The sequence below is a fragment of the Grammomys surdaster genome, unplaced genomic scaffold, assembly GCF_004785775.1.
Source record: "Grammomys surdaster isolate TR1022 unplaced genomic scaffold, NIH_TR_1.0 125863, whole genome shotgun sequence".
NCBI lineage: Eukaryota > Metazoa > Chordata > Mammalia > Rodentia > Muridae > Grammomys > Grammomys surdaster.
This window is the reverse complement of record NW_021620689.1, coordinates 2,839,008-2,902,973: the sequence shown is the minus strand read 5'-3', so window position 1 is coordinate 2,902,973 and position 63,966 is coordinate 2,839,008. Positions and strand designations below refer to the sequence as shown.

At 43.8% G+C, this 63,966-nt stretch overlaps 2 protein-coding genes across 2 annotated transcripts; both read left to right on the top strand.

Annotated features, from left to right (window-relative positions):
• Positions 1 to 3,463: 3,463 nt before the first annotated feature.
• Positions 3,464 to 13,119, top strand: Mycbp (MYC binding protein). The gene is made up of 5 exons (XM_028790143.1): positions 3,464 to 3,552; positions 3,699 to 3,771; positions 8,125 to 8,173; positions 8,367 to 8,496; positions 9,616 to 13,119. The coding sequence occupies exons 1-5, from the start codon at positions 3,469 to 3,471 to the stop codon at positions 9,658 to 9,660; spliced, it is 381 nt and encodes a 126-aa protein (XP_028645976.1). The 5' UTR covers positions 3,464 to 3,468; the 3' UTR covers positions 9,661 to 13,119.
• A 2,242-nt stretch (positions 13,120 to 15,361) lies between these two features.
• On the top strand, positions 15,362 to 34,688 carry Rragc (Ras related GTP binding C). Its single transcript, XM_028790114.1, has 7 exons — positions 15,362 to 15,696; positions 17,349 to 17,552; positions 18,459 to 18,658; positions 21,716 to 21,830; positions 22,523 to 22,665; positions 28,296 to 28,444; positions 33,239 to 34,688. Exons 1-7 carry the CDS (start codon positions 15,463 to 15,465, stop codon positions 33,388 to 33,390), a joined length of 1,197 nt encoding a protein of 398 aa, XP_028645947.1. The 5' UTR covers positions 15,362 to 15,462; the 3' UTR covers positions 33,391 to 34,688.
• Positions 34,689 to 63,966: the final 29,278 nt, after the last annotated feature.

Genomic DNA, 63,966 nt, shown 5'->3' with positions numbered 1-63,966 from the left:
CGAGAGCGAGAGCGAGAGCGAGAGCGAGAGCGAGAGCGAGAGCGAGAACAATTTTAAGCCTTGAAAAACTGCCTGTCAGTTTGTACCTGAAAAGTAGTCTTTATTACGTGCCTTCCAGATATCCCTGCTTCCAGTTGAGAACTGTGTTGAGGCTGGACCCTGACAATAATGAAGCTTGACCATTTTACTAGTCTTTGAAAAAACCCACAGGGCAGGCAAGCTATAATCTGTTAGTAAATGGGGACAGGAAAAAAGGGAGTGCAAAGGAGACTCTCTCATCTCATGTGGGGTCACCTCAGGAACTGGAGTACCAGAGGTTCACAGTCCTAGAAAGCATCCAGCAAGTCTGTCTCTGCGGCCTTGTCTGCAAACTTGGCATTCATGGTTGATAAAGGGTGATGGGTTTGTTCTCACTGTTTAAGACAGAATTTCAGCATGTGACTCTGGCTGGCCTTAAGCTCACAGAGATCTGCTTGCCTCTGGCTCTCAAATGTTAGGATTAAAGACACATGTCATTTTCAGTGGTGAAGGCTTTCTAATCATTATTTTATTTAAGAATATTTTATTATATTTATTGTATGCATGTGTGTGCGTGCGAAGTACATATGGAGGTCAGAGGGCGCTTTGCGAGTATTGGCTCTCATCTATATGATGGTTCCAGGGATCAAACTCAGATCTGGCTTTCAAGCCAAGTGTCTTTATCCACTGAGCCAGCTCATCAGTCTACCCAAAGGTGAGGGTTTTTTTTTTGTTTGTTTTTTTGTTTTCTTTTTTTTAAAGAGCTTATTATGGAGAGAAAGTTTATAAAAGAAGAGCTTGGGACAGGAGCCAGCGCTCCAGAGAGGACCCAGAGAAGGCTATGGAAAAGGTGAGATTGCCTCCAATATAGGAGGCAGCTCCAAGAAAGGAGAAAAAAAAAATCGGGTGCTACACTGTAGGGGCTTTTTACAGGACATATGGCAGAATCTGGACAAACAGCAAGGGAATTTTATTGAGAGTGAATTCTCTGAGCATCACGTGAGCCAGTGGAGAGCACTCCTGATCCATACATGTTCCTCTGTCCCCAACCAAAGAGGTGATCATTCCACATTCACTGGCTCTTCATCTGCTGCTCACTCAGGGGGTGGGGGAGGGGGAGGCTCTCTCTGTCCATCTCTGACTTTTCATGTCAGCAGCTGAGCCTGGCTTATCTACTGGCTATTGTTCACTAGTTGCTGATTTTAAAGATGTTGGTGGTCTCAGGTCATGGTAGGGTCCACTAGTCATTAATTAAACTGTATGTCTTCATTCTCACCTTTATGTGGCAAGCATGAAGTTTTATCAAAGGATTCCCATGTACTTAGAGGGAGCTAACCCTTGCTGAAGTGAATACGCTGTAGCTGCAGCTTTGGTTGGTTACCTCATATCCAGCTCCTTGTGTACAGGAGTCTGGAGTAGCCTCCTTCCAGGACAGGTGGACCCATTCTTTGCCATAGTTAAGTCTGTTACAACAGGCAGTATTAGGAGGAAGCACTGTGAAAAGGTAACAGTGCCTTGCTTAGGTTCCTGGGATGGAGTTGGGAGTTCATGCATGGTGAGACCCTGCCTCAAAACAACAAAACGTCACCCTATCCCCCTCAATGTAAAAATCCCAAAAAGCTCAACTAAGAAAACTAGGTGAGTTGGAATGCCTTAGACCAGAGACTGGAGGAAGGTCACTGCCAACAAGAACAAAGGGAGGCAAGCGGCCTCACCAGGGGAGCCCTGCTCTGCGCTTGTCCAGTCAGCTGTGACTGAAGCTGGGTTTATGACTGGACAGTTCTTTCCACATCAGTTTAAGTTCTGTGGCTTCTCATAACTAAATATGATTTTTTTTAAGACCAAGAGAAAAAGACAGTATTTTCATTATTTGTGCAATATAGAGCCATCATTTCGCTTTTCTTAAATAGTCTAGAAACTTTGCAGCTAGGGGCCAGTAAGATGGCTTGGTAGGTAATGGCACTTGTTGCCAAACCTTAATTTAATTACTGAGACTCACATGGTGGAAAGAGAGCAAGTCTTGTGAGTCTTCTGATCTCCAACTGCACCGTGGCATGAATACCCTTCCCCAACTCCCTGAAAAAAAAAATCCACTGTTTTTAAAAAAGGTAAGATGGGGATAGAGCCTTACATTGAAACAAGAATACAATGAATTCTTTGTTTTGGAGACAGGGCTTCTCTGTGTAGTCCTAGATATCTTGGACCAGGCTGAGATTCACCTGCCTCTGCTTTTTTTTTTCTTTTGTTTTTTTCGAACAGGGTTTCTCTGTGTAGCCCTGCCTGTCCTTGAACTCACTCTGTAGACCAGGCTCGCCTCGAACTCTCGAACTCAGAAATCCGCCTGCCTTTGCCTCCCTTTTCTGCTTTTCTTGAGATTAAATTCGTGTGCAACCAGTGCCTGGTGAATAGAATGACTTTTATACAAAGAAATCAAAACAAAATCTAGCCAAGCAGCAGGCACAACTACAAATTCATTAAAGGGCCCTCTTCTGCACCCAGAAATTTTCTCAGTAAACAAAACAAATTCAGCAGCATAGCCACGTTTTTAAATTTAAATCTTCTGCACATAGGGTGGCTCCTGGATGGGTAAAGTGGAACAAGCATTTTGAATGAATGAAAGAGGAATTAAAGAGACATACACACTTAGTATAATTATTATTATACTAATATATAGTATATATTATACTATATAATAATATATACTAATATATATATTATATATTAGTATAATTATATCCTATAATTATTTTCAACATGAAAACATGCATAATATATGGAAAAGAACTTAATGTTAACCAATAAGAGAGTTAAAAAAGAAAGAAAAAAATAAAAGAAAAAATAAAATTAATGACAAAGGCAGGGAAAAGGACCACTACTTCAGAGGTCTTTGCCCTAATCTAACATTGCTGTAGATATAAGTTTTCTCCCAGCCAGCTGTTATCTGCAAACCTCTCGGGGCTTAATGATTACATGCGAGCCCTGAACATGGAGCTCAAGAGAGATTCAAACTCTTTATGTAGCTGAGGGTGACCTTGAACTTTTTCCTGTTCTGCTTTCAACTTCCCGGTGCTGGGTATTTTTCTCAAAGCCAAGAAACACAGCTTTGGCCGGTTCCCCACCAAAGATCCAAAAGACAAGGAGTGCGCGCCCACTACCACGTGGGGAGGTGCCACGCCTAGAGCCTCTCCCGGCCACACCCATACAGGGCCCGGCAGAACGTTAGCCTGGCTTTACCGAAACCTCGCCTCTTGCTAGGCAACGGAATCTCCGCGGCGACCGGAACAGGAAGATGCGATACTGACCGGAACCGCGGAGGGCGGGCGCACGCAGCCTCCCTGGGCTCCGAGGAGATTGGGATACACAGCGTCCCGGTCGCCATGAAAACAGGCCACACCCCGGCGGTCCCCGCCCGTGCCTGCCCAGTGCGCAGACGCGTGCGCCGTTCCGCGCATGAGCAGTGAGGCTTGGAGCCCGCCAGCCCGTGTCTCCGGCGCCAGCTACGCCGCTGTGGCTGTCACTATGGCCCATTACAAAGTGAGGGGGGCGCGGCGTGGCTCGGGGCGTGCGGGCGGCGCCGGGTGGGAGTTGGGGCGCGTGCAGGGCTTGGGGCTGGCGGCGGGGCGCGCCGTCTTCCTGCTCTGGCCCCGGGCTCCGGTCCCTGACCCGCCGTGTCTCCTCAGGCCGCCGACTCGAAGCGCGAGCAGTTCCGGAGGTACTTGGAGAAGTCGGGGGTGCTGGACACGCTGACGAAAGGTGAGCCGAGGTCTGCAGCCCACGTCCGCGCGCTCTTGGCCAGGTGGGGCCCGCCCGGGGACCAGCGAGGCCTTGGGGTCCGGTGGGTCGGTCGCACGCCGGCCGCGGGACTTTGCCTCGCCCCCGTGGTCGCTCTCTGCCCAGGACTGAAACTCTTGCAGCTGTTGCAAAGTCTCTTCAACTTCCGTTGCTTTCCCTCGAGCAGCCGCAGTGGACACGTTATCAAGAGACCTTGAGATCCCAATTGCTCCCGCCGTATAGTGTGCGGGATTTTACAATTTTTTTTTTTTTTGGACAAAGACAACTAAGAAAATTACTGGATTTGAAAGTGGGTTATTAAGTGGCTCTAGTCGCCGAAGCTGGAGATTCATAGACAGTTTGGGCTGTGGTTTTTCAACTCTTTCAGCCTGTAGTAATTCCTACTTTGTGTAGATGTCATAATTAAAGTGGAATTACAATGTGAAAAGCGCTTCAGAGCACATAAAAATGGCTATATTCTTTACTTTGAAACAATGGAAGTTACTGTTAAAGTGTATCCCTTCCTTTCTGGATGTAAGGTTTAGAGAGTATGGTGATTGAACTCAAGGATTCCCAGATTGAGAATACAGCTAAACTGGCCTTAACAGTATATTGAATGCCTGCTACATGTTGAGGAAGAACTCAACATTGTTTGGTGTTTTCGAGGGAATAGAATGGAATGGCTGGCAGAGATTGAAACCTTGGTCTTTTTGAGAATAGGAAGTGTCTGGGAAATAATTTGTATCTGCTTTTTAGGGAAACAGAAGCTAGGAGAAATTTTGGGAGAACTTAGAAGAAAGCAGGGCTTTCAATTCTCTTACATGGATGAACTGACGAGTTAGAATTACTACTAATTTCCTTATGTCGTTGCAAGTCAATGTGTGAGCAAAATATAAGGAACTACTCTGTGAGACCACTGTACTTTGTGGCATCGATGTGTCACAGATGGCTTGGAATTCTGGTAAAAATCCCCTGATGTTTCTTTCATGTAATGATCTTATTCCAGCCTTGTGTTCTGGGCACCAAGGATACAGCCATGGAAATATCCCTGCTTTTGGGAGCTTGGAGCTTAGTTAGGGACACAAACACTAAAACATAGTGCCAGCTAGTGGCAAATGTATAACTTAAACCATAACAAGGATAAAGATGAGACATTCTACTTGGAGTGGCAGAGGGAACACCTTGAACAGAATTTCTAAAGTACGGATAAGTATCCTTAATCTGAAAATTTGAAATCTAAATTCCTCCCAAATCTGTAACTTACTCAGCATTGATGTAGAAAATTCCATGCTTGACTGCATAAATTATGTCAGTCAAAATTCAGGAGCCTAGGAATATGTACTTGTTCATGTTCATATTATGTGAATAAGGCCCATATGGAATGTAAATGAATTTCATGTTTAGGCTTGGATCTCATCCCCAAAACATCTCATTATGTATGAATAGATATTCCAACCTCTGGAGATAAACACTGATATACTTTTGGTCCCAAGTATTCTGTGTGGGTAGGATGGGGGGACGAAATGACGCAGTAAATGGACAGACAAAAGCAGTGAAAGGCAGATGGACAACTGGAGATAACTGAATGCAGAGCCAATGTGCAGCCTTCAGGCTGTGTAAGAGAATGGAAACCAATTTTAAAGGGTCAAACATAGATGCTTTATACAAGCTTACATTTTCCTATCAGCAACATTTCAGAGAGGATTTAAAGTAGTTTTTAACATCAAAATATTGTAAGAAGCCAGGCATGATGACATGTTTTTAGTGTTCTAGTGAGGGAAGGCAGATCAGCATTCACTGCTTGCCTGGAGCACGTATCAAGACCTGTCTCAAGAAAAGTCAACTAAAGCTAGGCTGGAGAGATGGCTTAGAGGTTAAGACTACTTGATAGACTACAGGGACTAGAGTTCAGATACCAGCACTCATAAGCTAGACAGCGTCTTTGTGTGTGTAATCCCAGTGCTGGGGTTGGGGAGAAACAAGGATAATCAAGGCTTGCTGGGTGATAGCCTAGCTAAAAGGATGGAAGCTAGGGAGACCTTGCCTCAAAGGTTTGAGGCACATGCAGAGGGCCTAGACATCTTGTTTCACTTATAATTGCGCTTGACAAGCTGAAGTAGGAGGACTGCTTGAGTCTGAGACCAGCCTTGGCGAAACAGTAAAACTATAAAAAAAAAAAAAAAACAACCAAACTTAACTAACCAGCCAGCCTTTAAACCCCCCAAAAAACAAAAACTAAAACCTTCAAGATAAAAACATCCATGAAGAAGGTGAAGATGGAACAGCATTTTAGTTATTTTGATCAGGGTAGCAAACTTTAAAATACCTGGCTTTAAATACCTAGTTGCTAAGGGCCAACAAGAAGGCTTAGCAGGTGAATGTGCTTGTTGCCAAGCCAAATGGACCCAAGTTTGATTCCCAAAACTCATATGGTAGGAAGGTATAGGTTTCTTAAATGTGTCCTCTGATTTCCAAACCGCCCCCCAATATGTAACTAATAACAGTAAATTTAGCTTCTAAAGCAAAAGGGAATATGATTTGGTTGAATTCTCTTTGGATAAAAAGCACAGTCATCCAATAGAAAAGAACAAAACAAAACAAAAACCAAGAAACCAAAAAACTTAATACTCTGTAGCCCCAGCCTTGCAGGCACCACAGGTAGGAGTTTGGAAGCTGAAGGGAATGGGGATGCAGTGATGGAAGGAAAAGACAAGAGCACTATAATAGTTACACCCTATGAAAGTTTAGATCCTAGCCAGCCTGGTGGGGCGTGGGTTTAATCTCAGCACCTGGGAGGCAGCACTCACAGAGGCAGGCAATTTCTGTGAGTTCAAGGCCACTCTAGTTTACATAGTTTCAGGACAGCTAGGGCTGCACAGAGAGATGTCATGTTTAAAAGTAAGTAAATAAAGACTTAAGACTCAGTACAAATCAGTGGAAATAAATGGAAGAAGCACTTTTAAATGTATACTTTTTAAAAGCAAAAAGTAGTAAGTAGGGATTTGAGATAATGTAGCATAATAAGAGATGATGGTCAGATAGTTGTGATATAAATGTGGAGATGTCTAAAGAAAAAAAAAACCTGTGTATTTTGGTGTAAAAGTAACTGTTTACTTGATGTTTTTCATATTGTCTGTTTAATAATTTTAAATTATTAAAATTCAAAAACCCAGGACATGTAAATTAGTTTACAACAGGATTTCTTAATTTGGACTCTCAAGTTATGCACATTGAAGTTACATATTTTGCTTGTGTCAGATTTTTATAACACCTGTATGGGGGCACTGAGATAGGAGGATTGCCATGAATTTGAGGCCAGCCTGGAGTACAATAGTGAATTCTAGGCAAGCTTGGGTTACCTGTCTCAACTACACACTGGCTCAAGCATACATAGCCTCAGGAGATTTTTCAAAGTCCTCAGCACTAGTGTGGAGAGCTTGCCACCTGCATATTGAGTCCTAGGAGGACTTGTTCAGTAGATGAGTGAGACAGTGTTGACAGGAAGTGCTAGCACATTTTTAAATGCCAGTCTGAGCATGGTGACTGTGGTAATGTTTTTTGGTTGGTGCCTAGCCTGTCATACATGAAACTTAATTCTTGAACGTTCCAAATGGAATGCTGTTAATTACCTAAAATTTCTTGAATTTCTTTAACTAGATTACATTAGACTTTTTGTTTTTGAGACAGAGGTCCTTGTAGTCCAGGTCTTCAGCTAATTGCTTTTCCAGGCATGATCTTGAACTCCTTATTCCCCTGCCTTACCTCCTTGGTACTGAGAGTACAGGTGTGGGATACCACACCTAGCTTTCTTGTGTGCCATTTTCTATGTCTCACTTAAGTCAGTGTTGTATACACAATTCAGGAGTGACCCTGCCACCTCCTTGCTTTCAAACTGTTGAAATATGTTTGTAGTCCTTAGGATCAATATTCAACTCATTTTTACTCAGTTTTCTTGTCTGGCCTTAGACTGCCTTTCCATTCATTACCCACTACATACTTGACACGTTAGTTCCCTTTTATGTGCTTTGAGCTTTCCCATTTTTATCTGAAACACAGCTAGGTCTCAGGTCTGCCTCTGATGCTAAGTATTCTCTAGTCTCATTCTGAAACTCACTAACCACTATTGCAGTTCAGTATTCTAGTAGTTCCCTTATCTCTTATAGTGGATTGTAAGTTTGTTGCTAGCAAGGATACTGTCTGACTTGTTCACCACTGTATGGACAGTCTTAGCAATCTCTTCACCATTCAGCAGGCAGGCAGTATTTACTGAGTTTTATAATATTTCAGCCGTCTACGCTGGAGACTTCATTGCTTCTCTTTCTCTTTGGTTTGCAGTGTTGGTAGCCTTATATGAAGAACCAGAGAAGCCCACCAGTGCTCTGGAGTATCCTTTTCATCTTTGAAGTAAAAAAGTCATATTTTTTGACATTTTTATTTATTCACATATATAATAAGCTTTAAATACTTTTGTTTATTGAAAAAGTTCTTTTGAATCTTCACATGACCTTGGATAACTACTGGGTGACTATCCCTCTGGCCTCATTCTGCTCTGAGTACATTCTTAACACTAATGCTAGTTTTTTAAAGCATCACTTAGGAGCTGCTACCCCGGAAAACCCAGAAATAGAGCTGCTTCGCCTAGAATTGGCAGAAATGAAAGAGAAATATGAAGCTACTTTAGAAGAAAATAAAAAACTGAAAGCAAAGGTAAATTTAAAAAAGAAATTCAAATTAAAAAACAGTCGTGTCTCTAATGATTGATTATCTGACCAAATCCTTACTGAAGGCCAGGAATGTGTGTAGCTCATTGGTAGAGCATCTGACTGGCATGTGCAAAGGTCCTGGGTTGCATCTGTAGCATGATAAAATAAGAGTAAACAACTAAACCCAAAACTTGACTAATGGGCAGCAGGGAGGGACAATATCAGTTTCAGTCAAATCCATGGCAAACTTAAGCCTCATCTAGAAAAGTCCCAAGACCAAGAAAAAGTAGGATAGGCAAAGTATATTCATGAAAAGGGACTTGAGAACCTGCATCAATAAATGATGGGGAGACTGGCTAATACTGTTTAAAGTAAATGGGTAATCTTAAAGTTCTTAAGCAGTTTAGGTCAGTCTAGGCCACTGCTTTAAGACACAGTCTGCACTGTCTGAAGCATGCTAGCTCCAGGTTCTCAAAAGGATAGAAGTAAGTTGCACTCGATTTTATCTAGAGCTGAAATTTGACTTTGTTCAGATTTCCATAAACTTGAGCATCAACTCAGTCTTTGAGGTTTATCACAGTCTGAACTACAATATGTATTTCCAAGTCTGAAGCTAATTGAAAGAAGTCAAATCTTCTGAAGTCTAGTGTTCTTTTAAGGAACCACAAATTTCTATAAAAGAAAATGCAGTGTCTTAAATTACCAAAGATGCTGAGACACATAGTTGGTAGTTTCTATGTAGACCAGGATAGCTTTAGACTCAGAGACCAGCCTTGTCTTTGCCTCCCTGGTGCTGATTTAAAGCTTTCTGGTACTTTTAAAGTCAGACATTTGTTACTTTTCATTGGCTGACCATACCAATAGAATCAGGTAGTAACTGAACAGTTCAGTCATGAATTGAGGCTAAAGTTTAGTTCTCCAGCAACGCTAAAAATTGTTACAAAAAAGGCTTTTGTTAGGTTTAATTGTACTCAATCTTAAGTGAATGGTTTAAGAAGAATAAGTTCAGAAATTGATTACTGACTCAACTAAGTTGAATATATTATCTAATTTCATTGTGTTACTAAGTTTTTTTACCCAACTTAAATAAAATTCATCTAAATCCTCTGTCTTTGCCCCATAGCTTGTTCAGTATGAACCACCTCAGGAGGAGAAGCGTGCTGAATAGGATTCTTCTCAGTTGAAAAGACACTGAAAACTGGTTTTGTATCACTTGAATAGCTTGTATAGTATATGGTCTTTCCTGAAAAGATGCTATAAACTTTTAATATGTTAAATTCACTCATCACACTTTAATGTTATAAACACATATACATAGAATCACCAATAAAAACTCAATATAACTTTCTTTGGGTCTTAAAGCAGGAGAATCCAAAGTAGATCTTGAAGAAAATCTAAAGAGCCACATAACTTTTTACCTTAAAAGACATTTATTTATTATCCCCTTAGGAATGACGGCACTGGTTGTATTTTAGCTAGGAGATTGAGCATGGAGCTATTCCTTGGTCCAGGACTTGAGCATAGTAGGCGCACTCATTCTTGACAGCGTATATTTCCTGTAGACTGCTGGACATATCTGTGTGTACAATGTTTTTGCATGGGTTCCCATGCATCTTCTGCTCTTTTATAGAAATAGAGAACAAACAACTCTCCTTTGCCACCACTTTGCCTTAGATAACTGTGTGTGCCAGTATGAACTGTGACACCACGTTTTCTTTCTATGCAATCATGCCCATCTGATAATGCTGCCTTGCTGTGTGTGCTTTAGTGCATTCTGGTTGCACATTAGTCTGTGTCATTTTCAGTTTGTATAATGCTGCAGCTACCTTGATTGTAATTTACATAGATTCCAACAGAACTACACTCTTACCCTGCCTTCCTTCCTTCCTTAGTTGAGCACAGAAGAGAGATAAAATTCTGGGTTCATACACAGACTGGGATGGGAAAGGGGGATGAACCATTATTTCACAGATAATTATAGCATGTAATTATACAGTGATTTCTTTCCCCTCACACATAGTTTTTGAGCCTTGAATTCATTTTATCTTTATTATCCCTGTGAAGTAGGTAGGGCAAATAAAGGGAAGGTTGGGTGTTGAATTTTTAGGCCAAAGACTGACATACAGATTTGTTGCTAACTGTAGAAACCTGGCTAGGTCAGTTAATGGTTTGGAGATCCACTATTCTCATCTGTACCATGAAAACATTTGCTGCCTACCTCACAGGGTTGTTGTGAGGTCAAATGAGAGAATGTATATGAAAGATTTGTAAATGGTAAAGTACTTGTTTTGTTAATCCTTTTCTTTCTTTTTGGTAGGGGACAGTCTCATGTACCAAGGGCTGGCCTTTAATTCCTGCCTTCAACTCCCAAATGCTGGGATTATAGGCATTCCCCACTACAATCTGGCCCTTTCCCTTTTCTCTGGGAGGAATCACAGTCAGATGTGTTGCTGATAACTTGCTTTCTTCACTGACAGCATAAGCCCTTATATGTCACACCTTCTATCCTTATTGTTGGGCAGCTTGTCTTTATATTTTGATCACAGCACACATCCAATCAAAGCTGGTTTAACCAGTCGAGGTACTGGCACCTGCTGGAAACTCTGACCAAGCCATTTACAAGGGCATTGTAATCAGTCATGTTGGCAGGATTGTGGCAACGGTCTGCATTTCTTCTAGTCACAAGTTTGTTTCTGGAGGGTCGCCAGATACTACTGAAAAAAACATTCAGCTGGTCAGATTCTCTTTGTTTACCAATTTGGGTGCCTTCTGGATGGATATCACTGGGCTAGGTGCTGGTGTGGTAAAGATCAATTCATTATGCAACACATACATATGCAAACAACTACAAGGTGGATTAGGATAAGCTAAGAATTGTAGGAATAACAAAACAGAGCCCGTGAGAATTTGGTAGAGAGGGGACTTAGCTTCTTCAGGTACTTTGTTTGGCCATCATTTTGTTGATACCAACAACTATATTTTGTTTTCTGGCTACTAGTCTTTTTTTTCTCATCAGGCCATTGGGCATGGTTAGCCACCAAATTCAGGTCCTCTCTAGGAACAGTGCATGCTTTTCACCATTGAACCCCCCTTCCAACATTCTTTCTATCAAGGACTTGAATGAAGACTGTATACAAGACGATGCTAAATGAAACAGGAAATGTAAGCCATCAGTTCAGTTCCCGCTACACTTCAGCTGCTTCATCTATAAAATACAAATTAGGGGCTATACACTTGGCTCATGGGTAAATGTGCTTGGGTGCAGGTCTGAAGAATTTAGTTCAGTCCCTGAATCCCACAAGGTGGCAGGAGAATCATCTCCTGAGAGCTGTCTTTCGTCCTTCCATATGTGCATACCTGCATGTACATAATACATATAAAATTAAAAAGTTACGACCAAACGTGATGGTCCATGCCTATAATCCTAGCACTTGAAGGCAAGAGGGTCAGGAGTTTTAGAGTCATCTCTGACTACATAGTAAGTTAGAGGCCATCCTTGGCTATGTAAGACTGTCTCAGTAATCACCCCAAAAAAGATATGTGTGTATTTGTGTATGTATGTGTCTTTACATCTTGCCTACCTTACAAGGTTGATGTCAGGATCAGATTAAATACATTGGATATGAAAGTGCCTTGCAAACTGTAAAGAACTACCTGCAGATCAGTCAGTAGTACTGCCACATCTGTAAGTACCGTAGCATTGGAAAGGTTGGTTGTAGACTACTTTGGAACAGGTTTGAACATTAAAATCTGGAGTACCTATACTGCTGGGTACAAATAAATATCAGGTCCTATAGTGAGTAAAGTATATAGTTACACAAAGTGAGTAGGGTTTCTGATAAAATACTAGTTCTAGTGATCTCTAATGTGAACCATTTATACTCCAAGGAAGCTTAAAAATCCATTTTGGAGAACAGAAATATTGTCCAGGTACTAACTAAAAAGTCTTTCTAAAAGTCCTATTGTTACTCTGTAGGTACCAAGCATCTGAGGGATGCTGACAAGCATGAATGCCTTTTAAGGAAGAATGATCAATAGGGAGAAGGGATGTGAAAGCATGGCTCAGTTGTTCAGTGTGGTTGTCAGCAGCTACAAAATTCAGTTCCTCAGTCACACCACCAGCACTTCTAGCATTCAGTGCACATGTGGCCAGCAGGTACTCTCCTGAACAGTATAAACACAAGACCTCAAAGTCTTATAGAACAGTACTGTAGAAGGAATGAACGAAGCAACTGAAGATAACAGGGAACTGAGAAGACTTTTTGGGGCCTGGAACTCACTGTTCTATCAGGTTGAGAGACTTGGTGTGTAATAAAGACTGTAGTAGTAGAAGGACTGTTAAAAAGAAGTGACTAATTTTATTCCACTTTAAGCTTTGAAGAGTTTGACTATTGGCTTGAAGCTTTATTTTGAGACTGACTGATATTATAGCAGGGAATAACCTTGAACTTCTGGTCTTGCTTTCGATTCCTTGGTGCTGTGATAACAGGCAAGTGCTACCAGGCCTGGAGTTAGGCAGTGCTGCAGATGGAACCTAGGGGTTCATGAAAACTAGGCAAGCATTCTACCAACTGAGCTGTATCCCCAACCCTTGAATAAGAAACTTTATAAAAATTATTTATTTTTATTTTATGTGTATGAGTGTTTTGCCTGCATGTATTTATGAGTACTACCTGTGTGCCTGGCATCCTTAGAGGCCAGAAGAGGGCAGTGGATCCCCTGACACTTGATGGTTTTGAGCCATCATCATATGGGTGCTGGGACTGAATGTGGGTCCTCTCCAAGAGCACCAAGTGCTTTTAACCACTGAGACATCTCTTGAGCACAGAATAAAATTTAAAACAGAACAGAGCTTTGAAGATGGCTCAATGGGAAGCACTTCTCAGATAAATGTGAGGTCTTGAGTTTGAATCCCCAAAACTCACATGATGTTGAACATATTTCTGTCAGTCATCCCAGTGTTCCCATTGTGAGATGGGAGGTGGGCAGAAGTTGGCCCAGAAATGTACAGGCTGGCTAGCTTTGCATGTGCAGTGCTAAACACAAAAGAAACACTTCAAAAAACCAAGGTCAAAGTTTAAGATATCTGTGGTTGTCCTATGACCTCTACTCATATATTCCACCCAAAAATTGTTAAAACTTTTATCAAAGCTACTGTTAAATTTGATTTCCCCTGGCATAGTGGTTGGTTTTCTGAATCCATAGATTAGGCCATCTGGATTGGAAATATTTTCAGGGAACTGTACTGAGCATGTATAGACTTTATTTTTACACTTATACAGTGTAGTGCATCACACATCCCATTCTTTAAAAAAGGGGTTTCTAGGTTATTCTATCAAGGATGTGTAGAGAAGGCTGACTTAGAACATTTTTTGGGGAATCCTACACCTGCCTCTGAAGTAGTGAGATTTACAGATGTGTGCCATCAAGCCTGGCAAAGACACCATTTCATTTTTCGTTGTACTGGTTATAATTAATGCAGAGATGATATAGAGTACATGGAGTGTGCAGAGGTTCACATGCAAACAGCGTATATTAGGAATTTGACTGTCTTCCAGTCGGTTAATGGGATTAAAGGTGTCCTGAAAGCAGTCTCCCATTGATACTGAGAGACATGTACATTTAAGTGCATTCTGCCTATCTATTAGGCACCATGGAGTTGGTATTTTTTGGGTGAGGTTGTGTTGACCTGCCTTTAACTTTGAGGATCAGGTAGAACTAAAATGCCAGATCTACTAGAGCTTCCTCTTCTTTCTACAATCAAATCAACTTATCTGATGAGGTTACATGTAGAATTTGCCTAGCATTCGCAAAAGACCCCAATTTCATCCTGAGCCCTTCAAACAACATAGTTACCTTGTAAAACCAGAACCCCTACCCCAACTCCTTTTAAGTGTACAGGGCTGTACTTTAAGGGCTGTCAAATTTCCACTTCTGGAGTCTGAGATGTGAAAATTCTCTTACAGCTTTTTGAAGCATACTTTGGCAGTAAGCATTTGCCTTCATCATTCCTAATTTCTCTAGTCTCTAATCACAAGAAGTCAAGTACTCAGTTGCTGGATGGGATACTGGAGGAGTACCTTGTCTAGGTGGGAGCGAAGAAGATGGAGTCCATGGACTATAAGGACAGCAGTATCCTATCAGCGATCTGCTTGCAGAATAAGATGTTTTAGCATGTTTGTATCTATTTTCCTTATCCGGCTACATGGGCAAGTTATCACGGAGACTCATAACTAAGTGCCTTTCGCACATATATATAGGTCTGGACCGGCTCACACACGACCTCCTGTGGACTTCCTCACCCAATTCCAGAGCAATTCATCTGTCCTCATGGCCTTTTCACATAAAATCTGTACTGAGTCAACTTACACAGAGGTCGAATCTCAGTTAACCTTCAAGCAACTTGAGGGCAGGGAGGGGCAATTCAATCTTAGTTTCCAGTGCTTTCCTAGTACCCAGGACCTGGCAAGCATCACTAAATACCAGCAGGACAGCTGCAACCAGAGGAGGTGGGGGTTGGGGGCACAATGAATTCTTACCCAGACGCCTAGAAGCATCTTCCCTGAGGCGCTCTCGGAGCCCGAAAGGAGGCGGGGAGCGGGGAGCAGCCCAGCGCGCGCTTGGAAGGCCGAGGTGCGTGCGGGCTGTCCCCAGGGCGAAGGCCCGGAGTCCGACGAGAGGCGCGGCCGGGCCGTTCTCCTCGTGACTCCTCCCCCCCCCCCCAACTTCAGCCACTGCTAGTCAGGTGATTCCGGGCACGTGATACGTACCACTTACCCTGCTGCCCCGGAGTGGCAGCCAGCCCAGCCAATAAGAAGCCGAAGCTTGGTGGCAGTCCAATCGGAGCTGGGTTCGGGGGCGGGCCCTTCGGCGGCTGCTGCCGGGGGCGGCGGCAACGGAGGCGGCCTAAGGAGGCGGCGGCCTAACCTGGCCTGGCCTGTCAGGGCGCGGGCAGCGGTGGTCCAGCACCATGTCCCTGCAGTACGGGGCGGAGGAGACGCCCCTGGCCGGCAGTTACGGTGCAGCTGACTCGTTCCCCAAGGACTTCGGCTACGGCGTGGAGGAGGAGGAAGAGGAGGCGGCGGCGGGTGGCGGCGGAGGCGCGGGGGCTGGCGGCGGCTGCGGCCCGGGCGGCGCTGACAGCTCCAAGCCAAGGATCCTGCTTATGGGGCTACGGCGCAGCGGCAAGTCCTCCATTCAGAAGGTGAGCACCCCGTACCGGGCCTGCTGCCCTTGGTCTTGCTCGGCCCTCGGTGCTCAGGTGGCGGCTGCCCCGGAGGCCCGAGAGGGTGGCGGCCTGGCGCTGCGTCCCGGGGCACTGTCCACACCTGTGAGCGCGGAGCCTGGGCGCAGTTCGCCCATGGTCCCCGACCTGGGCCTCCACGTTCGACTTCCTCGGCCGAGGGCCGAGCGGAGCAAGGAGGCGACGCTGGCTGGAGGGAGGAGGCAGGTGCCGGTCACCGCCCTAGAACTCCTCCCTTCTGGTAGCTGCCCTTGTGGCGTTGACGAAACCGACCCGTCGTCCCCGGTTCTCACGTGGAGAACTTGGTGAGCGTGCTGTCCCGCCGCATCTCTCTTGAGTGACTGGAGTTTTCAGGGATCCCCTCCCAAGCTCCGGAACTTAGCGGCGCTAGAAAGTGTTGTGGCAAAGACACTGGGTATCTCAGTATTTTGTTGTCAGTCTGTTGGAGACTTCTGTAACATTTATTTTTTTGGGGGGGAGGTGTCCTATCACTGCATCTACTTTATTTAGAACTTGTAGCCCTGTGTTTGCAGTTACTGGTGACAGTCCCCTGTCACAACTATCTTTGGAGATTGTTTTACAGGCAGACAGACATCAGTGTATTTGTTTTCACTTGGGTCTGTCTTGAACGAATAGAATGCCTAGGGCTTTTTATTTTGAGTGAATAGGGAAATAGAGTCAGGATTAACTTCTTTCAGTCAGCCATCCACATTACAAACAGAGCAAACTTCTAGTAAAACTAGGGTCACAGACAATCAGGCTTTCCCCATTTTCACTCTGAAGCAAAGGTCTATCCAAAAAGAAATATCTGGTATTTTGTAGAGGTGGTGTTTTTAAAAGGCAACAGTGCTGCCCCCCCCCCACCTCCTGCACTTGCTGGTCTACTGTTTTGTTTTCTCATGTCTGTGTCAAAGTTAGACTTTTGCGGGGAGTGCTTAGGCTAGGTAAGCAAACTTGTGAGGGCTTTTTCTCTCTTCCAAGTTAACACTGAGAGACAAGTTTGCTGTATGTTAGGATTGTATCAAGCAAGCCTTAAAAGCTACATGTCCAGCCCAGCTGTTGTTTTTGTTTTTGTTTTGTTTTGTTTCCTGTATCCCAGGCTGGCCTAGAACTCAATTTGTCGCTAAGGCTGACTTCTGATCCTGAGTCTACCTCCTTAAGTGCTGAGATTTCAGGTGTGAGCTATCAGGTTGGCTTTACTTGGTGCAGGTGCTGGAAGCCAGGGTGTTATGCATGATAGCCAGGCAGTGATTTACACCTCTGGCTCCTGCTGTGATGATTGGCAATTTATTGTCTTTACCAGTTCTTGTCTCAAGGAGCTGCCTCTTCCCTCCTCCCACAGGCCTCCCTACTTCTCACTCTGGACAGTTTTACTTACTCAGGATTCACTCTATAGTCTTTTCCTTATTGTTCCTAAGAGCCTGAGGTAGGCATTTGTGTTATCTTTGAATGAACACAAAGTCTCAAACATTACCTAGAATAGTTTCATGATCTCAAAGCAGGTCTTGACAAGTTTAAATCTTTGATCGCAATTGTAATGTTGGTGCCATGGGATTTCTAATACAACTTGTGTAGTTAAATAGTCTCGAAGTTGTCTCTGTTTCTCCTCACAGGTGGTGTTTCATAAGATGTCACCCAATGAGACTCTCTTTTTGGAAAGTACCAACAAGATTTATAAAGACGACATTTCCAACAGCTCCTTTGTGAACTTCCAGATTTGGGATTTTCCTGGGCAGATGGACTTCTTCGACCCAACCTTTGACTACGAAATGATCTTCAGGGGCACAGGAGCACTGATATATGTCATCGATGCACAGGTAGTTAGGCACCGTAGTGTGTACTCCTCTCTGGTGGCAAAAAGATGGAGAAACAGAGGAAATTTGTCTGTCTGTCTCTTTTGTCATGTGCTTGAAGCTACTCTTTCCAGTAGATCTCCTTCTACTGTCTGCACCTGATTCCAGACTCTCAGATGTTTAGGAGAGGCCATTTACACTTCTTGTGTCCCAGTTAATGGACACTTACCATCGGCTTTCTAGTTTTATTGATTAATGGTAGATATTGCTGTACTTTATTAACTATTATAATGGTCACCCTACCCGTTGAGGTATCCCACCGATGGCCACAATATCAGGAAGGACATGAGAAATGAGTCCATTATACCTTTCCTGATTTGTTTGTTGAATGTAATCTAGAAAGACAGTGAGGCCCCACTGTGTGGTAGGTAGTCAGATGGATGGCCTCTGTCCCAGCCTCTAGCTTACCTTTGTAAGCCGAAGCATTAGGAAAGCTCTCTGAATGGTGCCAACTTGGTAGTGAGTGCTTTCCCGTACACAGTCTGATTTGCTCTCCAGAGTATTGTGTGGGTAGTTATTCCCATTTACAGATACTTGACTCAAGATCAAGCTTTAAGCAACTTGCTTCGAGCCACACACCTGATAAATAGCAGAGCTGGGATTACTTTAACAGTTCTTTTAGGAAGGAATGTGCATTTTGGCTTTTTTTCCTTAATAGTAAAATTTAAAATTCAGGCATTGGTCTTTGATTTTCTGTGTTAAGAGACTGAAGAACTATTTACTAGTTATATGTCAGTATATCTGAATATTTATGAATAATTAAAATAACTATTTTCTGTGGTTGGGGAAAGAGGTGGTTTGAAGCTTTCTTAACTTGTTACTTGTGTTTTATAAGATTTCTTGTTAAAAACATCTTGTTCTGACTTTCAGGATGACTACATGGAGGCTCTAACTCGACTTCACATCACTGTTTCTAAGGCCTACAAAGTTAACCCAGACATGAATTTTGAGGTTTTTATTCACAAAGTTGATGGTCTGTCTGATGATCACAAAATAGAAACACAGAGGGACATTCATCAAAGGGCCAATGATGACCTTGCAGATGCTGGGCTGGAAAAGCTCCATCTTAGGTAACAACATGAGTGTTTGATATGAGAGCCCTAAGTGTATTCCATCTGTCCTCACACACCCAGATCTCTGATGCCATGCTTTTCTAAGTTCTTTCAGAGTTTTGATCTCTTCTTTGTTGACAGCTAAGCTGTTTTGTAAGCCTTGTATTACTGAGAGTTACTTTTCCCCTTTTTCATTTTCTTGATGATTGAAGTCATGTGAAGTGTTTCCATTGGCGTTCTTGCACACTCCTCTCAAGGGACTGTTTCTTCATGGTATGAGTCTGCTTTCAGACTTTTCCTCTCTGGGTTTCTTCACTTTTTAACCCCTATTGGCTTTGTGTAAGAAATCTGCCTTTTTTTTTTTTTTTTTTTTTTTGTGAAAGTTGAGTATAGGTCTTAAAGGTGTATACTTTAAACTCTGGACTAACTCTAATATATCTTAGCTTTTAAGAGTTTATACTTCTTAGAAACTCTGAAGTTAGATTTGCCTTCTGCATTTACATAGCGTTGCTGTTGAGTTTGAAGGACTGCTGGTTTACAGTTAAATATTAACTTACCTTAAAGAACACATACTGATTTGGATTGATAGTTATGTGTTTTGTGTATTTGTATTCTAAAAGTATATGAGGAATGTTATTGTATATCTTTTGTGATAATAGGAAGAAATGAGTTTTTATAAGTACTAAGAGGATGTCATTTGATCATAAAAACAGCTCAAAGGGGAAGCAGAGAAGAGATGTGCATGTAATTTCCTTACCCTTGGTCTGTTACAAAAACTTCCTTTTATACTTAAAGTCAGTTGTCCGATCCCTAAGGTTTCCCGGGCTGTAGAATTTTTCAGATAGTTTCTAGAAAACATTGTATGGGAAATCTCATTGATCCTCTTGGATTAAAATTTTAAAACACGAATAGTTCATGTTTTAAAAAAAACTTGAGAAAGTTGAATCATTATAAGAGTTGTACATGGTATGTGGTACTTTAGTAATACTAGCACTCAGGAGGCAGTCAGGAGGGTAGTTGTAAATTTGAAGTTACCTAACCAAGGCTACTTAGTAAGATCCTGTCTTAAAAAACAGAAGTAAATAAATGTTTATAAGAGAAAGTAAAAGTACCATCCCATAAAATCCCTCAATCTTAAGGATCTGTTAATATTTTTTGCCACAGTTTTTAAACATGCTTCCTTGTACTGGTGAGGAACCATTATGATTTTCTTTTTCTTTTTTTTTTTTTTTTTTTGGTTTGGTTTTTTGAGACAGGGTTTCTCTGTGTAGCCCTGGCTGTTCTGGAACTCACTTTGTAGACCAGGCTGGCCTCGAACTCAGAAATCCGCCTGCCTCTGCCTCCCAAGTGCTGGGATTAAAGGCATGCGCCACCACCGCCCGGCCCATTATGATTTTCTAATTCCCTGTTTGTTGAGCACTTCAGGACATTTCATGGTTTCCCTATACTCAGAAAGGCCCTAAACTAAGCTTGCTACCCTCAGTAGAGGTTTGCATCAAGCTTTTACTACGTATGTTCATTGAGGATTGAACCAGGACCTTTTAGTCTCTGCAAGCATTCTACCCTTGAGCTACCCCCAGCACATCCCAACCTCTCTTTAGTACCAGCATGGTGAGGTGCAGGAACTCGGCTTAGGAACATGCTCTGCGCCTTGGGGGTTCTGTCTGTCCCCATTCATCTCCAGTCCTGAAGACCCTAACCTTGCTGAAGTTTTTGCCTAAAGGAAACACTGAAATGTCCCTTCCTTGCTAGTGTCAGGAGTCATGTAGCCTTACCTGCCATGATACCCTCACCTCTAGAATAGAGCTCCTACTTGATTAGGTTCTTAATTCACTTCCTTGAAATTTTCTTAAAATCACCTGTAAAGTATAAACACAGTTTCTAATTTCTGATGTGGTAATTTGTACATAAAATATATCATGGATACAACTAAATGATGAGAAAAATGTCCTCAATGAAAAAAGCATATAGAATTGTCCACAGTATTTAAGGATCCCCTTTCTAAAATGTGTGTTTTGTTAAATCTACATTTGATTTCACTGTAATCCATTTAGAGATCAACTCCTGCTCTTTATATGTCTTCATCCTCAGGCTAATTGCCTAATCCTACTCACCTGCATAGTTATTTATTCAGAAGAGGTCAAGGGGTTAGGGTGTTGGGTGTCGGGTGTAGTATGTGACTAAACTTTTTACTCAGTAAACTCTCATGAACACAGTTGAAGGCAGTGGGCTTGCAGTTGTGAGGGAGATGACAAAGCTGTTTTCCTCCTGGGGCTTACAATTGAGGAGGACACAGCTCATAAGAAATGTGTGGTGGAATTTTAAGTACTTACCAATACTGTGAAGAACAAAATGGCAGAAGGGTAGCAGGTACACATTTACTGTTTACATAGATGATCAGGAAGGAACAGAGCCTCACTATATAGCCCTGGAGCTCTCCTATGTAGACCAGGCTGGCCTCAAACTCACAGGATTCACCTGCCTCTTTCTAGGTGCTGGAATTAAATGTTTACACCACTGTGACTGGCAGGAAAGGACTTTTTGGGGTGGCATTTTAGTAGAATGTGAATAACATTTCATAAATTCCATATTACTCTGCTGAGTGTGGTGACAAAATCCTGTAATCCTAGCTTTACTCAGGGGAGTGGAAACTTGAGGATTAGAAATTCAGGGTCATCCTCCACTCTATAGTGAGTTTGAGGCCAGGCTGGGCTCCATACTACTGTGTCTAAAAAGAAACCCAAAATAAAACAAATGACCATGTGTCTACCTTGAATTTTGATCTTGACTTTTTTTTCTCAGTTTTGTGCTTGGGAAGTAAGCTTTAAAGGGTAGTTTGCCTATGTTACCCTTTGTGTTTCTCTCTTGAAGAGCCTTCCTGGATGCTCCCTCAGTTGCCCTCTTATATAATATAGCAAATGCACAACCGGACTGGGCAATGGTCTTACAATCAGAAATGATGTGGGTAGTAGACAGGATACATCTGAATGTTAAGAACTTTGAAATTTAAGAGATAATGAGAGTAGTTACTGAACTTCTTTTATGAATAACCATCCTGTGTTGTATTTTTTTCAGTTTTTATTTGACTAGCATCTATGACCATTCAATATTTGAAGCCTTCAGTAAGGTGGTACAGAAACTCATTCCACAACTGCCCACTTTGGAAAACCTATTAAATATCTTTATATCAGTAAGTAAATTATTTACTTTGATTTAATTTCTAATTCTGCTGTTGTTAAATGTGTTTGTATTTAATTCTCCCAAAAGGAAGACTTCAACTAAAGATCAGTGATTCAACATGAAAGATAAAGAGCATAAAGTGTAGCTTGAGATGTTGTATTCTGATTGTGTGTGTGTGTTTTAGGTAAAGTTCCCCAAACTTCCTTAATTATAAGCATCTTCATGAAGGTTGGGTAGAGTACTGCTTAGCATATGAAAGGCCTTAGAACCAGTTTTTATCAACACACACACACACACACACACACACACACACACACACAAGTAATAATAAATCTTGCAAAGTGGTGGTACACACATGTAATTCTATCACATAAGAAGAAGAGACAGAAGGATTGCAAATTAAGTCATCCTCATCCTAAGACTACCTAGTAAGGCCCTATCTAAAGTCCCCCAACGAAGCATTTTTTATTTTGGGGGTCTAATTGCATACTTAAAAGTGATACGAAGAGTTGGGGGTCAAGTTCAGTGGTAAAGTATTTATTGAACCCTGCATTCAGTATCCCAGAACTATAAAAAAATAAAAACAAACCATAGGAAAATTACTTCCAAAATTAAGATTGTTTTTCAGTAATTTAAGGTCTTTGAAAAATTGTAAATTGTGATTCCTAAAAGAAACACTTACCCAATTTTGTTTTTCCCAAGAATTCAGGTATTGAAAAAGCTTTTCTCTTTGATGTTGTCAGCAAAATCTACATTGCAACAGACAGCTCCCCTGTGGATATGCAGTCTTACGAACTTTGCTGTGACATGATTGATGTTGTAATTGATGTGTCTTGTATATATGGGTAAGTGCTTATATATTTCTGCAAGATCCTAGACAGGTGGAAAACTTACCTAATTCTAATTCTTACCTCTGGCTTTTACTGAATGAAATGAGAATCTTTTTTTTTTTTTTTTTGTTTTTGGTTTTTCTTTCTCTCTCTCTTTTTTTTTTTTTTTTTGGTTTTTCAAGACAGGGTTTCTCTGTGTAGCCCTGTCCTGGAACTCACTCTGTAGACCAGGCTAGCCTTGAACTTTCGAACTCAGAAATCCGCCTGCCTCTGCCTCTGCCTCCCAAGTGCTGGGATTAAAGGTGTGCGCCACCTCCACCCGGCTGAAAATCTTTTCTTATTTTTGAAATTACGTTTGTGTACTGCTGTGCATGTGAGTACAAGTGTGTGGGTGTGCATGCCATTCCACCTCTGTGGTCAGAGGACAGCTTTTGGGAGTCAATTCTTCCACTGTGTGGGTCTGGACCATTACTCAGGTCAGGCTTGGTAACAAGTGCCCTTATTCTCTCAGCCTTGTTACCAGCCCGAAGTGGGACTGTTTAGATCATGTGTGTCACCTTAGAACATGATTATCTCTGTGAGCTGGACCTTCAGACAGGATAGCAGAGAACACTTGGAAAGTCTTTCTTTCTGTACTTGGAAGAGTTTATATTATCTTCTGTCTCATGGGACTTGGCAAGGTTTAAACAAAAGAACCTAACTAGATTAATTTATTTAAAATGATCTGGGGACCAGTGTGGAGGCAAAGGCACAGATCTCTGAGCTTAAGGCCAGCCTAATCTACATAGTGAGTTCCAGGCTATCCAGGCTACAAAATGATACCATGTCTCAAACTGTTTCCAAGATGGTCTGAACAGCCAGGTGAGGTTGCTCATCTATAGAATCTCAGCACGTAGTAGGAGGGTCAGAAATCATGCCCAGTCTAATCAAACAACAATAAGTAAGGCACACTAAAAATGTCTGAGTAAATGCTACTGCCTAATTGAATGAGGCATTTTCATGGAATGAGGGACTTTTTGTTTTTTTATTTATTTGGGTTTTATTATGTAGTCTTGGCTGGCTCTCTATGAAGACCTGGCTGGCCTTGACTAATAGAGATTCTCCTACCTCTACCTTCTGAGTGCTAGGACTAAAGGTGTGTGCCCCACAGCTGGTAGAATGGGGGATTCTTTTTGTTGTTGTTGTTGTTGTTGCTTTTTTTAAAAATAGTGATGATTTATTTTTATTTTATGTTCTTTGGTATTTTCTCTCTGTGAATGTCTGTGTGAGCTCAGGTGTCATATCTCTTGATCTGGGGTTTTCAGGCAGGTATGAACTGCTATGTGGGTACTAGGAATTAAACCCACCTCCTCTGGAAGAGCAGCCAGTGCTCTTAACCATTGAGCTATCTCTTCAGCCCAAATGAGGGATTCTTGATCTTGCAGTGTAATTAAAAAAAAAAAAATCAGAATTTTTAATTGGGGTATGATGGATAATCCAAATTATTGAGAGGCAAAGGTAGTCAGAGTTCCAGGACAGCCAGAGTTACATCATTAATGAGACCCTGTTATAATGAGACCCTGTCTCAAACAATCAGAATTTTAGTTATTAGAAAGATTACACATAAAATATTTGACAAATACATGAGTTTCTGCAGTAAGTCTCTCAAATATAGGATCTTACCATATGAACATTCCTTAAACTATGTAGAAATTTATAAAATACCAAAACCCAAAAGATTTTGTAGACTAGACCAGAGGAAGAATGAAAACTCTGTGGCCAGTAACACTTTCTGTAACCTCTTGCCTAGTCCTCATCCTTCCATGTATCAAGACCAGAATACCCAGGGTGCTTTTAGCCTGTGTGCTTCCTACCGCCCCCGCCCCCTCTGTCTGTGTGCCTGCTCTGTCAGTGCCCTCCTTCAGCTCCCTGTGAGTAGAATACCTTACCTTACTTTGTCTTGTCTATTTCTGTTTGCTCTCAGTGATTACTTCTGTACTTTGTTGTACTATCTCCTGTAGAAAAATGAGATGATCTGTTCCTCAATAAACTCTTGGGTTTTCTGTTCTTAAAAGTAGGTCAATAGAACACATTGCTTTAAAGAAAGGAAAAAGCTAATTAAAAGTTTATAAGCCAGTTTCACATTTTTCAAACTGTCATTTATTTTGTGTGTTTATCCTCCATGGTGCTCATGTGAAGATCAGACAACTTTCAGGACTGTGTTCTCACCTCTGCCTTGTTGAGACAGTCTCACTTGTTTCTTGTCTGGACTCCAGGCTCACTGGCCCTGCTGTGCTGAGCCTCCTATCTCCATCTTTGCAAGTGCATCCTGCAGCTGTGATGTCAGGCTTTGCAGCCAGTGGTTTATAAGCTGAGACCTCTCTCTGGCTCTGTCACTTGGTTTTTGTACCTTTAAAAAAAAAACAAAACTAGTATCAGTTTGTTTATTGTAGATCTTTCATTTGTAGGCTAAGTCAATACAGATAAATATGAGGGAAGGTTTGAAGTTGCTGTGTTCCATGAATCCCACATCAGCATGAAAGTGGGGATGAGGGAATGTGCAGGATATTGCCCCGTCATAGGACTAGTGTATCTGGTTGGTGTTTGGTATGTGCTTTATCTGAGGGTATCTGCTACAAGGTTTTCTTTGAGAATTTCAGCAGTAACCAGGTTCCCTTCCCTTTCACCTGAATCCATTTAGGGCATGTTGCTTCTGACTGTTTCCTCTTGGCTATGACCTTCTTGCTTTTGCTTGGCTTTATTTTGACTAAAGGTTAGATAAAAGTTAGATAAAGATACTTGCTTTGGAGTTTGTTTGTTTTTTTTTTTTTTTTTTAATGAGGGTCTCAAGTAGTCCAGGTTAGCCTTAAATTTGATATATGATTACGGATATCTCACCACACTCAGTTTTATATATGGTCCTGGGATGGAGCCAGCTACACCCCCAATTCAAGCACCTTAAAATCTTGCATAAAGAGTTTTGACCCAAAACAAAACAAACAAAAAACCCGAGTCCAATTTTTACAGTCATTAGTATATTTTATTTCTTAACTTTATTAACCATCAAAATCTGTCTTATCTCCATGCATGAATAGCTATCGAGATGTCTCTCTTGTTCTTTCTGCCCCTTATAGTCTTGCATTTGCTAAAAGCAAGTGTTTAACAGAGCTGTGTCCCTAGCCAAGAATGTGCCTTTAACGTTTTTTTTTAATTAAAAATGTGTGTTTTGTGTGTGTATGTGTATAAGAGAGGGAGAAGAATGGAGGGAGTGAGTGTGTGCGTGTGTGTGCGTGTGTGTACGAGTGTATGAGTGTACAGGGGCTGTGAGTACCATGTATACATATGGAGGCCAAAGGACAAATTTTTTTCACTTCTTGCTTTTACTTTTATGTAGGTTCTGGGGGTTGAACTCTGCTCATCAAGCTTGCATGACATGGTATTCTCATGTCTCATGTTAGTATATGACTTGAGATCATGTAGCTCAACACTAGAAACTGCAGCTGTTTACAGCTGCTGGCTGTGGGTCCAGCCGTAGAAGTTCATATACATCTGTGTTACTTGTCAGCTGGTGCCTGCTCTCACTTCCTGTGTGGCATAGAATAGGATCTCCTTGACCTCTGGCTATCAGCTGACAGACAGCTCAGAGCACTTGCATTTCCTCTTCTTCCATCAGGAGGAAGCTGTTTTCTTTTATACTCTTAAAGCATATGGTTTACTCTTCCCTACTGCTATGATATTGAAAACTGCTTGGGATTGAGTTAAAACCCTAGTTTGAGGGTTTGAGTCCACATCTTGCCAGACATCTTTTTACTTTTTATAAGTTAGAGTTTTATGCCTTTAAAATTGGCATAATTCAGAGGCAGGCGGATTTCTGAGTTCGAGGCCAGCCTGGTTTACCGAGTGAGTTCCAGGACAGCCAGAGCCACACAGAGAAACCCTGTCTCGAAAAAAAGAAAAAAAAAGAAAAACAAAACACCTTTCCTTTAGGGGCTGGAGAGATGGCTCAGGGGTTAAGAGCACTAGCTGCTCTTCCAGTAGGTCATGAGTTCAATTCCCAGCAACCACATGGTGGCTCACAACCATCTGTAATTGGATCCAATGCTCTCTTCACATAAAATAAATAAATAAATAAATAAATCTTTAAAAAAAAATTGGCATAATTCTCTTATTCGTATATAGATTACTATGTTTTACTCTCTTGCCTTCATATCCCCCAAAGTTAAGTAGTTAAACAGGTTAATAGTAACAATTCTCTGGCTTGTTGTAATGATCAAATTAATATATGAAAAGGTAAGCTGTAAGATTTAGGGCTGTTTAAAAAATAAGCTCTCTGTCATGAAAATCATACATGAGATGGTAAAGACAAAGCAGGAGGGAACACTGTTTTTTACCAGATGCCTATTGTAGCATTTCCTTCTTAGTATGTTTCCTTTACTTTTTTCTTTCTTTCTTTCTTTCTTTTTTTTTTTTTGTTTGTTTGTTTTTCGAGACAGGGTTTCTCTGTGTAGTCCTGTCTGTCCTGGAACTCACTCTGTAGACCAGGCTAGCCTCGAAATCAGAAATCCACCTGCCTCTGCCTCCCAAGTGTACTTTTTTCTTTAAGCAGTTTTTTTAAAAATACTTTTTCTCTGTCTTTAAGACAGTCTCACTTTAGGCCAGGCTGTCCATTCCCATCCCTCAGACTCTTGAGTGCTTGTGTCTTTCACCTTGATTTGGAAGGCAAATACTTCTTTAAGATTTATTTTGTGTGTTATGAATATGTGTCTGTGTGCCTGCATGAGTTTATGTGCACTGTGTATATGTAAGCCCTCGGAGGTCGAGAGCATAGCAGATTTATGAAATTGGGATGACAGAGTTCTGAGCTGTCTTAATGTGTGCAGGGAACCAAGTGTGGATCCTCTAGAGGAGCAGTAAATGCTTTTTAGCCAGTGGTCCATCTTCTCAGCCCCCAAACATCTCTACTAAAGAGGCAGTTTTGGCAACTCTTAATTCCTAGCAGGTGCAGTCCTTGGCATGCTATGGTACCACATGCAGAAGTTAGAGAACAACTTGTGAGAGTCATTGCTATGTCTCAACTTGGGGAGTCAACTCCTTTACCTGACAAGCTACCTTGTCAGTACTCAAACTCTTTAAAAGTTGCTGATTTTTATCATAGTTCCTATCTTTCTCTGGCTGGGATTGATCTTGGATAGATTTTTATGAATTTTCTTTATTCCATTCATTCATTTATTTATAAGGAAAGAACAAAAGGTATCTGAGAAAAGTGTAGTTAGTTTGGCATGTAGAATATACCCCGCAGTAGCTGGCTGAGACTGGTCATGTAGCTCGAGGGAAGTGGGGAGAGTCGGCCCTCAGAGCACAGTCTGGGCAGGTGAGTGGCCTGGCCAGCATGACGTTGGCAGTGTCTGTGGTTCAGAGCTACATCATTGTTACCTTTGTCTCTCAGTGGTTGGTTACAGTAGTAGACATGCAGAGCTTTACTGTTAACAGAAGCTCCTGGATTGTGTTCTTTGTGAGTCTTACCCTAAATGATGACTGTCCCAGTATATTTCAGGCAGTATTATTCCTTCTCAGAAGATGTTTGGGGATCAGGGTGGAAAGGTGTGCTCCTGTACAAAATGCCAAGTTGAGAAACTTGTAATAAATGGTGCTTTCTTTTAAAATAGATTAAAGGAAGATGGAAGTGGAAGTGCTTATGACAAAGAATCGATGGCCATTATCAAGCTGAATAATACAACTGTCCTTTATTTAAAGGAAGTCACTAAATTTTTGGCACTGGTTTGCATTCTTAGGGAAGAGAGCTTTGAACGAAAAGGTAATGAAGTTTTCTTTAAAAGCTGCTCGTATTTATTATTGTTTCCATTTTATTCCTTTTTTATTTTGTGTGTGTGAGCATGTGCTCAGGTATGTGTGCACATGTGCGACTGAGTGTCTGTGTACCACATGACTGCAGTGCCAGTGGAGGCCAGCAGAAGGCATGGATCTTCTCGAACTGGAGTTCTAGGGTGTTGTGAGTTATCATTAAAAAGGAAAAAAAAAGCTAGGCAGTGGTGGCTCATACTTTTAATTCCAGCATGTGGGAGGCAGAGGCAGGTGGATCTCTGTAAGTTCGAGGCCAGCCTGGTCTGCAGAGAACAGCCAGGGCTACACAGAGAAACGCTGATTGGAAAGCAAAAACAACAAAAAAAGACTTACTTATTTTATATGTGTGTGTACCTCCACATGGGTGCAGGAGCCTGAGAAGGTCAGAAGAAGGCATTGGATCCCTGGAACAGGAGAGGTGCTCATGAGCTGCCACTGGGTTCTGGGAACCAAACCTGGGTCCTCTGCAAGAGCAGCCAGCAAACACCCTTAATTGTTGAACAATTTCTCTAGCCTTCAAAGAGTTCTTTCTCCCTCCCTCCCTCCCTCCCTCCCTCTTTCTCTCTCTCTCTCTCTCTCTCTCTCTCTCTCTCTCTCTCTTTCTTTCTTTCTTTCTTTCTTTCTTTCTAATTTTTGTTATTTTATGTGTTATGAGTTCTTTGCTTGCATGTGTGTCTGTGTACTATTTTATGTAGGTCCCATAGAAGCCTGAAGAAGGTGTCAGATGCCCTGAACTGGAGTTGTGGATGGTTGTGAGCTACCATGTGTGGGCTGGAAATCAAATCATGGTCCTCTGGAAGAGAAGTCACAACTCTTAACCACTGAGCCATGTCTCTAGTCTAAAGAGCTGTTCTGTTGTTGTTGTTTGGTATTGAGACAGGGTCTTCTGGAGCCTGCGACTGTCAGTCCTTCCTTGATCACAGCTTTCTTCTCTGGTTCACCTTGAATATTTTTCTGACTCCTGTTTCCTTCTGGCTAGTTTTCTTTTTCCAAATCCCATGTTCTTTAGAGTCAAACTTTCTGCTTACTTCTTACTTGTGATGTCAGCTCCTCCAGTTGATGGCTTGGACATTTGCTCTCTCCTACTGTGGGTCCCAGGGGCTGACCTTAGGTTACTACACTTACACGGGAAGGGCTTTCATTCATTAAGCTGGCTCTCCTCAGTCCTTGTTCATGACTTGGGTTAATCAGTTTGTGACTGGAAGCTTACACCTACAACTCTTTCTAGAGCTCATGTTCTACCACCATATTTGGAGCCCTTAGTGAGAGAGACATCCTCACTTCAGTATTCACTGCTGTTCTGGCCACTGTGGGCAAGTACTATTGATTGATGATGATACCTCCCACCCCCCCAAACGGTTAAAAATCTTTTCCACTCTGACTCTTGCCTACCCTGCTTCTGTTACAAGTTATGCTGGTTTTCTTGTGTTTAAACCTTGATGTCTTACGGTAATTGATGTTTTTAAGATATCTTTGTATATTGGTCCATAGATGGGATTTCATTTTCTCCTGGTTTCATTCTTTTTGTTGTTCACATTGAAATTTTTTTTTTTTTTTATCAATTCTTATCATTTGTTCCCAGAAACTATTCCTTATGGTTCCTTTCCATTTCTACCTTTAAGGACTCTCCTAGGTACTGCAAGAGCCTGCAGCAGAATACTAGGACTGATGCATAGACCTCTACTGTGTGCCATGTCTTGGCGTACACAGCAGACAACCAGAGGCCCTGTCTCAAGGTAGAAGTTGAGGCAGAAGAGAATACACATGCAAAGTTGTCTCTGGTCACACATATGATGTGGCAAGTATATACCTTCTCTCTGCACACATTCACACAGTCACATGTGCACACATTCACACACTCACATGTGCACACATGTGCACAGATAAAAAAAATCCCATTCTTCTGCCTGAGCTTCAAAAGAAATGCTTCATATACACATACTTTTTTTTTTTTTTTTGAGACAGGGTTTCTCTGTATAGCCCTGGCTGTCCTGGAACTCACTCTGTAGACCAGGCTGGCCTCGAACTCTCGAACTCAGAAATCCGCCTGCCTCTGCCTCCCAAGTGCTGGGATTAAAGGCGTGTGCCACCACCGCCCGGCCCACATAAATTTTCATATTAAATAAAATACGTGTAATTTATTTTTGACCTTAAGAATCAGTGTGGAGTCTGGAGAGGTAGATCAGTGATGTTAAGATTCCCGCTCTTCCAGATGACTGTAGCAGTCATGTGAGGTGGCACACAGCCATCTGTAACTGTAGCTCCTGGGTCTGATACCTCCTAGCCTCTATAGGCACCTCACCATGTGTACAAACCCACATACACAGATGCATGGAGTTAACAACAGTGCTGCTATGACATACAACTGCAGATGTGTGTATATTTCTCTTGGTTTACATGCTTTTTTCTGTGTTATGTGTTTTATTTTTCCTATGCATAGTTTACTCCTTTGCTTCATACCTACCCATAAATAATGTTGTGCAAATGATACTGAATTGAAGTTAGTTTTTGCAACATGTATTTTTCTTCTTGTTCAGGGTTATTTTTGAGATTTTTCCCACTGCTGTGTATGGGTTGTATATTGAACTTTGTTTTTGTTGCTGACATTCAGATATTTTTAAAGGTGTAATTAATTTTGTGACAAATACCAATGAATAAGCTGTGTATAAAGGCTCATGTCTTTAGTGCCAACACTTGAAAGTGTTTGAGGCCATCTAGGTGTTTCAGAGTCTGTTGCTATGACCAAACACCATGATCATGAGCAACTTCGGCAGAAAAAAGAGTTTCAGCTTACAGTGCCAATTATAGTCCATCATTGAGGGACATCAGGGGAGGGACTCAAAGGGACAAGATCTTGGAAGCAGGAGCTGATGCAGAGGCCATAGAGAGGTGCTGTTTATGTTCTTGTTCTCCATGGTTTGTTCAGCCTGCTTTCTTATAGAACCCAGGACCACCTTGCCCAGGATTGGTACCACCCACAAAGGCTGGGCCCTCCCTGTATCAATCATCAATGAAGAAAGTGCTCTATACACTTGCCTTTTGGCTAATCCTATGGTGGCATTTTCTTGTTAAGATTCCTTTTTTCCAGATAACCTACCTTGTGTCAAGTTGACATGAAACTAGCCTAGCACACTAGGATTGCAAACCAAGATACCATCTCAAGACAAGACAAAGTGGGCTGGAGATGTGGCTCCATTGTCAGAGTTCCTGTGTAGCATGCAGGAGGCTCTGGGTTCACAGTCCCTAGCACCACATAAACTGGGTATGATAGCACACACCTACACACACCTGTAATTCCAGCCTTGGGAGGTGGAGGCAGGATCAGGAGTTTAAGATCATCCTTGGCTACCTAATGGGTTTGAGGCCAGACTGGGGTGCATGAGAGAGACTGCCTCAAAAATGAGCACACATCAGCAAATCCCAAACCAAAGCCATTGCCTGTGAACGTCTCATCTGTCTCTAGGGTGAGCATGTGAGAATGGGTTGTACACATGCATTAATACAAGAATCTTCCAGGTGGCTCTACAGTCTTCACTCATAGCATTGTGAGAATGTTCTCATCTTGTGTCTCTTTGAGAATGCTTGATACTGTTGGATTCTCATAGTCTCAGTCTGTAGGTGTGAAATGGTATCTCATTTTTGCATATTTAATTGCTAATTAAGGCAGATACTTTTATAGCAAAGCACTTATTCATGGACATTCAGGTTTTTTTGGTAACTTGTTTTTGTTTTTATAATTTCAGTACATTTACTTTGTGTGTATGTGTGCACATGTACTAAAGTGCAAGGATTTATTGAAGTCTAGCAGTATACCTAAAGTTCAGCCTCATCCCTGAAGTTTCTATTGCCAGCTTGCCCTGCCTGCATTTAGCCCTCCCTTCTGTAGACTTCTATTACATTTGTAGTTAGTTGGCGGATTATTTTGATTTGTTGTATTTTGGCTTTCTGCCCCAGCTAGCATATGCTTGAAAATGTGGACCTGATGCTGCTGCTTTTGACACATTACATCCGCTCTCATGCTGTTAATAAGTCTTCAGTGACTTATCTAGTCTGCTATACCTTACTGAATGAGAGGTCACATAATGATTCGGTAGGCCACACGTTGCTTTTGATGTCTGATGTGGTCAAGTGCAGGTAGGGTGACGGTCTTGCTATGCCAGCAGGTATAGATGATGGTTCTTAGGATTGAAGAGCTTGTTTCCAGCTTGGGCATTTCATAATTTTAAGCCAAGTGGCTGTATCCATCTCAGGGGAGGCTAGGAAATGGAATTTTTAAAGCTCAATCTCAGTTGCTCATTCAGAATTGGGGTTCCATATATAAAGAAGAAGGGGGAAAATGGCAACCCACCCTTCCTGTCATAAGAGGAACCTTTGTTCACCCAAAGTCTCAAGTGGATGTTCAGTCCCTAAAACAGAGAGTAACTCTCCCCTCTCACAGTTGGGTGGAGGCTGCTGGAGCCCTGCTGAGTTTGTACCAGTGCTGCCTGTCTGCTTCCTGCAGACCTCAGTAGCTGCTCTGCAGGGCCATTGGTAGCAGAAAGAATGCTACCCTGACATCAGGGTTTATTAACACATTCCTCTTCACACTTGATTTGTTAGATTGCCAGTCCTCGCTGTTCACTTTGCCCTAGAGGTAACAGTGTTAGCTGCTGGATTCTTGGCTTTACCATGATTGCAATGTGGAGAATTTCAGAGAGTGGGGAGCTTCACAGTTGACATTTAAACAGGCTGGTTCTCTCTCTTGTAGGTTTGATAGACTACAACTTCCACTGTTTCCGAAAAGCTATCCATGAGGTGTTTGAGGTGGGTGTGACTTCTCACAGAAGCTGCAGTCATCAGACCAGTGCTCCAAGCCTGAAAGCCTTGGCACACAATGGCACACCTCGGAATGCCATCTAGTCTGAATCTCAATGGTGGAGGCTCAGTGCTGGCTTACTCCTCACTCCAGGGTCAGATGCCATGTGCAGCAGGACACGAGAGCTGCTGCCTATGGGAATCTGGAGATCATGATGGAGCTTCTCTTTTGATGAAAGCCCCTCAGCCGGCTGTGTGCAGCTGAAGCTATCTAAATACATCGCAGAAGAATTACAGAGACCTCGGAACTCAGTGTGTCTTTTCTTCTCTTTTGAGTCCTACTTTAAATAGTTGGAATATTTTGGACCTGGAGATGATAACCAGGTATCTTTCTTTACCAGTGAATGTTGCTGTCAATTCCAGCCTAAAACAGTAGGAAACTGAGTTTTATATGCTTCCCCTAGGCCTTCACTTGAGTAGTGTCTAAAGAATTGCTTTGCTTACGTTTTAACACTGCCTTTCAGAGCTCAGATCTCACTGTACCTCTAAGACCTTGGAAGTGCATTAGCTTGCTGACTCAAAAGACAAAGTAAAGGACGTTTCTGTATTTGTTCTGAAGAAAAGAGGAAGTTTCTGTGCGGCATCAGGGTAAGCCAGCCTCGGCAAGGGCCACATCAGTTCCCTGGCTGTGTTGAAAAACTTTGAAACACAAGTGATTTTCCACACCTGTGGTTCGGGTAGCAGATGGACGTGTTCTCCTCACCTGATCATGATCATGCACAGTGTAACAAAGGGAACTTAGGACGGAAACGCTTTCCCCACAGTCCCCCCACAGTGAAGGGACAAACTCATTATGTCACTGAAGTACTTTGCTCACTTTTCTTTAATCTTGATGCCATGGTTTTTATTCTATGCTGTGTAGGCTCTTTAAGAATTGTTTTTGACCACAGATGACCCTAAGGCTCTGGTGGACTGTCCTCTGGGGGTTGGAGGAAGCATGCGGTGGTACAACGAGTGCTACTTTAATACTCTGCGGTCTTCTGGCACCAAGTGTCAGCTGTGGTATTTTCCTTTGCCTGAGATATGAATTCATAATTGTTCTCTGTTGTTCATGGCTGATACCCCTTCCATTGATTTAGGCTTTCACATTTTCTGTATTACACTTGCCCAGTAGTCACATTCCAAAGCCACTGGGCCCCCTGAGTGCATCAGTGCCGCTGGTGAGTGAAATGTACTCAGGTCTGTAACCTATCGGTGAGACTTGGAGTGCTTCCTGCAGATGACTGACTGTTGAGTATTTACAAGGACCATGGTGATATCCAAAGGAAAAATGCTTTTATATTTATAGATTATTTCATTGAACTATATGTAAAATGGGTTTCAATAAATGTATTTACTCCAAAGCCAGTGTTTGTTGTGTGATGTGTAGAGTGGTTGTGGTTCTCTCACTATTCCTCCATCTTTTGCTGCTGTGTGCAGTCACCATTCCTTCTGCTTAGCATGTCTGCATTTGTGTTGAGATCATTTTCATGGCCCATTTCTGCTATGGAGTAGGAGGTGGGGGCTCAGGTGAGAACATGTTTGGATTTGCGGTTTTATGTTAACAGACCTTACTGGTGGTGGGGAGCATCCACAGCCTGGCATGACTTGTACATTGTATCCAGGCAGAAGAATAAGGAGGCTGAGGTGGAACAGGAGGAGAGCATGGTAAGTGAGCTGACTCAGTTGGTGAAAGAGCTTGTCACCAAGCCTGGGGACCTAAGTTTAATCCCTAGGATCTGAATGGTGAAAGGCAAGAACAGACCCTGCAAGTTGTCTTCTGACTTCCACACATACACTGGTTGCCCCTACTCCCTAACCATGTAAAAGAGCCCCTAAAATCATGGTACCAAGTTTCCTATGCACTCAATATTAACCTTTGGACTTCAGTGTTTACATTAGGTTGAGTTTAAACTGAAGAACTAGTCATTAACTAGAGGAGGTATTGTTTGAAGGTTGTTTCATTTCATAATCGGACTACTTTAGAGGTGAAACTCTGAAATAGAAATGACAGAAGCTGTTTGAAAAAGATCTATTAAGTGTATCTAATTGTTCCCTGTATGTTTTCACACGATGGAACCAGGTCAGAATGGATAAAGAGCCTTGCTGAGAGCTGCAGACAGGATGGTATGTATGTACCTTAAACTTCAAGCCAAGGATGTTCTCAGGCTGAAGCAACATCTGTAGAGCTGTACCATGGGTAAACCGAGGTAGCCAAGCATCACACATGTGATTGATGGCAGAGGAGGGCATGCATTCCAGCCTAACACCTATACTCCTAATTTGCCTCCTGCTTCAGAACCAGGCTTGGGGATGCTGCTTCAAGATTTGCATAGCACAGCTGTCGGGACATACACCTGTAACCTTAGCTACTCAGAGTCAGTGCAGAAGGGCCACTTAAGCCAGTTACTCCCCCAGCTGTGAGATGACTTTAAAAAAAATGCAACCAAACAACAAAAACAAAACATGAGTATAATGTAAAGCTCAAGAGGCAGGAGAATCAATGCATAGTACGTAGAACTAGTACACAGTTCTAGGTCAGCCTGAGTTACAGAGTGGAGACCTTGTCTTAAAAAAACTAATACATGTTTCAGAGGGACTCAATCTGACAAAATTATACCCTGACAAAATAAGTACAGGGAGGATTAAGAAAGACAAAAAGCCAGGTAGTGGTGGCGGCACACACCTTTAATCCCAGCAGATTGAGAGACAGAGGCAGGTGGGTCTCTGAGTTCAAGGCCAGCCTGGTCTACAGAGTGAGTTCCAGGATGGCCAGGGCTACACAGGGAAACCCTATCTTGAAAAAAACCCAATCAAACAAGTGGAAATAGTGGAAAAGAAATGGTGTGGAGAAGAAAGTCTTCAGGAAGGTTTACCCAGAATGTGTGTGCCCAGTGGGAGTTTATCCACAGTACCTCAGAGCTGGGAAGGTTTGCCAAGTACCTCTGCAGTTTAAGAACTGTTAGCTAGTTCTCCAAGCACTGCCTTTCTATGCTCCACATTGATAGGTGCACACAGGTATACATGCTCTACATGGTCATACACAGACCAAACGAGTTACAGATGTATCTTGCACACAGATGCATACATTATAAATGTATATAAGATATGCATGTGTTTTGCACACACGTGCATATCTATCAATATCACTTATGACTTGATTTTACACTTGAGCTCTGTTCTTGTACAGAGAAGCGTGATTTAAAAGATAGAATCATTCTCAAGCCTTATTGGGAAAAGCACTGTGATTCATAGACTTTGGTAAGGTTCTCTGTCCTTTCCTTGTTTTGCTTTGACCAGCTTGTATTGAATGCACAGAGATCTGCTTGCCTATGTCTCCCAAATGCTGGTGTATTTCTCTTAATAAGGCAGCTTCTCTGAGCTGCCTCACCAGAATTACAAGACACCCAAGGACATGAGGACCAACTACTATCAATTGTCTTAAGTGGTTTATATTGCAATCCTCAGAATGTGATACAGCTACGCCATTTCTGTTGTGCAGATGGGGAAACTGAGACACAGAGAAGGTAAGTTGAAATGGAGTTAGAATTGGAACTCAATTTGTTTGGAGTCTCAATCCTTGCACTAACACTTGATCTTGCTGGCTTAGGAGGGAGGGTTTGTTCAAGTGTGTAGGGCAGAAAATGATTCTACAGTTAAATCTGGAAGCATGCACCCTGTCATCAGTTGGACTTTTTACAGTCAGACACTGAAGGATCGGAGGAAACCCGAAATAAAGAAACCTGCTTATCTTGGAGCATATTTCATATGCCTGTTTACTTGACTCTTTAGGAGATACCTATAAAGCAGGGTGTAAACAACACACAAAGCCACACTGAAACATTTTGGTGGGATTAGAATTTGGTAGTTCTATACCTTATAGGTAATAATGGGATGGACTTATTTGGCTAGCCTTTTCTCGGCATGCCCACGTTGGAGAACAGCTTTTGCATGTGTGAACTGCCTCACACCCTGGCTTTGCTATGAAAGCAGGCTTGGTGCTGGTTTGGGCAGTAATAATAGCATGCCTAGTTTTTTTGTTTGTCATGTCTAGTGCCTCAGCATTTGGCCTCTAGATGGCGCTGTTGCACTACATTAGGGCATAGTTTCTTGGCTCTGCACATTTGCTCAGTTCTGAAAGTTTTTATTGTCTGTACCATTCAAGGGCTCACCTAGCTTAGAGACTCACAGGTTTTCTAAAGTTGTCCCTCTAGAAAAGTATTCACGAATTATCTGAGAAATTTTACTGGAAATGGAGTGGTTTGCAACTTTTTTTTTTTTTAACAAGGGTTGGCTAGGATCCCAACAGATTGTGTGTTGAGTTACAATGGGTCCTTAAGAACATAGCTCTCTTCGAATTCCCATAGAGACCAGGACCTTCTGCTCCCTAAGCCGTTTGTTGTAGATATGTTCTGAGTGCCCTTAAAGACTCCCATGGGAGGAAATGTTGTACATTTAAGGTAAAATGCCAGCTTTCATCACTTTCCTTTGCCTGAAATGAGTTTTATTGAAATTATTTCACACTTGAACTTGAGAGATAAGAATTCTGTAAAGGAAAAAAGCCCAGCATCACATGATCCTCCAGCTGCATCTCTGCTGTGGCTTTGCTTTAATGCAAAAGGAGATACATCAATGCACCTCCAGATCTGTTTAAAATGTAACTCATAATATTGCATAAGCAATATTAAATGCAACAGGACAGACACAGACATGAATAAAAGTAGAAGGGGGCCTAACTGGAAAAAGGAAGGGGTTCAGAGGGGACATGAACAAAATACATTATATATATACACATATATATGTATATATATGAATGTGTATATATGCTAATTATATTTTATATATTTTATGTATATAAATAATTATTATTTTTGGCAATTACAAAGGACAGAATGAGAACCTGAATGATAGGAAACCCCCACCCGACCACTTCAAACCGCAGCTCCTACAGTGTCACAACTTTCCACGGAAGTTTCTTACACTTAAGAAAGTATCATCTGGGGCTGGAGAGATGGCTCAGTGGTTAAGAGCACTGACTGCACTTCCAGAGGTCCTGAGTTCAAATCCCAGCAACCACATGGTGACTCACAACCATCTGTAATGAAATCTGATGCCCTCTTCTGGTGTCTGAAGACAGCTACAATGTATTCATATATAATAAGTAAATAAATCTTTAAAAAAAAAAAAAAAAAAAAAAAAAAAGAAAGTATCATCTGAGCTGCAATGACCAAATGTCAGGACAGCATCTGGGCGATAACTGACTGAGTTTCTTATAACATCCTATATAATGGACCGAAGTGTGGTCTATAAAAACAATATTAATATTCTGCAATGTTCTTTTTCTGTTCATTTACGTTAAAATTATCAATTTATTTTGTGTATGTCCCTGAGCGTGGGTATGTGCATCACGTATGTGTACGAGTCTGAGGTCAGGAAAGGTGTCAGATCCCCCAGAATGCATTAGATAGATGGTTGAGAGGTACCATTTGGGTGCTGGGAAACTCAACCTTGGTCCTCTCTGCAAGAGCAGTAAGTGCTCTTAACTGTTGAGCCATTTCTCCATCTCCTTGCGTTCCTCTCCAAACCAGGCTCATGCGGTTTGGGTAAGTTGCATCATCTCTTTCCATGTCCTCTCCTGTCTCCATCCAGGTTGGCACGCACACTTTGCATTCCAAGTAATGAGTCGGCTCAGAAGAGAATGTTAATTTATTTGAGCAGGTGAGGCCTATATTATTCCAAAATTCAGTGCTGGAATGTCATGTATAGAGATTTTTGTTCCTGAAAAGACCCTGGCCTGGTAGCTTTGGGGGACGGACAGAGAAATAGCCCAGAGCTCTACCAGCCCTTTCCCTAGTACTGTCTTGTGTTTGGAAATGGAGCGGTTTGTAATTTCCATGCACAGAAGCTGTTTTTGTGCTCCACCGTTGCTCTTTCTGGGTTAATGTTTAAGACCGAGCTCTTGGACTCTGTGTCTCTACTATGTGCCCCTCTGGTAGTCTCTTGGGAGAAATGGGATAACTGAGAAACTCAGGCTGTTTGGCAAAATGGGACTCAAGTGGGGCTTGGGCTAGACATGTCCTCTGACAACCAGAGGGATGGGAAGGAGGCTGGACTCGAGGATGGGCTGTTGGACTGAACAGGGCACGTGCAGGGTGGGCTTAGGGAGGACCATGCTCAACTGGTTGGAGAAGTATAGCTGATATGGTGTTAGGACACTCTTGGCAGACAGAGAAGGAAATCAAATGCCTGAGAAGGAATGTTTACCAGCAAGGTTTAGTGTTCAAAACTGGGGGAGGGTGAGAACAAATAACAGCCCTTAATTTGCCTAGGGATACTAGTGACCTTGATGGTCCTTCCAGCTGGAGACCTGGGCTGCTTTACACCTCTGCAGGTCTCTGACTCATCTCTTCCAATGTATCATGGGGTCATGAGTTATTTATTTTTGACTTTTTTCAGATCCAAGAAAATGGTCAGAAAGATGCTTGTTGGCATAGTATCTTTCTCTCCCCAAGTCTTCCCCTGGACCCAGTCTAGCCTCAGTGCTCCTTTCCTAGGTAATTTTTTTAGATTACTTTCTTTTATTAACAATTACATAGTTGTGATGGAGAAATAGCTGAGTTGATAGAGCGCTGGCCTAGTGTGCGTGAGGCCCTGGATTCTGCTTCTTAGTATCATAGAAAACTGGGTGTGGTGGTGTACATCTGAAATCTCACCAGGAAGGAGGCAGAGGCAGGTGGATCTCCAAGTTCAAGGCCAGCCTGGTCTACACAATGAGTTCCAGGACAACTGGGGCTACATAGTGATATCCTGTCTCCCGGTGGGGGAAAAATCCACGCTAGATTCTAATGACAGTCACACTGTATTTATTATTATAAGAAATACTGTTGAGAGCTCAACTCACACCGCTTCTCTACTCCATCCAGCTGAAACTTGTTAGGGTCTAGATTACAGATGGGAGAACTAAGGTGCCTACAGAAAGGAATTTTTAAGACTGTATTTCCGTGTGTGTGTGTGTGTGTGTGTGTGTGTGTATGTGTATCTGTGTGTGTCTGTGTGTGTCTGTGTGTGTATGAATGTGTGTCTGTGTGTGTACGTATCTGTGTGTCTGTTTGTATATGTGTGTGTGTGTCAGTGTGTGTGTGTGTGTTTAAACATGATCTCATGTATCCCCCTTAGTGCTGAGATAACAGGTATGTGCTGTTCATATTGCTACCAACCAGTTTCATATTGCTAGCTGTTTCTTTTCCTTTTTTCTATATTGGTAGTTGTATTAGTAGAGATTAGGTGTGAAGTCTCATCTCTCTAAAGCCAGAGCAAAGTTCTGCCTTCTTGGTGGCAGAAGGGCTACATGTGGCTGCAGAAGAGTGCATCTTAGAACTCTCTGAGAGGGCTGCATCACCCAGAGCCCAGTACCTGGTCAACAGACAAGCTCTCCCTTTGTGGTCATCAAGGATGTTCTCAACCTAGCTGGTCCAGAGGATGTTGTGCACAAGTTGAGGGGCTTTCAGAAGTCCTATGCTCCATCTCCTGACTCCTGTGCTCACTAGAAGTTTACCTTAAAAAGCATTTCCCTGACCTCAGACTTCAAATTCTGTGATCTGGGGTTCTCGTAATTAGGGGTTGTTGTGCAACTTGTAGGCTCACAGTAGAGATGAAGCAACACAGACGGCTTCAAGGTTCAGCCCTGAGCCCTCCCACGGCTGACCCTCTGTCTAGAGTATTACAGATGAGCACAAGATGCCCAAACGTCAGTCTGCACATAGAAAGACCCTAGATATCTGGGTCTACTGTGGAAGGCTCATCCCAAACCCTCTCCCCGGATGCGCAGGTATGCATGGCCGCTGTCTCTGGTATGAGATTGAAGGCTTTGTTACAGCAGCTGGTCTTTTTCTGACAGATACATCTGCACACTGTCCTCTGAATGGATCGTGCTCCTTGGTTAGGAACTCAGGCAGGGAGTTGGAGGGAAAGAAAGCAATCGTGGCTGAGAACTAGGCAAGTTTGTGCCTGCCTACAATCCAGATATTCAGGAGTTGGAGGCAGGGGGATTATGAGTTCATGGACAACTTATATACAGACCCTGTTGTCTCAAGTTATTATTATTATTAGTAGTATTAGTATTTTGCAAAGAATGAACTGAAAGGATCTAGTTTTTATGTCAAGTGAAAAAAATCCAACAATATAACTCTTTGGCTAGAACCAGTTTCTCAGATCACAGAATTTGAAGTCTGAGGTCAGGGAAATGCTTTTTAAGGTAAACTTCTAGTGAGCACAGGAGTCAGGAGATGGAGCATAGGACTTCTGAAAGCCCCTCAACTTGTGCACAACATCCTCTGGACCAGCTAGACTGAGCCTGCCTGACCTCCCTTACATTCAGAAGCATGAAGAGCTAGCTGTAAGTACAAACATAAGCCATTTAGGACACTTCTCTGGACCAGAGCTGACTGCACACTCAGGATTGTACTCACCCCCACTTGAGCTTTCCAATTCTGTCCCCATCTATGTAAAATCTGTAAAAGGAGACCTTCTCTTGAAACTGATACATTAGCACTTGGCACAAGTGTCATCAAGCAGCACAATAGTCTGGGCGAAGGAAGTCATGAGTCTAAAACCAACTGTCCTGTGGTCAAATGGAGCATTAAGTCTTAGGAACCGAAGCAAGCCCCTGTTGTTGCTTTCTGCTACTACCTGGCCTACAGCCTCTTCCTCTCTGGATGTTTGAGGTCCTTTGTTTGCTCAGCTGGGTTCCTACCCTAGTGAGCCTTTAGACTCTGCTTTTCCCTTCTTGATTTCTCTTCTCAATAAGTCTCCTGCCCCCTCCCCTCATTGGTCCCTTTACCCCCTCCTTCATCCTCCCACCCCGTGTTTGTGCAGGGCACATACTGTTCTTTCCCCTCACCGTTGAGACAAACTCTCACTGAGCCCGGAGCCCGGAGCCCAGAGCCCACTGATTCAGCTAGACCAGTGCTTCTCAACCTTTCTCCCTACTGATGCTACCCTTTAATACACCTCTTCATGCTGTGGTGACACCCAGCCATAGCATTATTTTCATTGCTACTTCATAACTGTAATTTTGCTACTTTATGAATCATAATGTAAATAAATACTTGTGTTTTCTGATGGTTTTGGGAGGCTCCTGTGAAAGAGTCTTTTGACCCTTTCTAAAAGGTCATGACCCACAGATTGAGATTTACTGAGCTAGATAGACTATCTGGCCAGCAACCCTTGGCATCTGCCTGTCTCTTCCCTAGTGCTGACATTACAGCTGTATTCTACCACATCTGGGTTTTTCTATGAGTGTCGTGAAGCCAAACTTAGATCCTCATGCTTGCAAAGCAAGCACTTAATCCACTGGGTCATTTCCCTAGTTTCTATTAGGCGGCCCATGTTCACTTGGAGCTGCAGTCTTTCTGCCTCAGTCTCCCAGTTGCTAGGGTACACTACCGTGCCTGGCTTGCCTCCTTGGTTGATAGTGTTGACATTTAAAAAAAAAAACATTTTATTATTATAAGGGATTTCATTATGAGATTTTTGTACATATGTGTAATGTATTTTGATCATATTCCACCATTTTCTCTCTTCCCATTCCCACTGGTTCTCCTCTCCCTTCCCAACCAGACTCCTTTCTACTTTATGTCGTGTGTGTGTGTGTGTGTGTGTGTGTGTGTGTGTGTGTGTGTCCGTGTCCACGAAGTTAATCAGGATTACTTACAGGAAATAGCTGAGGGGCTTTAACAGGAGCATGGACACCTTACCAGTGGCTACATCACTAAAGAAAGTATCTTTCTGTCCTGTTGGAGGCTTATAACTGCTTACAAGTCCTCAGGGAGGGTGGCTCTTCATGAACTCACCCTTTTCCATGACAGAAGGTCGATGGAATCTTGTGCAGGTGATAACAGCTGTGGAGAGTTATGCTGTCCTCAGATGTCTACAGTCTACAGCATGCTTCTCCTTCCTCTGGCTCTTATATTCTGTTTCCGTATGCCTAGAGTTTCATGAGCCTTGGAGGAGGTGACAAGTGTCTCACTCGATGGTCACTTCTGGTGCTCTGGTGCTGTGTGTTTAGTGGAGTCCTAGAAGATTTATCACTAGGTGGGAGGCAGGGCCTGGCCACTGACTGCCCCCTCTGTGCTGACCTCAGAGACGGGCTCCTATTATACATTCAATGTAGACTTTACTTTCCTGAGCTTGGGAACGATGGGACCACTGTGGGCAGTATTGCTAGGGGTAGCTCCTAACTGGTGGAAGACTGTTAAGGCCCCGATTTCTGGGCTCTGCTGTGGCCTGTGGTAAAGCCAGATACGTATTCATGTATCTATCATGTGTTTATGGAGTGCCTACCGGTTGCAGGGCTCTGGAGATGTATCAGTGAGCAATATGTATACATTACAGTGTTGATTGAATTTCATCATGAGGAAAGTTAGGACACAGTGAGGAAAGGCAGAGACTCTGGAGAAGTGACGTGACTTCCCCTAAATCACACAGCTGGTGAGAGAGTGTGGATCTTCTGATTCTAAGTTGCACAGGCTTGCCAATCTACCACTCAGGGTAGGGGAGGCAAGCTGGGAGAGGCGAAGGAAGCACTGTGTTGATTGTGTGTTTGTGTTTATGTAAGAACGAAAGCTTCTTTCTGTCAGGATATGCTATAAACAAAACAGGGGAAACTAGGGGGAATGTTTGCTGTGCATAATAGACAAAGTTAATATTTTTATACACTTTCACAAATCAGTAAGAATTACACTCCAAAAATAAAACAGGGAAGGGTATTAGTATGTGATACGCATGGATAAAGTAGAAAGAGGCCAAAAATACGGAAGAACCATAAACTCACTAGCGAGAGAAGAAACGCTAGTTAAAATAATGAGCTTTCCTGCCCCTTTATCACATGGGCACTTTTTCAAAGGACGAGATGCTGCTGATAAGAGCACAGAACAGGGTCCTTCAGACAAGCTTCAGCAACCAATTTTAGGACGTTCTTAAATAGATCGATTCTTCTACTTTTTTTTTTTTTAAAATAACATAGATCTGAAAAGCTTTATAACTTTTGGGTTTTTTTTTAAAGACCATATTAACAGCATCTTCCAGTTTTTCTGGAGTAAATGAATATGTATCCCTTTTATAATTAACAATATACATATATTCATTTTGTAAAAAGACTATAAAAATAGAAGAGAAAATGAAACGATGTTTATTGCTTTTACATGTATCAGACTAAGGCCTTCAGCTCAGTAGGGGGCACAGTTTATCATCTGCACTGTCTGAAGTATCACACTGCCCTGCCTTTGTGTGCCCTTTCCTGTCCCTCTGTGATGGTCACCCTTTCGGTTCCGGCTTGTGGCCTGGTCGGTCATCAGTGCCTGGCAGCTTGTCCTGGGCTGTGCAGAGCACATTTGTTCTCTTCCCTAGTGATGTGACCCTACCTTAGACTTCTCCATCTCTTGTGGTGGCTAAGATATGGCGAAACAAGGCCCATACTCCTCCAGATAAACAAAGCTCTTGCCGTGTGACTTGTCATCTAGCATTGAGGACTACTGACCTTGAAATCGGGTCATTTTTCTGTGCCCAGGCCTCAGTCATGGGGCAGATTGTAGGCGTCCTGAAATAACTGGGTTTAGCCTCCTAGCACTTAAAACACAAAGAATCGATCTCTCTCTGTCTCTCTGTCTCTTCTCTGTCTCTCTCTTTCTCTGTGATGTGTGTGTATGTGCATACATGTGTGTGTGTGCGTGTCTCTGTGTGTATATGACCCCAAAGTGCCAAGCAGATGCACATGACATGTCAGCTGTGTATCTGTTAATCAGTACATTGTTCTGTTTTCTTCTAAATTTCTGGGTTGTGACAGCTCAGAGTACCAGGAGTTAGTACAAGGGTTATTGTGAGAATTTCAAAGCAAGGTGAATTTTGACTCACTTAATTGAACAAAGAAATATGTTCCATAGCACTATATTGACAGAAACAATAATTACCCTACAAGAGTGGTGAACTTCCCCATGGCTGTACCCAATAAACACAGTATGGATGAACACACGAGAATCCCGAAGCCAGGGCAGGACAGCGTCTCTCACTCTCTACTTGTCCCATATTAGACTCCTTAGCCTCTCTGCTACTCCAGTTCCTCTTGATACCATTCTGCTTCTACTTGGGACGGAAGCTGAATGTCACTTTTTAGAGGGGATGTTGTACCCAAGCAACTGGCAAACACTAAATCATCTCAAAGGTCAACCAACTTGTGGACTCAGACAATGTTCAAGGACGATCATGAACCTGGGTCATGATCAATGATCAAGAACCTGGGTCCATGTTGAAGGGCTGTCAGTGTCACCCTTCCCAGTGTTTGTGTGTGTGTGTGTGTGTGTCTGAGCTCTTGTGTTGTTTGTTTGTGGGTTTTTTGGGGGGCAGGGTCTCATGTATTCTAGGCTGGCCTTGAACTCCATTGTAGGCAAGGATGACCTTGACTTTTTAGTTCTTTTGCCTCTACCTTTGAGTACTGCACAGTGAAGACATGGGATTATAGGCATCCCACCCAGTTCATGCAATGCTGGTGACCCAACATTCACGCATTCCAGGCAAACACCCCATCAATGGAAGCACATTCCCAGCTTCTCCTAGCAGTTTTTAACTGTATCTCTCTGTCACCTTTCACTTCCACACAACACTCCCCCCACCCTCCTTTCTTCTCTGACTGAAGACCCAGAGACACAGGTGGGAGCCTCCCTAACTTTTCTGGTCGCATCTGCTCTGTAGGCAGGCATGGGAGTATGAAAGCAAATGTCACTGCTGCAGCCATAATTTAAGACGTCCTGTTTAAAAAAAAAATTTCAATTTCATCATTTCACAGAAGAATAGATCAATATTTCTACAGTTAAGAGTTTAGTTAAAAACCCTGCTGTGCGGTGAAATAATGCATCTGCTATTGGCGTAGAGCGACTGGGATGTTAATTCCTTGGTTTTGTGTCAGTTAAGGGCAAATTAGCCTTCCAGCGCTAGTCGTGACTCATTATGTCATTATGGTGAAGGCACTTACTGTACCTCCACTACTATGCAATTTAGATCCAATAAAAATTGTGACAGCGTTTTTATCCACTTCATTAAGCTACTAATTTCTTGTAAAAAAATGTACATTAATCTTTTTATAGCTTCATGTGGAGTGGCATATTTTTAGACTCTAACATTGATTAGGTCCTGGTTAAGAATAATTTTCGCAGTACTTTTAAGAAATGTAAATAAAGTTACAATAATTTAATTTTTCAACATAGTTATGACAGTATTGATCTTCAAATGAACATGTTGGCTGAATTAAATGTGTAGCCCAAATGAAATACAGACTGAGTACTTTAAGCATGCAACAAATTACAAGGCAGGGCTGAACAATGCCCTGCAAACAGAACGAAGGGAGGGAGCGTGAACCTCCGCAGAAAATATTAATTGCTCATATTTTAAGAGATGTAAATGGGGACTTTCTTCTTTGACATCTGACTTTTCTTACCCAAATGTTTAAAAAATACAGTGAAGAAAGCCTTCCCCCTTTGATTTTTCATTCCTTGTGAATTAATGGAGTTCCTGTCTCACTGAATTAAGGAAAGTGTGCTGGGTTCAGAGGAGACTGTGACCAGGGTGTCCAGAGGGTACCACAGGTGGTCAAGGGGTCAAAGGGTCAAGGGCAGAGCTGGGGACATTTGCAATTGATGTCCGAGAGTCTTTTCTCTTTGCTTCAAGGACACGCCCTCCCCAGTCTGCTTGCACAGTTCTGACAAAGCCATGAGTCACTTTCTCACTGCCAGAAAGGTGAGCTCGGGGTGGGTGCCCACTGCATCTGATGAGCTCATTTCTCAGATCCCGATCAGCCTCTCTCTACCTATAACCTTGCTCCCCATGTGAGCTGGGCTCTGCCTTCCCAGGCCAGGGAAACCCAGCTCTGACTTGTTCTAGGCAGCACAAGTCCGCTGTGGGGCTCCAAGGCCATGCTAGTTGCTACAGGAGATGAAGGCTGGTTAGACCTTACGGTGGGAAACACTGTATGAACAGTATAGTGTTGAATTCAAAGACCTGGGGTCCCTGAGGGTAGAGTATCCTCTTCCTCATCTTGTTGCTGTCTTCTCTAGGAAGACTTTGTGCTGGGTCATTACCAAAGGCCTCTAGAATCTGGTTCTAGGCTCAGAGGCCTGCTGTCTTCCTGGAGGGATGCCGCTCTGGGAGTCTCTGCCTCCAACACTCCAAAGCTAAGTCCTTTTAACCTTCCGAGTTCTGTGTGCTTCCAGAGAGGGTTTAGGGTGAGGGTAAAAAGCAGTTCGTGATTCACAGCAGCTTTACTTCTGCTGACCCAGTGTTTAAGTCTCCACAGTTCTGAATGTGCCCACCAGTCTCCTCTCACTATGAAAGATGCTACAAGAGCCGGCGACAGGAACTGTCTTCCGTATTCATGGTTCAGGTACCTTGTTCTAAAGCTGTGGGTTTATTTAGGTGCAGAGGCCTCTCCTTAGCATGGAGCCCAAGCATTTCTCTGGCCCATGAGTAGTTTCTTGAGGGTCTCTTGGACAATTGGTCTGGCAATGGATGCCCTGCTTTGGGTCTTGCCCAGGAGTGTTGTTTACACAGAGTTTCTGTCCCTGGCATTATCTAAAGCCTCCTCTCTTTGCCACCACCCCTCCTGTTCACAATTGTGTCACGTCACTGTGTGTGAAGCCAGATACAACTGGTATTCTCATGTGTAAAGCTTAGCTTTTTAAAAGGCAGTCTCGTGTAGCCCAGGCTGACCTCAGATTCTCTATGTAGCTGAGGATGGCCCTGAAACTCCTGGTTCTCCTGCTTCTATCTCAAGAGCTGGAATTAGGCATGAGCCACCACATATGGTTTATGCAGTGCTTGGGACTGAACCCAGGTTTCTGTGCCTGCTAGTCAGGCTCCCTACCAACTGAGCCTCAGCCCCAGCCCTCTTCTGGACACTCTGTACACATTAGGAGGTACAGGCTGTCTCATATCTCATTGGAGAAGAGCATCCTCACTGCTGAGAGGCAGTGATGACCCCAGAGGCAAAGCAACTAAAATTATGCAGGTGGAAGAAACACAGTAGAGTCAGAAGCCAGGGTCTTGGGCTCAGGACCTCAGAGTTTCCAAAATGCAGTTGAGTGGAAGGAACAGAGTATCGGCTCAGAGCTCACACCTTGAGTTCATTCAATAGGTGAAGAGTCAAACTTCACGTCTCCCCCTCCCATGTTACCTGATTTCTCAGAGTCTCTCCTTTGTCTTGTATAGAATAGGAATAACTATCTTTTAATCCCTTTATGATTATGAGGACCAAAATGTGAATTGGTCTTGTGTATAGAGAAAGGTAGTAGTGATTATTTTCATCATCATCATCATCACGACCCCCACTACCACCATCATCATCATCACCATCATAACTCATTGTCAGCATCTTCCCACATCCCCACGCTGCAGGTACCCATGTGACCCCTGATAACCATGACAGCGAACATCCGCAGGAGGCAGGATGAGGCTGGGCAATGCTTAGTGGGATCTCCTCCAAGCCTGCTCCTGAGTTGCTTCCTGCCTGTGCCCAGCAGTGTTTTGTCAAGGTTTCATTCAGCCTTCTTCCTTCCCTGCAGGAGCTCAGGCTGAGCCACAAGGCTGGGTGGCTGATCTCCCATTGTCAAGCATAACCTGATGCAGTTGGCTCAGAGAGGCCGAACCGGTCTAGAAAGAGGATCCTAGTACTGCCCCAGGAAACTGACCCTCCCCCCTCTCTCCAGGCAGAGCTGGTGTTCTGGGGTCACAAAAGTGTTCCCCATAGGGAACTCTTTCTGCTTAAGTACAGGGCTTGGTATCTTTAAGGCAGTATGGGGATTGGTGGGAGGGAAGTTCTGTTTCTCTGAAAAACAATGACTACTCTGAGGTTTCTATAAATACTCAATCAGTTCCCTCTTATGACAACACAAAGGAGCTGTTGGTTGCATCTTCATAATTAAGAGCCGAGGAGAAGTCAATGGTGATGAAAACCACAACTTGTCTGTGCTTTTCTCTCTCCTATGCCCTCCTTTCCCTTGTATCCTGTGGTCCTCTCCCCAGGCCACAGCTGCTAGCCTGGCTCCAAGCTTCTCAGGCAATCCTGGATCCCTGTGCTCTGAGCATCAGTGGCAGGAGGAGGAAGCTGTGGGCTGCCCCTCCCCCTCTAAGCTGGGAAGTCCCAGAGAAGGAGAGGTTTCCATTTGTGGGCTCCTCGGCCAGATGGTACTTGATACGGATATTGATGTTGATGGCGTTTGGATAATGACACTGTCTGTGGCAAGGGCTTTATTACCATCACGAACAGGAGTCATTCCGTTTAGTTACCTTTGTGTGTGTGTGTGTGTGTGTGTGTGCGTGTGTGTTGCAGATGGTTAACACACAATTACTGGGAGGTGGTGTTCTAGGGAACTTGGGTGATTCCTGGCTTCTCAGGCAGGTCCTGAAGTCAGCCACTATGGTGGAGCTTGGAGGGTCTAACAGCAGAGGTTACCCACTTTCCTTTGTGCACAGATGGGTCACCCAAGCCTTTCCCAGCATTCCCGCTCTTGGAGGGTGAACTGTTGCAACCTCTCTCCATATCCAGATACATCAAAACCCTACCTTTTACACTTCCGGGAGTGGGGGGGTTTCAGATTCTTCCTATTAAAAATGAATAATAAAATCCTCCGCTTTCATCTTAATGGGGTTAGTAGGAGGTGCTTAGCTTTTTATAGCTACCTAGCTGATCGAAAAAGGCAGATGAAGCCATCACAAAATTAAGGAAGAGGTCATCGTTAGAAGACCAGAGACTGGAGTCTTTTAAAAGCATTTCTGGTCTTAATTCAAAGCGCCTCTCTGGAGTGCTTTGGGAAGCAGGCCTGTGGGTTTCCTTTGCTGAACCAAAGCTTTGGCAAGGTGGGCACCGTGTAGCAGGCTCCTCTTGGAGTCCTGCAGAAGGATTGGTCCCTTCGGGGCAGAGATGACACTTTCAAGATAGATTGTCTGGTCGACGGTTAGGCTGGTTTTCCTACATCCTGCAAAAGTCTGACCCTTGTGAGGAATGAATGAATGAATGAATGAATGGGACCTCAGGTGTTTTTGGAGCCTTGTCAAATGGCTTCAGAGATGGAGCTGGTGGTTACTAGGGACCAAATGCTCCTGGGATCTTAGCTATTGGGAGACATGGGAAATCAGGAGGCTGGGCAGAATCTCTGGAAATAGCTTTGAAATGGATTGTTGTGTGTGCTCCTGCTGTGGATTGCCTGGCCCTGAATCAGAATACAAAACAGAGAGATGCTCTTTTACTCCTTTCAGACTAATGATTTTGTCCTTTCTCTCTCTCCTCCCCACTTTATTTCTTCATCTATAACATCTGCGAGAGGGCAGCCAGACTAATAAAACTGCACTAAGCTTGACTAATGCTAGCCATTGATCCGAGGGTGGGACCCGATTAATCAATGGGATTTTAGTGGTGTTTGCTTCTCCCAAGGGACATGAGGTCTAAAGACAGCTCTTGCCACTGTGGAGGGAGGATCTGTGAGTCTCCATCTGTGAGTTCTGGGAGGAGGTAGGAGGTGAATGCCTGGCCCCCAGGAGCAGTCATTGTGACCTTTTCAGAGATGCTTCTTCGGTGTTGTCTATTTTGGGGTACTCACTTGCTCTACCTATGTGATACCACTGAAGGATACCCACTGGGCTCCGGGACAGATGTTTAGAACAGAGAAAACCTCTCTAGAGACACAAGGCACCTTTCACATAGCTAAAGGCCTGGGATAGCATCTCCTTTACTCGCCCTTGCAGTAGTATACTAGGGGAAACTGAGGCTGACAAAGGGAAAGATTGTGCAATGAGTTAGACTATCCAAAATCACCTTTCTACTTTCCCTGTATGTTTAAGGCTGAACTGAATCAGAACTTGCCATAGCCAATAAAAGATCCACACAAGTAATTTAGAGAATGTAGCAGAGTATGGATGCCTAGACTAAAGAGCTCAGATTGAGAAAATTATATTAAAAAAAAAAAGACTGGGCGTGGTGGCTTACACTTTTAATTCCAGCATTTGAGAGGCAGAGGCAAGTAGATCTCTGCTAATGAACTACACTCCCCATCCTCTAGACTGGGCTTGGTACTCAGCATCATAGAAGCTAGGAGGGGTTCATGCCTGTAATCCTAACTCAGGAGGAACAGACATCCAAGGTAATCTTGGCTGTACATGGAATTTGAGGCCAACTTACATGCCACCATGTTTCAAAACAAACATGTTGTACATGCATGCAAACATTCAAACACATACAAATGAATGTCTTTTTTTTTTAATTAAGAATTATTTAGGGCATGGTGGCACATAACTTTAATCCCTGTATTTCAGAGGCAGAGGTGGATCTCTGTGAGTTCAAGGCCAGCCTGGTCTACATACTGAAGTCTAGACAGCTAGAGCTACATAGTGAGACCCTCTCTCTCTCTCTCTCTTCCTTTTTTTTTTTGTTTTGTTTTATTTTACGAGACAGGTTTTCTCTGTGTAGCCCTGGCTGTCCTGGAACTCACTCTGTAGACCAGGCTGGCCTCGAACTCAGAAATCCGCCTGCCTCTGCCTCCCAAGTGCTGGGATTAAAGGCATGTGCCACTACTACCTGGCTGAGACCCTGTCTCAAACATACACACACACACACACACACACACACACACACACACACGAGCATTTCCAGCCTTACAAAAGTCCTGGTATGAGCTAAACCTTGCTGTGACATTTTGCTGTTTGTTTTTTGTTTTGTGGTGGTTTGGGGGACAGAAACCAGGGCTTTGCCAGTGCTGGGTGATGACTCTATCCCTGAATGACCCGAGCCTTCAGCTCTGGTGATGATCATTTCTTTGCTTGTCTTCATAATTCTACATCCAAATAGTTTGTTGTTTCCTGTGTTTAAACTTTATAAAGTAGAACTACGCTGTTTATGTGTGCTTTTCTGTTGTGTTTCTTTGACTCAACAGTGCACAGGTTATCCATGCTCCATAATGAGTAGCTGGATTTGATTAATTTTCCTTGCTATTATATTTTTTCTTTTCCTTTGCATAAACTGTTTTTAAATCATGTCTATGTGTGTGTTTATGTGTGTGTGTGTGTGTGTATGTGTGCACGCATGTGCTCATGCATGCACTGCATGCATGGCACGACATATATGGAAGTCAGAGTACACCCTTGGGTGTTGCTCCTCACCATCTACCTTGTTCGAGGAGGAGTCTCCCATTATCTTGCTGTTTACACCAGGGTAGCTGGTGCACAGACTCCCTGAGAGTCTCCCATCTCCCCTTCCGATCTTTCAAGTGGAGCACTGGGGTTATAGGTCCTTGGCTATGTTTGCCTTTGTGGGGTTCTGGGATATGAACTCAGAGGCTCACACTTGTGAGACGGGTGCTTTACCTGCTGAGCCATGTCACCAGCCCATAAAAATTATTTTTTTTTTAAAAGAAGAACTATTAGAATCCTGCCACAGGAACTGAAATATGATTCTTGAGAGTACAATTACAGGGTGGGTGTCTGATGTCGAAAGAGCTTAAAAAAACAAACAAACCTGTGGTCCTGACCTTTTGTTTTATTTTAGGCTTCAGAGACCTGATTCTTTCATGAAGTCCCTCAAAACACCCACCTATTTGAGGAATACATGACTGGGCTTAGCATCCACATCTCCATGAAAGAGGACAGGGAATGAGAACATGATTCGCAAGGAGGCCTGGTCTAGGCTGTGAGTCCCCTGTGCACTGCAATTGTCTTATCTATCTGACACTATCCCCTGGGATCAGAATCTAGTCCGTATGTAGATCAATATGCTTTCCAATGAACAGAGGAGTGAAACTTTCTGTATTGGCTTCTGTAGGACACACGTTTCCTCCTCAGTAGTGTGATGTACGGATCTACCAGTGACCGTTGGCTGTTTCCTTGGTAATATGGAGGGTCACCACATGTGTGTGGTGGTGCATGCCTGTGGTGGTACACGCATATAATCATGGCACTTCAAGACGTAAGGGGATCATGAGAGGGTCCCGGGCCAGCCTGGACTGCATCTCCTTGATGGAGACAGGGGTCTTGAGCACCCTTGTCACTCGGATCTTCCATTCAAAAGCACGTTAGAAGAAAGGTCTGTGTTAACCAGAGACTTGCCGTTTCTCCAGAAATCATATAAAAGAAGTCTGGGGAAGAGAAGTTTGCTAACACAAGCAAAGTCATCAGTGTGCCTCTGAGAATGTCAGTGTGCCTCTCTGGCGTGTGCCCCAGCCTTTGGTCGAGGGTTTATAGCACCCACCCCTCTGTAGATGGCTCCGAGCCTGGGGCTGCCTGTTCTGAGTACCTTTTGCTGAGTAGGGAGGGGAAAATGAAGCCATCTTTGCTGTCCCTGTCGGCTGGGCTGGCTGGACTACAGTCTTCTGGGCTCTTTCTTTACCCTCTGGCCCTCAGCCTATCTAGTACACCCAGTTGTCCGGCAGCCCAGTGGCAGCGCAGATGCAAATTTGTGCTCCCAGGATGGCTTTCAAGCATTGATTTACTTAGTTAAAGTTCACGTTTAAAGAAATACCTTAGCACAGGTAGGGCAGTCACAGCTTACAGAGAGGTCGGTGAAGGATCCCACAGCCCTCATGGAATCCATACCAGAAGGAAAAGACCAAATGGGGGAAGCCCTTGCAGAGCCTAAGGAGGCGCCGCGGGGAGGCCTGTCTTCCTGGAAAGCCACGCTTGGAATTGTCTTCAAAAGCTGCGACGCAGCCCCCGGAGTTTGAGCAGGAATAAATCATTAGCATTTTATTTACAGTTCTGGGTTTACAATTCCTAGAAAATGATCCTGCTGTTCAGAGCGGATCTCTGCTTTGCGGGCTTCCACAGCGCCTCCTTCCATCTTCCTTGTTCTGGGGACCAGATTGGCTCTTTGCTTGGATAAGAGTGTGGGGCAGTGGTTTGGAGAAGGAGGGGCCAACGACCCTGAGTCCCGCATTTTCCGACGACTTGAATGAAGAAGTATCCAGTTGGTTTACCAGGAAGTGAGGCTTGACCCAGAGAGGGTTGCGGGGTGGGACCACACTGCTCGAGCTGAATTTTGAGCCCTGAGTCCTGGCTTCTAAACGAGCCAAGCAGGCACAGACCTGGGAGCCTCTGGCTTTGGGCTGGACTCAGGTCCCCGACGGCACCCGCCGCGCCCGCTAGATGGCAGTCTCGGTCTCTGCCCGGGATTAGCCCGGGCGCAGCGACCATACTAGCCAGTCTAGCTGCAGGCCACGAGGGTGGCTTCTTAGGAGTTGGCGATGGCACCCAAGACCCAGCTTGCAGGATGGCCAAAAGAAGGGAGGGGCTGACAGCTGTCTTGCAGCTGGGATAGATCGTCATCTTGGAGAGCTGTCCTAGGTGACCAGCACCACCGTCCCTGCTTGGGGAGTGACAGACTGAGACCTGGGCAGAAGGGTACCTTGGATCCAGGCAGACAGACAGCAACTATTCCAGCAGGCCGACCCCGCAGTAGTTAGATTTGGTCTCTGTCCATGGTTGACACTTCCCAGTCATTCTCAACTGCTTTTAGACTTGAGTGTTTTGTACCTCACATTATCCTGGTCTTCCTCTGAGCCAAAACGATGCCTCTCACACACTCAGGATCCACAATGCCCAAGCCACAGCTACACCTTTGGATAGACAGAGATTGGAGCATCTCTGAGGCCAGTGAGACTTGGGGGTCCTGTTCCCAGCTACGGAAACGGACCGTGTATGCTGAGAACTCCGTGTTGCAAGAATGCTTTTCCTAAGGAGGGAGACAGTGGAACCCAGGGAGTTGGCTCTGTCCCTGAAGTGCATGAATTCATGAGTTCATTTTATTGATCTCATTTTGTTAGGTTCAAAGTCTTATGGTCTCTGACTTCAAGGTCATTGCTGCTCCAGATTCACCTCCTGGTCAGATGAAATCCAAATAGTCCTCCTGGCTTCCTCTTTAGTTCAGTTCTTTGGCAGGGGGCAACTTCTTTCCCCTCTAAGAGAAGCAGGGTTCAGCCTGGCCTTGGCTTGACCTACCTGCTGTCTTAGGCAGCAACAATAGAATTGTGATTCAGATTCTGAGCTTTGTCCTGGAACCTTGGAAGTGGGGATGTTTAGGCCTAGAGGGAAAAGGGCTTGCTTTTGCTAAAATGGTTGAAATTTTCCAGAACTCTTGCTACTTCAGAACCTACTCAAAAGACTTTTCCTTTTTTTAAATTAAAAAAAACTGCTTTATTCTTTCTTTCTTTCTTTCTTTCTTTCTTTCTTTCTTTAATTATTTATTTAGTGTACACAAGCTCTTGTGGACTCAGGTCATCTCTCCCACCCACTGGCTTCCCTACTTTAAATCCGAAAGTCCTTCAAGATTCTACATTTAGGATTAATTTGGAGAATCACTTGAAGATTTGATCCCAGGATGTATGGACCATTTGGCCTCAGGAGTGGAGCTGGGTGTCTGGGAACATGGGTCTCCTTGGGTAGGGGAGGGTCCCCAGGCCACACTTTCCCCTACAGGTCAAGCTAGAGGAAGGGCAGCCGGGAAACCGGAATTAGGAATGTTCCCTGATCGTCCCAGTCACCCCTAAGGAAAACTGTCTGGCCTGCTACCCAGCACAGGGAAGTGTGGGGAATTGCTACCACCACATGGCCCTCGGTTAACATCACAATTTCCATGACAGAGCTGCTCTCTAATGGAGCCTGTCAACTCAGGTCAGGCCTCAATGGCTCAGAGCACACTGCCTGCAGCCCCAGGATTCGGGTCCCAAGGCATTAACCCTGCCCAGTGCACTGAGGATGCAGAGCCTGCAAAATGCGATTTCGAAGGGGACCCAGCACCTATCAGTCCTGCCATCAAATTATTTGGTAATTACTCTACTCTGCCCCGAAATCACCCAGCAGACAGTGTTGGGGTGGTATGGAAGAGAGTCTCCCCAGGGGGCCCAGCACAGGTGCTGACCCCAGAGAGCTCTCTTTTCTCCCTTGCTCACCAGGAGGCCCCTTTGACAGCACTTAAGAGTCTAGAGCAGCTGTCCTTATTGTCAACTTAAGGGGCTATTTAAGGAAATGAAGAAACTTGTGTCTATGGTGTCAATCCTGAAAAGGGGGTGGAGTAGCCAAACAGTTTGGAGCTCAAATTCTGTTTCTCTGCACCACTGTCTACATTTTCCCCAGCCTGCCAGGGAGAGATATGGTGTGTGGTGTGTGTGTGTGTGTGTATGTGTGTGTGTGTGTGTGTGTGAGACAGAGTTCACATCCTTACCGCGTCTCCAAGTGATGGATGGCTGTCTTGCTCAGGCAGGGGAGTACCTGCCTACACAGCTCCCTCTGTGGGTTCTCAGCCTCCCACACCCTGAGCTGGGGATTCTGCAAACAACATTGGCACAAAGTGCCAGAGAGTGTGGCTTAGGACCAGTTATGCTGGCCAGTCCTTTGAGGTAATGAGGCCATCCCTTTGGCTTTTATCAGACTCTGTGCTGGTCTTCTCCCCTGTCTATCTCTGACTCTGGGTTCTTCTTGAGTATTTTTGTTTGATATAGTTTCACTGTCTAGGCTGGCTTTGAACTCAGGTTAATCCACCTCAGTCTCTCAAGTGATGGAATTACAGGGGTGCTCCCAGCTCTTGACTTCTTTACTACCAAGCCAAGGAGTCTTTTGTTCTCCACTCCTTAAGGTTCAAGAGACACCAGGACTCACTTGGGTTTTCTTAGGCTTCATTGAGCTAGAGAACGAACAGGCTACCCCTCGGAGGAGACAGTGATGAAGGTTAGCACTGGACCGACCAACTTTTCCCTTAAAAGGAGTACATTTTAAAATTCCATTATTTGAAGGTTCTAGTTTATTAATTGAAGGCACTGGATTCTATTTTGTCTTTCTTTTCTCCCTAAAATATTCTTAGTGAATTTTTAAGAAAGATTTACTTATTTAGTTTATGTATAAGAGCACATCGTAGCTGTCTTTAGACAAGCCAGAAGAGAGCATCAGATCCCATTACAGATGGTTGGGAGCCATTATGTGGTTGCTGGGAATTAAACTCAGGACCTCTGGAAGAGCAGTCAGTGCTCTTAACTGCTGAGCCAACTCTCCATCCCTTAGTGATTTTTTTTTTAATAGCTGGGAATTCTGAAATCAAAGCTTAAAAGCAGGGACTGAGGACCGAAGAGGTGGAATTGGGGCAAGAAGTGCCTCCTTGCTGGGCGGTGGTGGCACACACCTTTAATCCCAGCACTTGAGAGGCAGAGGCAGGCGGATTTCTGAGTTCGAGGCCAGCCTGGTCTACAGAGTGTGTTCCAGGATAGCCAGGGCTACACAGAGAAACCCTGTCTCGAAAAGCCAAAAACCAAAAAAAAAAAAAAAAAAAAAAAAAGAAAAAAAAAAGTGCCTCCTTTGGGAAGGGGATTTTGTTTAGCAGCTTGGTTCCTGTCAAGCTCACTGATTCATGAAACAAGCCTCAGCTTGTAGTTCCAGGGTCAGGCTTGTGGAATCTAATAATCCTGGAGACCCAGTTGCCTAGCCATGACCTCACCAACAATAACAATGATGACAGTAATAAACATATGGGTGGAGGGATGTCTCAGGATTAAGAGCCCTTGTTTCTGTTAAGGGGATGAGAGTTCAGTTCCCAGCACCCAGCCTTAGAGCCGCAATCATCTGAAACCTCAGCTCTAGGGGACCCAACAGGCACATTCAGTACACATGCATGCATACAGCTAAAACATTCGTATACCTAAAGTGAAACAAATAAACAAATAATTAAAAGATAATAAAACATTCTACTTGCATTTCTCGGACATCTACCACATGCCAGAGACTGTATTTTATGCTCCCTCATTTCTCTTCAGAGCGTCCCTAAAGCACAGGTGTTGCTAATATTCCCATTTCCCAGAGGTGGAAACTGAGGGCCAGGTTGCTACTTAGCATTGGTAAGGTAATACAGCTGGAAAGGCACAGAGGCAGAAGTTAGCACAAGTCTTCTGATTTCAAACTTGTGGATCTCAGCACTTGACTCTATTGCCACCAGAACCTGCTGTCATCCTGTGGCAAAAGCATGTGTCTGTGTTTGCAAGAGTTTCATAAATATTTGGTTTTGCTTCCTCCTTTTCCCCCACCAAACAGAGAAAAATGAGAATGACAATATAACAGCAGCAGCAGCAGCAGCAGCAGCAACAACAACAACAACAACAACAACAACAACAACGCAAGCCTCCAATTCCCCTATGGATTAGGTAGATCTGATGGGCTCCATCGTTGGCTTCTGAGGGAGCTATCCCCTGGCCCCAGGAGGACTTATGTGTAAGCATCACCAATGCTTCAAGATTCAACACGTTCACCAGGAAATCACCTGATTGTCTCCCATATGCTATCTAGGCTGTTATCGGTGTGACTTAGAGCCTAGTTGGAGCTAGGCAAATCTTAAGGCCCTTAGCACCCTCAAATGCTTGCCTTTCATCTCTGTGAGGACAGAGGGACTGTGCCTTGGTGACTGAGCCCTGTGTGGGCTGCTCAGCTGAGCTGGGAGTTGGCCCAGAGCCATGGAGTGTGAGAAACTTTCAAATTTCAAAACCGCCCTGGGCCAATTTAATAAACTTCTGCCACCTCTATCCTCTCCACAGTTTTGAATTCTCAAATATTCACACACACAGGCACACCCCCATCTAAGATGTGCACAGAGAATGGAAGAATTTTGGAATGTTAATAATGCAGAATTTTACAGCCTAGCAAGGTGAATTCTCAAGGGGTAATGGTTAACATCTGCTTTCTCTTTTCCCAGGATAACAATGACGGAACCAATCCACACAGCAAGCAGGAGTGGGAGAGATGAGCCTCCCACCCCTCTGAAAGGGGCTAAGTTGTCCCCAGATCAGCACTAGGAACAATAACTGTAACACTAGCATGTAGTAAGGTCTGCAGTACAGGGGAAGGGGGTGGGGCACAAACCAAAGTCAGTTTCTCAGGGGGCACCTTCTAGGCTGTGAACAAGACCCTTTCTTCCAGGGGGTCTGTAAGATGGCAAGAAACATTCTGCTTCTCCCGGTGGGACAATTCTTAACAATTAGCATCAGAGCTGTGTTCCTGTCATGTCCTTTCCCAGTCACCCCCAGAAGCAGCAGGGTGCTTGTGTCAGAAGGCAACAAAGTCACAGCTCCCTCTCTGTCTGGATACAGGCTATGGAGCTCCTGGGGCTCTGAGTATGCCCTCTGTGCGTCTCCCTCTGCTTCCATAGTCACAAGTGAGCCTCAGAAACCTCCGAACCTAGGTCAAGTTCCAGACCTAGGGACAGCAATCCTGATCTAGTGAGTAGGAGGTTGCCGAGGACACAGAATAGCTGGAGAAAGGAATCCAGACCAAGCTGGCATCCCAGAGCTCACAACCGCCTGTAATTTCAGATCTGTGTCCTCTGGCGCCCTCTCTGGCCTCTGTGGGCACACGTATGTATGTACAAATAAAAAACACAATTTAAAAAGTAGCTACAGCTTACACTTGTTTTTTGACATTTGTTTTATTCCTTCATCCCCACCCCATTTTTGAGATGGGGGTGGGTCTGGCTCTGTAGCCTCGGCTAGCCTCAAACTCACTATGAGGCACAGGATAGCTCCTGCTTTAGTCACCCAAGTGCTGGGATTGCTGCTGTGAGCCACCACACCCAGCTCATTTTATCTCTTTTGAGCTTCTCATTTTGGTGGAGGAAAAAAATTCCGGGACTTGGAACCAGTTGACTTGGAACATAATTTCTCAGCTGGCTCTTGCCCTCTGGGCTCACTTGAGCAGTCCAAGGAGATGGTCCAGATACAAAATCCTGGAGCAGCACAGACATCCTTTTTCAGGACTCTCCAGGTCAGTTTTATCAGTTTTTTTTTTTTTTAATGACCCAGAAGTTATTTTTAAAACGAAGGGTGCCAACCTTGTGTTTGCAGTTATTCGGGGATTTTTTTTTTTTAATCATTCTTCCTCCTTTCTTTCGATTCGCTGAAGCAAAGACTGAGGTGCCCATGTGGTGTGTCGGCAGCTTCTGGAATCTCAGAGAAACAGTGTAGGAATGGCCAAGCTACTCTGCACAGATGAAATTGTGGATCTTGGAAACCCTGAACCAATGCTCGGGCTCCTCTCTCTTGCTTGCATAATGCAATTTAAATCCCTTGTTAATTTCCAGGTCGGGTTTCATTCACAAGGGTAATCTTTAATTGATGTTAAATATAGGGATCAGGGAAGCGCATTATTTCTTTTTTACAAAGTGCTAATTGTTCGTGTTCTCGTAAATTATTTTCCCCTCTTGTGGAGCAGGGCTTATGAAAGAACTTTGCAGCCAGTGCTTTTAACCTCCTCACATGAATATTATCCTGTAATCACCAGGTCGTTTAGATCCTTCCTGTGTGGCTGAGGCTCACGTCACCCTCCAGAGCAGCGAGGAGAAGAAAGACGAGCTGTGGAACGCGTGTACATATGGGTGGCTCGCAGACTCTAAAAATATTTATATCCAAACATTTTAAACTTTAAGCAGATCTTTTCAGCTGCTTCTGTTCCTGCGAAGACCCTTGAGAGCTTCAGCCCCAAACGACTCTTTTAATTGAATTTAAAAACATTGTGGTTTTGGAGGCAGACCTCAAACTCGGAATCTTCCTGACTCTGTCTTCTGACATTGGCATTGTAGGTGTACAATACCACGCCCAGCTTTTAATTAATTGATTAATTAAATTAATTAATTAGCACTTATGTACTTTTTTATTTTGTGCATGTGTGAACTTGCTCTGTAGACCACGCTGGCCTCGAACTCTGAGATCTGCCTGCCTCTGCCTTCCGAGTGCTGGGATTAAAGGTATATGCCACCGCTGTCCCCTCAGCTTTTAGTTTTAATTTTCATTCTCTCTCTCTAGAATCTGAAGCCCGCTGCACAGTTACGAGCAGCCTGGCAGTGTTCTCCTCCCTGTCTGTGACATTGATTATTCTAGTAAGTTCCTTAGAGACAAAGATGTCTGCACTATTCCTCTCCTCTCCTCTCCTCTCCTCTCCTCTCCTCTCCTCTCCCCTTCCCTCCTTCCTTCGACATAGGGCCTCACTATGCAGACCTGAACTCACTATACAGACCAGGCTGGCCTCAAACTCAGAGATCTGCTTGCCTTTGCCTGTAGATTTCTGGCATTAAAGGCATATACCTGGCTGCTCTCTCTCTCTCTCTCTCTCTCTCTCTCTCTCTCTCTCTCTCTCTCTGTTTTGTTTTTCGAGACAGGGTTTCTCTGTGTAGTCCTGCTGTCCTGGAACTCACTCTGTAGACCAGGCTGGCCTCGAACTCAGAAATCCTCCTGCCTCTGCCTCCCAAGTGCTGGGATTAAAGGCATGCGCCACCACCGCCTGGCCCTCTCTTTCTCTTTCTGAAAGTGTTCCATGTAGCCCAGGCTGGCCTGGAGCTCACGGTGCAGCCAAGGATGACCTTGAACTCCTGATCCTTCTGCTTTCATCTTTGAACACTATGCTAAGGAAACCAAGCCAGTCTCAGAATGACCAAAAATCTGTTGTGTGACTTTTCCTGGACAGATGTGAGCAAACATCTGTTTACCAGAGACAGGACACAGGTAGCTAGCCAAATAAATAGTTCTATCAAGGACTAGCTTCTAAGCCAACACATTTATGGGGGTTATGTTGTAGAAGTTTTTAATCTCAATCTGGGTTTTTACCCTGCCTATGACCCTTTGGTTCCTGGATAAAACACACACACAGCCCTTATATTTACAATAAGCCTTAAACAGCACAAGAGGTGGATGTATGCCTACCCTTCATGCTGTTAGAATCTACTTTCCTATTGATAACTCTGAATTATTACTTACCACTTACTATGTTTCTTTTGGGCTGCTCTTAACTCCAATTGGCCAGCCTTCAGGGCCATATTTTTATGGTCCACCTAACCCATGATGGCTTCTTCTTCCTCCTCTTGCACCTTCTTCTCCTCGTGGTGCTCCTCCAACCCCAAGCCCTGGAAACCTAAACCCCACCTATGTCTCTTCTGCCCAGCGGTTGGCTGTTGGCATCTTTATTTACCAGTCAGAAATAACTTGGGGGAAGGGTCACTTGAGGCTATGTGCAGATGTAGCATTACAATAGATAATAAAAGAGAAAACCTCAACAGGCTTACTTACAGGAATGAGGGCGACTCAGCCTACCTCAGCATGGGAGAGAACCTCACGCTGCATCCCCACAGCCCCCTGTCCAGCTTGCAGGACTCCTCTTCCCCAGCAATTGTTTATTGCTTCTGTAGGGAGGACATGACTCTTGTAACTCTCTGTGCTTTCTGAGATTTGTTTCTGTGAGTTTCCCATGAGCCTTTCTCCTCTATCTGGTAGGGAATGCTTCAATTGGAAGGAAGGAGCTGCAGAACCTGAGGTTGGTCTTCAGCCGCCACTCTCACCGCCATACATACATGCACACACATACAGATTAATTAAAGGGATACATAGCAGGTATGGTGGTACACACTTTTGATCCCAGGCCAGGCAGGGCTACACAGTGAGACCCTGTCACAATAAACAAACGAATAAGGTATTTGGGAGAGTTCTCATACAGAGTGAACGGAAGAGAGGAGGGCACCTGCATCTGAGAGCACAGTTCAGTGGTGCTGAGGGTGGTTGCTCTGAAGGTGGCTGAGAAAGATGCTTTGTCTTAAGTAGTCAGGGTGGGCAGCTGGGGGTGTCACAGTGCAGCTCTATGGCTTTAGGATTGGAACCTGAGGGATAAAAGGCTATGTCAGGAACCTGGCCTTTGATGTTGGGTTCGTGTGCTCTGCCTGGTTAGGGAGAAAGCTTACTGCTCTAACTGAAGCAGCCAGGCTCTTTGGTTCTGTGATTATTTATGAACAGCTTACCATGGCCAAGCTTTTCCTGAAGGCCACTGCCTGCCCGAGGACGTCACTGTAGCACTGTCCAGGCCTGTCCTGCATCCTCTAACTCCTACCTAAGGCACAGCCCCTAACGACCTGTCACAGCTTTCTGGTGTCTGCTTGTGGCAGGATCTATTTTTGATGCAAGAATGCTTTTTGTTGTTTTTTTTTCCCCCATTCTCCCCGTTTGCAGCCTGCCCTTCAAATGATTCTGCCCCTGGGATTCTTGTGAGGGGCCAAGCAGGAGTGATTGAAGGTTTGACAACACCAAGCTGGAAGAGCCAAGCTCCCTGAAGAAATCGTACTGGGTATGTAAGTGGGGAGTTTCTTGGAAAGTGAAGGGAGGTGGAGAGGACTGAATGGGGCACATAGTAAGTGCCTTCGAAGACTGCAAGGACTCAGGTGCAGGGCAGATATGACTTCAGAGCACTGCCTGAGTGACATGAAGGCAACAGAGCTGTCTGTCATGGGAGAGTGTGATGGTGAGGCTCTAACACATCCGTCTTCTCGACACCAACTAGGACAGATGACTGATAAGTGACCAGAGTCCTCTTAGGCATGGTACTGCCCAAGAGCCCAGCGTCCAGCAGCCACCCTGGTAATGACTGATTTAGTTCCCCCCCCCAAGATGGTCTTAAAGGAAATGAAAATATTTCTTGTTCACTTGCGTTCCCCATCCCAGAGGAACATTAAGTGATCACTTGTCTCACAAGCATGCCCACCTGTCTGGAGAAGTGTAAGATGGCAGGCTGGAGAAAACGAAGAGCTAGAATGTTTTCAACTGTGACGGGATC

Bases quoted from the DNA above. Each gene is read 5' to 3' on its own strand.
- Rragc (XM_028790114.1), top strand. From the start codon at position 15,463: ATGTCCCTGCAGTACGGGGCGGAGGAGACGCCCCTGGCCGGCAGTTAC. The intron at 15,697-17,348 runs GTGAGCACCCCG...TTCTCCTCACAG, and splicing joins GCAAGTCCTCCATTCAGAAG to GTGGTGTTTCATAAGATGTC. The intron at 18,659-21,715 runs GTAACAACATGA...TATTTTTTTCAG, and splicing joins CTGGAAAAGCTCCATCTTAG to TTTTTATTTGACTAGCATCT.
- Mycbp (XM_028790143.1), top strand. From the start codon at position 3,469: ATGAGCAGTGAGGCTTGGAGCCCGCCAGCCCGTGTCTCCGGCGCCAGC. The intron at 3,553-3,698 runs GTGAGGGGGGCG...GTGTCTCCTCAG, and splicing joins TCACTATGGCCCATTACAAA to GCCGCCGACTCGAAGCGCGA. The intron at 8,497-9,615 runs GTAAATTTAAAA...TTTGCCCCATAG, and splicing joins ATAAAAAACTGAAAGCAAAG to CTTGTTCAGTATGAACCACC.